The 72,089-nt window shown below is 43.0% G+C and overlaps 1 protein-coding gene across 3 annotated transcripts; it reads right to left on the minus strand.

Moving 5' to 3' along the window:
- Positions 1-9,455: 9,455 nt before the first annotated feature.
- ARHGAP36 (Rho GTPase activating protein 36) lies at positions 9,456-41,901 on the minus strand. Of its 3 annotated transcripts, XM_069463576.1 has the most exons (13): positions 41,807-41,901; positions 36,206-36,211; positions 17,058-17,445; positions 15,764-15,829; positions 15,024-15,262; positions 14,584-14,776; positions 14,308-14,363; positions 13,908-14,058; positions 13,238-13,386; positions 12,894-13,070; positions 12,554-12,651; positions 12,292-12,398; positions 9,456-10,694 (listed from the first exon to the last, which is right to left on the minus strand). In XM_069463576.1, exons 3-13 carry the CDS (start codon positions 17,308-17,310, stop codon positions 10,537-10,539), a joined length of 1,647 nt encoding a protein of 548 aa, XP_069319677.1. In that variant the 5' UTR covers positions 17,311-17,445; positions 36,206-36,211; positions 41,807-41,901; the 3' UTR covers positions 9,456-10,536. The 3 variants fall into 3 exon arrangements, with proteins under 3 accessions (XP_069319677.1, XP_069319678.1, XP_069319679.1); XM_069463577.1 differs by lacking the exon at positions 36,206-36,211 and having other exon boundaries at positions 17,058-17,216; XM_069463578.1 differs by lacking the exons at positions 17,058-17,445; positions 36,206-36,211; positions 41,807-41,901 and adding an exon at positions 16,453-16,526.
- Positions 41,902-72,089: the final 30,188 nt, after the last annotated feature.

Raw genomic sequence — 72,089 nt, forward strand, 5'->3', positions numbered from 1 at the left:
TTAAATTATGGCAATGGTTGCACAACTCTGTGATTATAATAAAAACATTAAATTGTATACTCTAAATGATAAATTGTATATGGAAATAATATCAAAATAATTTTTTTAAATAGCTATGAGACCTCTTCTCAGGGCAAGATCACATAGACCTTTCATTCCAACCTCCTACACACTAACTATTATATAAACCTGGAAATAACTAAAGAAACAACCAAAGGAGCATTCTGAAAGGTAGAAGGTGTCCTGATGTGAGACCTTGGGACTACAGAAACAACACAATGGTACAGCATCTTATGACCTCTGATCCAACATATAAAAATGACCCAGGACAGCCATTTCCTCACTGCCAGCTTAGCAACAGAAGGTGGCCCACATAGGCTCATTCTTCCTTAGGATCAAATAGAAGTGCCACCAACAACAGGTGAACCAGAGGATACTGCAAATCAATAACAGATAATAGAAAAATCTTAAAATTCTTGGAAACTAAACCAAACTTCTTTTTTTTTTTTTTTTTTTTTTGAGACAGAGTCTCACTCTGTTGCCCAGGCTAGAGTGAGTGCCGTGGCGTCAGCCTAGCTCACAGCAACCTCAAACTCCTGAGCTCAAGCGATCCTCCTGCCTCAGCCTCCCGAGTAGCTGGGACTACAGGCATGCACCACCATGCCCGGCTAATTTTTTCTATATATATTTTTAGCTGTCTATATAATTTCTTTCTATTTTTAGTAGAGATGGGGTCTCGCTCTTGCTCAGGCTGGTCTCGAACTCCTGAGCTCAAACGATCCGCCCACCTCGGCCTCCCAGAGTGCTAGGATTACAGGCGTGAGCCACTGCGCCCGGCCCAAACTTCTAAACAAACCATGGACCAATGAGAATATCTCAAGAGAAATAAAAAAATGCATCAAACTGAATGAAAGGGAATATTCAATATATCAGAACTTGTGGTATACTGTTAAAGCAGTGCTAAAATGAAAATATATAGCCTTGAATGCTTACATTAGAAAATAGAAAATAAATATTCTAAGTTTCTACCTAAAGAAACTAGAAAAAGAGAGGAAAATAAGCCAGATGCAAGCAGAAATGAGGCAATAATAAAGATATCAGCAGAAATCAATGAAATTGAGAATAGAAATACAATAGAGAAAAGTCAATTAAACAAAAAGCTGGTTCTTTGAAAAGAGCAATAAAATTGAAAAATCTCCAGCAAAATTGATAACCAGAAAAAGAGAAAAGACACATATTACTAATATCAGGAATGAAAGAAATTATATCACTATAGACCCTGCAGACATTCTGAGACTAATAAGGTAATACTAAGAACAAATTTATGCCCATAAATTCTACAATCTAGAACAAATGAATGTAATCCTTGAAAACACCAAAACTCAACCAAAATCAAATAGATAATCTGAATAATTTTATATCCACTAAAGAAATTAAATTCATAATTTAAAAATTTCCCCTAGAAGAAATTTCCAGTCTCAGATGGTTTCACTGGAGAATTCTATCCAGTATTTTTTTTTTTACTTCAGCTTATTATGGGGGTACAAAAGTTCAGGTTACATATATTGTCCATGCCCCCATCCCCCCAAATATTAAAAGAATTAGCACCAACTCTACACAATCTCTTCCAGAAAACAGGAGGAGTTAACAATTCCCAAGTCATTTTATGAGGCCAGTATTATTTTGAAACCAAACCCAGATAAAAACAGAACAAAAAAAGAAAACTAAAGATCAATTACAGACTATTAATCTAGGAACAAAAATCCTCAAAAAACATTAGCTTAGTTGCCAAAAACAAAGATTAGCATAGTGAATCCATCAATGTAAAAAAAAAAAAACTTAAATACCATGACCAAGAAGAATTTATTCCAGATATGTAAGCTGGCTCAATATTCATAAATCAAACAATCTAATCTACAATATCAACAGGTTAAAAGAAAAATCATATGATCACATCAACAGATACAGAAGAAACATTTGACAAAATTCCACATTCATTCATGATTAAAAGAAATGCTCTCAGCAAGTTAGGAACAGAATGACACAGCCTCAACTTAATAAAAAGCATCTATAAAAGACCTACACCTACCATCATAATTAATGGTGAAATACTGCATGTTTTTCCTCAAAGATTAAGAAAAATGCAAGGATATCTTCTCTCAACACTCTTATCCAACATAATATTAGAAAATCTAATTGCTGCATGTAAAAAAGCAAAAGAAATAAAATGCATATGAATTGGAAATGAAGATATAAAGCTGTCACTATTTGCAGTTGACATGATTGTCTACATAGAAAATCTCAAGTAAAAAAATACCCTCTTAGAACTAATAAGGAAGCTCATCAAGGTCACAGAATACAAGATCAACACACAAAAATCAATATCATCTTTATATATTAACAAAAAATGTGCAAAAACTGATATTAAAAATACAATACTAGACATCTGGCTTCAGTTCCAACATGCAAAGAGCTTAGAATTTGTCACTCCTGTCCTACAACAAGAAAAAGCTGGATAAACTAAAAATTAACAACTTTTCTTGGACCCATCAGAGAACTGAGTCACAGGGAAAACTACCATCCCCTAAAGCTGGGAGACAGGCACATTAAAAAATATACAGGAATGGGTACAATTCACATTATCTGGGTGATGGGCATACTTATAACCTTGACTCAAATGGTACAAAAGCAATTTATGTAACCCAAACATTTGTAGCCCCGTAATATTCTGAAGTAAAATTTAAAGAAATAAATGAATAAATAAATAAAATATTAGCTATTAAAATATACAGGAACTTAAATCTGATTAAGTAGGACAAAAGCCACTGGAGCCAAGTGGAACTAGAAATATTTAAATGGTAATTTGGAAAAATTGCTGGAGGCTGAATATAGACCTGTGTCAGAGTCAGAAGAAACTCGTGGTATTCAAGTCTTAGGAGAGTCTCTACATTTTTATCTTATTTCCCTCCAGGAACCCCATTGGGTTCTCACTATAAGGATACAGGATCCAATAAAAATCCCCTTATGGCTCTGGAAGGGAGAATAGAAGAGCAACCATTCTGAAATACATCTAGGCCCTTCTCCATAACAAAGACTAACTCTCTGGGTTTCTCCTTTGCCATGGCAAAATTCTGAAACTTTATCCCAACTGAGAGAAGAGAACTCTCCTCTGCACTCCAGTACCTTCCAGCTTTCCTGTCTCTTGCAAGGGAAAAATAATCAACAAGGGTCAGGCTTTGAAGAAAATAGATTGGAAACATTGCAGCCAAGGAAGGGAGCATGGAACAGTGGAGGAAAAGCTCTATCACTGGAAAAACACTTGTAAATGTCATAGCCCAAAGGCATAGGCCCATTAAAAGACAGATTTAATCAGAAGATGATAAAATTCTTCCCTGCTCTACACCTTAACACCACACCAACAGGACTCCAATATAACAATAGTGGATTACAGCTAAAAGAACTGCAAGACACAGACTCTCTCTCAGAGGAGTACTTAGGAAAGCATGACTGTCAACTGGGTAGACAAAAACAAGAACACTAGAAAATTTTAAGCCTGAGGCACCTATAGCAAGAGGAAGGATTAAACAAAACCCAATTCTTTTTTTTTTTACTTCATCATGACATCCTACCACTGAAACCAAAACCCAATTCTTGCCAGATTAACATAAATCCTCACACTAGAGCGTTATTTACCTTAATTCATAATAACAGATACAGCATGTTCAGCTTTCAAAAAAATTACAAGGCACACCAAAACACAAGAAAAATCAAAGTCTGAAGAGACAATGTAAGCCTCAGAACAAGACTCAGAAATATTATCAAGGTTGGAATCATCAGACAGGAATTTTAAAATAACCATGATCACCATGTTAAGGGCTTTAATGAAAAAAGTAGACAATACACAAGAAGAGATGAGTAATGTAGGCAGAGAAAAGGGAATCTAAGTAAGAATTTTAAAACACCAGAAATGAAAAATTATCACAGAAATGAAGAATGCTTTTAATGGGACCATCAGTAGACTGGGCACAGCCAAGGAAAGAGTAAGTAATCTTGAAGATAGGTCATAGAAACTTCTCAAACTGAAATGCAAAGAGAAAAAAAGAATGAGAAAAGAGCAGAGCATCCAAGAACTATGAGACATTTTTACATGATGTAACATGTATAAATGGATTACCAGAAGAAGAAGAAAGAAAGAATGGAGCAGAAGAAATACTTGAGATAATGGCAGATAACTTTCTAAAATTAATGATAGACACTAAGCCACAGATTCAGGAAGCCCAAGTCACACTATGCTGGGTAAATATCCAAAATACCATACTTAAGCATACCATATTCAAGTTCCTTCAAAAAAACCAAAGGTAATTAGGAAATCATGAAAGAAGCGAGAGGGGAAACACCTTGCCTATAGAAGAACAAGAATAGCAATTACAGTGGACTTCTGCCTAGAAACCATGCAAGAAGAAGCGAGTGGCACAAAGGCAATTCAATGGAGAAAGGATAGTCTTTTCAACGAATGACACTGGGGCAACCGGACATCCTTACAAATAGACATTTCACTGGAGAGTATACAGATAGCAGATAAAGACATAAAAAGATGTTTGACCTCATTAAGCATGAGGGAAATACAAATTTAAGGAATAATGAGATATTACTACGCAACTATCATGATGGGTAAGATAAAAACTAATGACAATACCAAATGTTGGCAAGCATGTGGAGCAACTGGATGACTCATGCATTGCTTGTGGGAATATAAAGTTGTATAACTACTCTGGGAAACACTTTGTCAATTTCCTATAAAAATTAAACATGCAATTACCTAGGACTCAGCAGTTGCATAGCTGGGCATTTATTTCAGAAAACTGAAAACATATAAGTACCGTGTGCTGGATTGAGCTTGAGCCCATTAACCGCAATGAGGTATCACAAGATCGGAGGAATAGTCTACACATATACTTGCTGTCAAATTGGTACTAACTGATCAACACTATGGTGCTCACATGGTAGTAATACTGTCCAGGGATTAGGGGGTTGGGAGGGACAAATTCTCAACTAAGGGTCACAGACACGGTGAGCATTGTAGAGGGAAAAGGCATGTCTCTAAACTTCGCTTGGGTGAGGCAAAGTCATAAAATGTAATCAGAAGATATTTGCACTTCAGTATTTATTGCAGCATTATTCACAATGGCTAAAGTATGGAATCAGCTTAAGGGTTTATCAAGGGATGTATGGATAAAAATGTTGTGGTGTATGTACACAAAGGAATATTATTTAGTCATGAAAAAGAAGGAAATTTTGTCATTTGCAGAAACATGGATAGATCTGGAGGACATTATTTTAAGTGAAATAAATCAGGCACAGAAAGACAAATATTTCATTTTCACACTCATATATGGGACCAAAAAAAATTGATCTCAAGGAAGCAGTGAATAGAATGGTGGCTGCTAGAGACTGGTAATGGTGGTGGAATGGGGTAATGAAGAGATGTTGGTGAAGGGGTAATTCTGTTTAATAGAAGGAGAAAGTTCTGATGTTCACTGGTACAATGGGGCAACTATAGTTGACAATAGTTTATTATATTTCAGAATGGCTAGAAGTTTTCAAATGCTTCCAACATAAAGCAAGGATGAATGTTTTAGGTGAATGTTGTCCCAGTTACCCTGATTTGATCATTGTTTGTTGTGTGCTTGTATCAAGATGTAACATGTAATCCATGAATATGTAAAATTATTATGTATCAATAAAAAATTAATTAAAAAACCTGAAAACATATGTCCACTTGAAATCTGTACATGAATGTTCATTGTTCATGGAGGTCTTATTTTTATAGCCCAAGGCTGGAAACAACCAAAATGTCCTTAAGTAGGTAAATGGTTAAGCTAACTGTGGTACATCTATACCAGGAAATACTACTCAGCAATAAATACAGATGAAGTATTATTACACACAACAATCTGGATGAAGCTCTAATCATGCTGAGTGAAAAAAGCCAACCCAAAAGTCACATATGTATGATTCCATTTATATAACATTTTTGAAACAACAAAATTATAGAAGTAGAGAACAGATTCATTGCCAGGGGTTATTAAGAGGAGGGGGTAGTGGGGGATGAAAGGCAGTTTTGTCCATTTTACTCTAAAATGGCAACAGGAGGAATTCTCATGGTGATGAAATTTTACTGCATCTGGACTGTATTAATTTCAATATTTTAGGTGTGATATTGTACTATAATTTTGCAAGATGAGACCATTGGGGAAACTGGGTAGAGTGTACACAGGATCTCTCTGCATTGCTTCTTAAAACTGCATGTGAATCTACAATTATCTCAAAATAAAATGTTTGATTTTAAAAAGTTTTAAATAAAACATCAGGGGATGATAGTGTCACTGAGATAAAAGAGAGTAAGTAGTACCACCAAAGATTATTGAATGTGTATTAATAAGTCATTGGTGGTGACCATTGCCACCACCATTTTACTGGAGCAGTGGGAACAAAAGTGTGATTGGTATGGACTAAAGAATAAATGGGAGATAAGAAAGAAGATGCAGAATAGACTTCTTTCAATGAGCTTAGCAAAGAAAGAGATATGGCAATTGGTACAGGGTGATGAATGAGAAGGAATAGTTTCTAAAGATCAAGATACCAGACCTAAGGTAAGGGAAATAATAAGGAGGGAGGGATTGAAGATTCAGGCAAGAGAACTGATAACAGTGTAATCAAAGTTTTAGGGGAGGTGGGAAAGGGAAAGGAAAGGGGAGGGGCAACAGAGCAAGGGTAGAGGAACTAAAATAGGAACTATAATAGACTGAAGGAGTGTTAGCAATATGAAGTGAGAGCTAGTGAAGCCAAAGAGACTTTGTAGGTGTGGGAGCAAGGAGTTGAAGTTAGCCTCAATTTCCTTTAGGAAGTGAGAGTGTAAGCCATTGTATGGGGTGAAGTGAGTCTAGAATGAGAGAGGCTGTTATTTCAGGGGAATGATGAAGAAACTTGGAGTATAGGTGGGAGGAAAATTGGAAAGAAATGACCCGGGGCATGTGAAAGGATTGCTGAGTGGCCTGAGGGCCCAGCTGAAGTTGGAAATTCTGACTGTTAGAGGCACCCATGTTTGGGGTGCTGCTCCTTTCTCCCATGATGGTCATTATGGGATTGGAGAAATCAGATCCTTGGAGAGACCCAGAACTGGGACTAAATAGTGCAGACATGGTATTTGGAGGGCCGGGGGTGAGGATGCAGTCAATACTAAATATGCTCAAGATCCTGGCTGGATAAGAGAAGAAGGGAAGAGAAAAGGAAGGGCTTGGGAGGCTGGACCCCTAAGTGAGGCCAAAGAACAGATGGCATGGGACCCAGCCAGCCTTTTCCTAGATTTTGTCCCAGTCGGATGTTGGCACTGAGCCTTTTTGAGGTAAAGCCGTGCCCAGTGATGCCAAGTGACTGGCCAGGAAGTTAAAGGTCAGAATGGTGTGAGGCCAGGGGATATGGTGGCTCTTCCACATGGATATTGTTGAGGGCACCCAGGATGAAGACAGGACTTGGAGTGTCAAGGAAGCCTGTGAGCTGGTCCCTAGAGTAAGAGGATGAGTGAGGTTAATGCCCACATCTATGCATACTCTCAGCCTCAGTCCTTTGGTTAGTAGCCAGCACTGGGAAGGAATATCAGATCAGGAGAAAACCTGGTTTTAGAGAAGGCCAGAAAGTGAAGGGAATGTTCTGAAACAATCTACTTTCCTGTTTGTTATTAGGTTTATTTGTTTGTTTTTAAGCTGAGTGGAGAAAGTGCAGATCAACTCTACATGGGGGACACATTATACTATTTTGACCCCATGAAGTCATAGAATTGCAGTGAGAAGCCTACCTAAATCTTACCCCCAGATCTCTGACACTAGGTACATTTTCTTCCAGCCTGAGCCCTAATATGACCATTCATATAACAAGAGAATTGGAATGGATGAGATCTACGTTTTCCTCTGGCTCTAATATCTGTAGGCCCCAGATACAACTGCTAGGGTCTTCCTGAGATATCACAGTTAATGCCTAACAGCTTGTCCTATCTGGAGAGAAAAAGCCTATAAGAAGAAACCCAAAAAAATTACTGCAGACATCACAATGCATCTTTGTGTCGGAGACAGAATCCCAAGATGAATAGGCTGGTATAATTTATTATTTAAACAATCCAGCTTTGGAAACTGGCTGCTTTTCCACTAACAAGCTGTGTAATTTGGGCAGGTTATCTAAACTTTCTGTATCTCATGTCCCACAAGAATAAAATGATGATGACAGTAGTGTGTATCTCACATGGTTATTGTGAATATTAAATTAAATGATGAATGTAAAGTTGTTAACACAGTGCCAGACACTTTGGAAGAACTCAATGTGTTAACTATCATTATAATTATTATAATAATAAATTTATTATTATAAGAGGGCCCCAGTGCTACATGTCTGCTTTCTGAAAATCTCCACGCAAAGAAATATCTTAGAGCAAAGTATATAAAAATAAATAACACACACCATTCCAAGTTCTGGGGCCCTGTACCTGACATGAGAGATTTCCAGGTATGTCATGAAGCCTTAAACTTTCAAGAAAGATTGGAGGTCCCGTCAATCAAACAGCAGTACATTCTTCCTCTTTACCCTTGGAAGTCATATATCTTCAAATGTTTCTAGGTTTACATTGTTCACAGATTCATGGGAAATTCCTCAATTGAGAATACCTAGTGGTCTCTCCCTTTATTCCCTTCCCTTTCCGCTTATAGGCCCTCCTTTTAAGCTTCCTTCCTTTCTTCTACTTCTCCTTCATCCCCCGTAAACTTTTCTTCTACTTTAACCCTTTTCCTTTATTCCATTTTATTTCCCTTTATTCCACTTCACTCCATCCCCTTTATTCCACTGCACCCTTCCCCTTTATTCCATATCACTCCTTTGCTTGTTCCACGGCACCTGTGCCCTATATTCCTCCTCAACCCTCCCCTTTATTTCACTTTACCCCCTCTCCTTTTTTCCTTATCATCCTTTCCCCTTATTCTACCTAACTCCTCCCCTTTAATCCTTATCACCTCTTCCCCTATAGTCCACCTCACCTTTTTCCCTTTATTCCATATTACTCCTCCCCTTTACACCCTCCCCCTTATTCTATGCCATCCCTCTCCTTTATTCCTTATCACCCTCTCCCCTTCCTTATTCTTTATTCTACCTCACCCTGCCCCCTTTTTTCTTTATATCCCCTCCCCTTTCTTCCTTGTTATCACCTCCCCTTCATTCCTCCTCACTCCCTCCCCTTCATTCCATTTCACTCCCTCCCCTTTATCCCATATGTCACCCCCTCTTCTTATTCTACATCACCCCTCCCCTTTATTTCTCTTCCCCATCCCTTTTTCCCCTTTAGCTCTCCAATCAGAGCTTCCCAACTCACCCCCCAAATTAAAAAAAAAAAAGCACACACAGTAAGCCATGAATATGCTGCTGTCACAATACAGATGTTTATTAATGATTAAATGCCAGAGAAGTTTTAACAATCACAAATCTTCGAGCTCTGTGGTTGTTACCCATTGTATGATCAATTTCTATCCCTCAATACAATACATACTTCATTCTATGGACCTTAGCATTTGTTACCCATCAATATCAGCTATAATTTTGCATGTCACACATAACCCATATCTGTGTTACCAGGGCATGTCCCGCAAATTTGTACCACCCTGCATAAGGGAACTACAGAGACGATAAAGAGCATTTGTAATTAGGTGATTTTAACTATTTGGAACTATGTGTCCTTACCTAACTAGCTGTTTTGCTGGCAACAGGGTGTGAACACCAGCAGTCTTTAAAACAGATCCAGGTATTAAAATCTAATTTTTCCCCTAACTTTTGACCCCAGAAAAGCTAATTAGACTTATAGTTGAGGTTCCCCTGTTGGCACAACCTGAGCAAAACTGCACAGAATTCTGGGAGTAGCTGTTTGACGAGCCATTGGTCTAAATAATTTGGAAAAAAATCCTGAGGTGGTGGAGTTGCTGCGGGGGACACGGCTTTGAGTTGGTGTGACATGGTTTAGCATCAATTGTTTGTCAGCTGTCAGTAGGCTGACCTAGCATGCCTGTTGAGGGCCTTTCCAATTGAGCTCTTGAGAGGAGGGTAGGAAAGTCAGGAAAAACATGCAATCCTCTTTGGGGGAGGGAAAGCACGTTAAGATTTGTGAGCTTCTCTGGGACAGGTGTTTACCACAAATGTCACATCCATTGAAGGAAGGGCTGTAGTGAGAGAAAGCCAGGATCAGGAGTAAAAGAGAAAGGCAAGGTAGCACCAGGGAGTCTGGGCATGACACAGAAACATCTCTGCTTTTACTAGATAAAGGACCAAGCATACCCAGTGAAGGGGCTGGCAGTGTGTTTGGAATTCCCCTCCTGACCTGAGCATCAGGTGGAACTCCTCACCCTCAGATCTTTACCTTCAAGACTCTCTTTAATGTTTCCTGTGACATCCCAGGACTACCCCCACCCTTTCCCCCTGTCTGGCACTGTATAGAAGGAAAAACATCTAATGAAAGAAGTAGCTGATGCTAGTTTTGGCCTTCTTCTCCCGGGGCACACGGAGCAATGGGCGGTCTTGCTCTGGAATGGGGAGTTTACTCACTCCTTCTTCATCGTCATAGGAACAGACAGTGCCGGGAGGTACAGTTGGCTCTTCAGAGCAACCTGGAAAATAGTAACAATGTTAACTCCTTGTGTTTCTAGGCTTCATACTTTGCACAGCACCCAAGGCACTAAGACCTAATTTTGAGTTTCAAATACAGTATGAGGCAAGAAGGTAAGGCAAGAATGATTATCCCCATTTGACATGTAAGAAAACTACAGCCTAACAGTAGAACACAGATCTCTAAATCTAGGAGACCACTGTGGAAGGTGAGGGAAGAGCTCAGTTAGGGAAGAGAAAGACTAGACAGATACCCTGTGCTCATAGCAAATGGACAATACCACCAGGGGGGAGACGGGGAAGAGGATGACCTCCTAATAACCACCACCACCCTACAAGTAGCCTGACTAATTTTACCAAGCAAATGAGTAACAAAGCTGGAGCCAAAAGCTTACAATACTGTATGGAAGGGAGAAAGAAAGTGTCATTCTTTTATGACTCTGGGGAGGACTTGTAGTCTATGACTGGTTTAAACTGAGGCTTGTTTTTAAGGACAGTGTCATCTACAGGAAATGCAACATCTGCATCTTCTTTATGAAATTGAATTGCCTTTTGGATTCCAAACTTCTTTAGGGTCGAGATCTTTAGGCACTGGGACTTCTTCCACATTCAAGACTTCTTCAAGACAGACAACAAGGTCTTGTGGAGGGTCTGGAATTGTACTGAAAATAGAGACATCTTCAGTCTCCGGAGCCACAGTGGTAACCTCATCTTCAAACTCATTGTCTCAGTCTTTCTGGGAATCTGGAATTTCACTGTGAATTTGGGCATCCTCAGGCTCTGGGACCACATTGAGAATAGAGTCTTCTTCAAGATTGGGATTTTCTTCAGAGTCTTGGTTTCCACTGACGTCAGAGGCTTCTTCATGTCCTGGAATTTCTTCAGCAATTGAGGCTTCATCATTTGGGACTTCATCAACAGCTGGGCTCTCTTAAAGATTGGGGCCTTCTTCAGAATCTTGAGTTTCCTCATTATCTGAGGCCTCTGCATGGTCTGGGATTTCATCAGTATCTGAGGCTTCTTCGTTGTTCAGGATTACATCAAGATAGGGAACTTCTGCAAGGTCAAGATTTGGGTAGTCTTCAACATCTTGTCCTTCTTCAAGGTCACGGTTCAGGTTTTTTCCAGAGTTCAGAATTTCTTGCACATCTGGGGCTACTTCAGGGTCTGGGATCATATCAAAATATGGTACTTCTTCAAAGTTTGGAATCTCAATGAGTTCTGGAATTTTGTCATCGGGTTCTAGAATATCTTCAAGGGGAGGAAGATCATCAAAATTTAGGTTATCATCATCATCATCATTATCATCTTCTTCTTCCTCATCAAGCTCTGGTATGCCTTCAAGATGTGGGCTTTGAATCTCAAGGTCATTTGGGATCTCAAGACCTTGAACTTCCCCAAAGACTACACCTTGATTGAGATATTCAAATACTAGCTCTTCATTGACTGACACATCTTCCTCAGAGGACTCATCTTCCTCAAGGGACTCATCTTCAGCAAGGACCTGGCCTTCAGGAAGGGCCTGACCTTCAGCAAGGGACTGACCTTCAGCAAGGGCCTGATCTCCAGCAAGGGCCTGACCTCCAGCAGGGTACTGACCTTCATCAAAGGACTTGCTTTGAGCAAGGACAGCAGCCTGGACTTCATCAGAAGTTTCCACAGGATCAGAAAGTAAAGAATCCTCTTCCATCGTTATGTGTGCATTCCTGAATGGGAAGAAATTTGAAAATGTCAGTTAGTTTGTGGACTTGCATTAATTAACATAAAGATGATCTGGAGTTGAAAGATCCCATAACAGAATGTGTTTCAGACTAAGCATAAACAAACCCCCCCCCCAAAAAAAAAAAAAAAAAAAACTCACTGGATCTTCCTCAGGTTCCTGCGTCTGATAAAAGCAAGGGCTTCCGGGCTGGATTTCCACACACTCTTAGCAACCTGATTCTGAATATGGGGAGGCACCTGAGGGTAAAATTAGTAACATTATACTTTATTATACAGCACCTTTTCATTTAGACTCATCTCCTCTCTATCAGGTACTCAGGACTGAAGGCACCACGACCAGCTAATGCCAGAGGAATTTCTAGACTGAGATTTTGTGGCAGCCTGCTTTGGCTACCCTCAATGATGCAAGTACAACTGTCCCCTGCCTCGGGAACAGGAGCGGAATGTGTACAATAAGTGCATTCAAAACTTTCACCTACCTGGAAGAGGACATCCCAGTTATCAATCATTGCACGGACCACATTGACAGAAGCAACATAGTGGTCAATCCCCATGCTTGTTTTCCTGGTCTCCCTGTGGCCAAACTGTCCCCTCTTCAGAAGAGCAGATCCAAATATCAAGGCCAAATTGGTGGAAGTCATACGGTTGCCTGGAACCTAGGTAAAGGAGAGCAGAATGTGATTGACCCTGAGGTATACTGGAAGTTGTACAAATAGATATATCTCTCTCATTCCCCTTACCACCACCACCCCCGCCTTGCTCATATACTCCCACACATATCCCCTACTACATTCCTCACTAACCCTTTCCCAGATCTTTTTACCAATTGTCCATCAATGCCAATGGAGTCCTCGCAGTGTTCAGTGATTTTATGCAGGGCCCTCAGCAGACGCTCCAGGGTGTCACTGTGGCAGGATGGCAGCATGTAGACCAGCAACTGCAGGGCAGAAAGCTGATCCTGAGGCTTCAGACCTAGAGGAAGGAAAATAGGGGCTGGCTCAGGGGGCTAGCCCTGGCAGCAGCCTGATACTGAGAGGAATGAGATTCTGCTTGAAAATTCCTAGCAGCTATAGAGAAAGTACCCAGGCAAATTGCCTTTGCTCATTTCCAAAGCTTGAGCTCAGGAGCCCTGAAAGCAAGTACTCCCATCAAAATCAGACCTCCTCTATAGAACCTGGGTTTTTCTTTGCCCTGAGAGGGCACACACAGCTTCAAAAAGCTCTAGAGAAATTTCCAAGCAAAAGACTTATAATGGAGTATTAAGAGATACAAAGGAAAGTAATCTGAAGAGGTTTTTTTATTAAAATTTTTATTTGTAATTGGCAAATAATAATTGTATATATTCAGGAGAGGTTTTTTTTTCTTCTTCATCTTATGTTCATTCTGCCTTAGTTTCTTGAAGTCTTGCAGCCTGAGCTCTGTCCTTAGATCCCACCCCCAGTCCCGTGTAATATTTCCTTTCCTTGCCCAACAAGGGAGGGCAGAAGACTCACTTGCTGTCATGAGGAAGGACATGTACAGATCATCTGGCAGCACAGAGTCCTTCATGTCACGGAAGAACTCCTTGAGGAGTGCGGCCACATCATGCACATTTTGATTGTCATCCAGCACTACATCCACACCTTTATCAAATTCTTCACGGAGCTAGAGAAAGGGAGAGAAGACATGCACTGTCTGCCTGGCTCATGACAGGTTCCCTCTTAGTCATTCCTTCAATAAGTTCTAGGCTTCAGTGGAGGTAGCTGGCAATATGGTGTGCCTGAGTGGCTGGAAAGAAGATCTCTCTCTCCCCCACACCCAGGTATAACACTCCTCTCAAGTGTATGAGTGAGCCCCCACCTCCTCCTGCTTTTTCTCACCCAAGGAACAAACATGTAAACATAGTCAACTTACCTTACGCACTCTCTGCACAGAGTATTCAAGAGTGAAAATCCCCACTGTGTGTAAGCCTGAAAGAAAATACAAGGGGATACTAAGCATCTCAGATCCCCTTCCCCTGACGCCCGCCCATGGCATTTCTCTTTTCCTCCCCCACTACATCCCGACCTCCACTGGTGCCAAGGGAATGTTATCCAAGCCCTTTTCTAGAACCCAAGTCCATTTCTAAAACACCCCCTTTTTCCCCTTAATTGCCTCCTTCTTTGATTTAACCATTTGCAGCTCCCTTACCATGCTCCTCAATGAAATCGCAGCAAGCCTCAACAACCTGTGGGATCTGCTTAGCAATCGGATTGAGACTCATCTTCCTTTTCGATCCCAGAAGCCTCCTGCCGACCCCGAAGGAAACTTTTGAAAGTTGCAGAGTCTGCAGCAGCAGTGCCCCATCTTCCAGTTCAGCCAGGGAATCCACTGATATAGCACCCTGTGGAGAAAATCAGACCATCTTAAAATGAGGGAGAAGGAGAGTCAATTCCAACCTTCCTGAGTACTGTCTGACATTCAGAACGGGAGGCATTTCCTCTGTGGCAAGCCAAACACATCATTTCAACATGTTGTATTAAGCTCCCCCCGCCCCGGCCCCGTGAGGACAGAGGCCTTAACTCTCTGGCCCCACGTTCCTGCACACCTCAGGAAAGGTCCCTGCCTGAAACCTGGAGGATTTAACTTACCCGACGCCCACGGCGCGTGAACTCCTGGGGCAAGGTGGGCTCTTCCCGTCTGCGACTGAAAAAGCGCCTGATGCGGCCAAACATCCTCTGCACCACGTTTCCCCGACGACGACGGCCAGCCGGCTGGCCGGTGGCTTCTTCAATCTGCATCGCGGCTGTCAGTTCAAGATACTTGCGGCGGGTAAGCTCATTCACAAGCACCTCTTCCAGGCGAATGCCAAATGTCTTGAGTGATGCAACTGGGGAATCAGGGAGAGGAAGAATGAGAAACGTCAAAACCCCGCAGCGCCTAAATGAGGAGGAACTGCAGAGGCTGTTGCACTCCTTCAAGCAACCACCCACAGTCGACCCCACCCCTTCAGGCCCGCAGCGCCCCTCCCAGAGGAGCGAGCCAAAAAGACCCTGCAATGGTTTGGCAAAAGGAATCAGCTCCACTCAACTACCCAGAAGGGGCTCAAAGTCCCTGCCTTAAGTCTTACCAGAGAGTGACCACATTAAAGCAAAGATTTCAAGTTGATCTGGCTGGGTTGGGTCCACCAGGAAGGCTCTGGAAGGTCTGGGAGGACCACCCCATGTACCTGCAGCTATTGTGCAATTTCCCGATATCACCCCCTCTGGGGTTTTTCTTTGAGGGGGGAAGGGGTAGTGTCACCTGGAGCAGTAGGCACTGACCAATCTCCAGTAGCCAGGGGGGTGCTGCATTCTATTTCTTTCCCAAAGAAAATATAAGAGGCCCTTACCCCTCTGTTGCCCTCTCAGAATCACGAACCACTTCTCCAAAGTGTTTGGACGGTCATTAGGTACAGCTATGGGAAGAGAAAAAAAGACACGCACACGCAAATAGGACTTGATAAGTGACTAAAACATAGCAATGCATTGATCTGCAGCAGAGGGAGGGACGGCGGGGGTAGGGGGGAGCTCAGCCCAGTCGGCAAAAATTGTTTTGCTTTCTCTCAGCCTCAGTTTCCCCGCCTGACAACAGAACCAATCCTATCTGACACATACGAAACTCCAAGAATTTAACCAAACCAGACAATCTAAGGCGCCATGCGCGCACCGCGCATCTTGCTACGCACCAGTAGTCGCTCATCACAACACTTATAAAATAAATTCGAGAGCTCTGCGGCGCAGGGATCATGCAACAGGAGAGGGGAGGGGCTCTGTGGGTAGGGGGTCGCCAAGTTATTGGGGCGCGCTCGCACCCTGGTTGCCGTCGGCTCTCCTCGCTGTGGCGTAAGAAGTGGCGACGCCTGGCCGAACCCGGTAGCGGTGGCTGCCCGCGGGGTCTCTTCGCCCTTCTCTTTATCCAGTTCAAGCTGTGCCCGCTGTGCACGCCTTAACGAACCTGCCGCCTCTTGCACTTTCCAATCTTGTTGGGATGCCCCTTGGCCCGCGCTACCCCTTCTCTCCTCCAGATCCGCGCCTATACCCCTGAGATCTCCTGGTGCTCTCGAACCCGATCCTGCGCAGTGTCCCGCTCGCTCCACCGCAGCCAACTGAGGTGGGCAGCGCTCACGTCGCACCTCCCGCCGCCACCCCTCCCCCCGCCCCCGCGCCCGGATAGCCCTCCCTCTCATCGCTTGGCTTGGCGCGTGTTTCCCTCTCTCTCTTACCATCTCCCTATCTCCCTCTACTCTCCGTCTCTCAACCGCGTTGTCTCTGTCCCAGTCCTCTCTCAAGAGTGTCCCTCTGCACCTCTGTCTTGCCCTGACTGATTCTCGCACCACACCTGGTGCGTCTATCTCTTCACCTGCCCTCTCTCCACCTGTCTGTCCCTGACATCTGCCTGTCTGCTTTACTGCCTCTCAACCCTCAAGCTTCGACCTAACTCAACTAATCTTTACCTCTTGTACAATTCAACAAACAGCCTTCAAGTCCTACTTTCTGGGTTCCCCAGGCGCCAGGAGAATGGACCAGGTCCGAGACCAGGCGCGAGCCCCTCCCACTCTCCTGGACGCCTGATCCCTCCTGTCCTGCCCAGAGGGTCCACTCACCCGAAGGTGAGGATGCCACACTCCGGGGGATACAGCTTACCTCTGTCAGGTTTGAATTCAGAGAGGAAATGTCTGGCCATGAGTTCGCGGTAAGCAGTCTCTTGCAGCTTCAGACGCTCCAACTCAGAGAGGCTGTGTATAGATACCACCTTCATCCTGCGGTCCGGGTTGTGTCCTGGGGCTCCTCCCAGAACATTCACTAAAAAAATGAAAGCGGACAACAACAGCAAAAGGGGCATGATTCTGGAGCATAGCGTCCTTGCTGCCTTCCAAAAAGGAATGCAGCCACCCATTCTGGAATCGGATCATTATCAAGCCTGCATCATCCAATTGTCACTGGACCTGGTGGAGGGAACTATAAGGGGAAAGTGGAGGGGGAGGGCAAACTGGGAGGTGGCCTCACCCTCAAGCAGAGCAGCCTCTGGTTGCTTATTTTAAAAAATCCAATTTAAAAAAAAAAATCAGCCCTGAACGGATAAGTCCAGAAAAAAGAAAACATAATTAACAGAAAAGTAGAATTGAATAAAGAAAAAGAAAAGAAAAACAATTTCTTTAAAAAGACACTTTAAGACAAGAGAAATATAGCATTTTAATTAATTAATTAGAACATTGATAGAGCTTATTTTTATTTTTTCATGATGCTACTGGATGCTGTCCATATTAAGTCAGAAGGAGGCTTTCATCTAGGTTTGGAGCACTGCAAATTTATACAACTCTTCCAGAAAACAAACTGGACGCATGGATATGGAGCCAAAAATTGTACCCAGGCCCATTGACCCAGCAATTCCCCTTTTAGGAATCTATCCTAATGAAATCTTCCTCCAGACAGGAGAAACCATATGCACATGAACCATAACAATAAAATAAATAAATAAATAAAAATAAGGAAAGAAAAGCTAGCACAGCAATGAGACTAGTTAGGTAAATTATGTAATGACCACAGTATGGAAAATTATGTAACCATTAAAGTGATATTTACAAAGAGATTTTAAAGAACAAATACAAAATGCAGAATTTGCATTAATTATGATTACAACTATGTGAAGAAAAACATGCATAAAAGTAAAAGACTGAAGGAAATGCACCTAAATGCTAAACAGCATCGTATTAAGTGAGGAGATTTTGTTTGCCTTTTGCCTTTTCTCTATTTACCAAACACTGTATGACTTGGTTATATTACTTTTTCATGAAAAAATTGATTTGTACCAAAACAAACATCATTTCCAGTCCATTTCCAGTGAGACTCCTTATACAGAATCAGTGATAAAAGTAGAGTTTGTCTTAGTGCAATGGTAAACTTGTCTTAGTGTAATGATAAACCCGTTTTATATGGTAAGCCTTCTCCACGGTGCCCACTATCCCATGCTGCTTCCAAACTTCATAGCATCTCCCACTGGGCATCTCCTTGCATCCCACATAGAATCTTTTTCTGAACATTCTTTATTACTTATTTGTTCTTTCATTCATTCATTAAAAGAAAAAAACAACCTGTATTAATTGCCCACTTTGTTCTGGGTGCTGTAGATTCAAAGGATGAGCAAGATAATTCTACTCCTTTCATAAAAGATTTAACAGTGCAGTGAAGGAGATACATAGGTTAGCAACAATTTACAAAACCGTGTGGTAAGTCAGTCTGCCAAGATATAAACAAAGTACTGTGAGAGCAGATAGGAGGAAACATCTATGTCTTCCTGGAGACAGGGAGGGGAGAGTGTCCAGAGAGAGAGAACAGCTTGTGCAAAGGCAAAGAGATGGGAGAGAGGGTGTCATATTCTTGAAGCTGTATAAAGGGATTGGAAGGAGATAAATCTGGATAGGCAGGGATGAGATCATGAGTGGCCCTGTAAGCCACATTAAGGAGTTGGACTTTCTCCTAAAGGCAATAGACAGCTACTTCAGGGTTTTAGGCAGGGAGTGACAGAGTCAGAGTAGCACCTTGGAAAAATCACAGAGAGCCTTGAAAAAGCCCGGTTTAGGTAGAAAGCCTGAAGTAGGTAGCAGCCAGGAGGCAAGGGATGCTGACACAAGTCAGTGTCACTGGGGTTGGAGTAGGGGATGAATTTTACAGATGGAATTGATAGGACTTAGGGCAATAGTTTAATTGTAATGGAAAGAAAATAATATAGGATAGCTCCAAGTTTATGTTTTGGGTGAATGCATGTATGCAGGTTCCTGATAGAGAAGATACTTCTGGATATGGGGAATTAAACTTTTTGACAAGAAGTAGTTATATGCCACTTTTCTGAGCTTCCTTTTCCCATGAAATTTTACAATAATATTCTATATATTATGGGGGAGGCTTATAATGGGGAGCAGAGAAAAGCTAGGTAAGGGTTTATAACATAATCATCTAAATAAATGAGCTATCCTCCGTCAAAAAAAAAAAAAAAAAAAAAAAACTCACACCTTGTAATTTTTTCCCAAAATTCTTTTATGCCCACTTTCCTTAATGGCCAAAGTCACAGATGTCAGAAATAAGTGCAATATAAGAAAAGATGAGGCATCTTTCTATGGCTTTTGAACTAAACTAAAAGGAAAACCCCTACTGTATTTTAAAGCTCCTTCAACTGCAAAGCATCGTCCTCTGGACCCAAAGTGAACACCTAAGCCCAAGCACCAAACTCCAACCACAAAGTGACCATTTTAACTAAAGGTACATGCATCTAACCACAGTCCCAGACTAAGCCTCTAGCAATGCCCCATTCGAGATAGCAGGTCCAGAGTCTATTCGTCAAAGGTCTCATCCATTACAGCCTTGTTCTGGCTTAATTTTTCTAACATCTCTCCCCTCTCCCCAATCCAGACATTATTTGGTATCAGTCTTGGTACCTTTGTATCTAGGTACCTAAGTATCTAAGCTTGCCAGATCTGGCCATCCAAAGAGCACAGCTGGTTCTTTCATCCAAAACCAGTATGAAAATCAATCCCTTCTCTCCACCCAAAATAAGGTAAGAACGAACAGTAAAAACCCCAAATCAACAACAGCCCCAAAAAGAGAGTGACAGAGAGAAAAACCTTTGAGAGATGAGTCAGCCTAGAAGCTTACAATTTGAAAGGAAATCAAAGGCCTTAGAATAAACCATTTGTTATTGCCTCCCTGATCCCACATACAGGGCTAAACTTAAGAGCAGTTACACCAGCAAAACTGTCACTGTCTTACTTGCCTTCAACCCTCTCCAAGGCACCAGTATGATACAAGACAGAAGCAGAGGTAGGAAGATCAGTGTGCCCAGAGGAGAAACAGATGGGTGGGTGGAGGGGAGATGAATAGGCTGGCTTCAGCACTATGGGAGGTTCTTCTATTTGAATACTCAGCCTGACTTTGCAAGCTGAACACTAAAGGAGGCTTCCCACAGAGAATGAGGTGCCAAGGGACCTCTCTTGCTGCAAAGTGTCTTCCCCTTTCCCCTTCAGCATGCCATGGCACTAGCCTGAAGTGACCATGAGATAAAAAAGATACTCAAAAAGGAAGGTGAAAGCAACCTGGCTCAGTTTCAGTCTAGAATTCAAGACATTTGCAAAAACACTATCTTTGGACAAATATCTGTACTGGGCACTGGAGTTAGAGGCAAATAGAACTGATTTTGAAGCCAAGCTTTATAATTTTTGAGCTGTGTGGCTTTAGGAAAGTTAGTTGAATTCTCTAAAACTCAGTGGTTTCCTCTATAAAGTGGGGAAATGACATAGTACTCATTTCAGTGGTTGTGTGAGAATTGAATGAATAACATACATGTGATGTTTAGCATTGGTTTTTAATAAACATATTAACATTGAAGGTCCTTTGCAGAGGACCTGAGTTTACCAGGTCTTTGCATTGACTGACCTACTCTGTTCAATCTCTACTAAATTTGAATTAAATTAATACAGAGTATTAACACAGTATTAATACAGAGTAAAGAGATCTTAGAAAGACTATCGGAAATAGATTTTTCTTCTTCACTCTCCAATTTCATCAGGGTCAAGTATTAAAAAATCATCTTATAAAATTTAGAAAAAACTAACGCATAGGTCAGTATTTCAAATGTTATTCAGATTAGTAAAATGCCTATATGTCCCAAAATTTATTTCTCTTTCAAACCATCCAAATTTACATTGTCACTACAAAACATTTGGATCAGTAAAGGAACTAGAATATTAGCAGATCCCAAGAGGGAGAATTTGAACAAAGAGCAGAGAGACACCCAAATCAAGTCCCCAGCAATACAAAAAGGGGAAACACAGTTGGGTGGCATCAAGCTTACATTTCGGGGCTTCCCAAAATGCACAGCACAGAGGGAGAAACACATTAAGGTCAGAAAGGTCACCCACTTTGACTTTGCAGGGAAGGAAATGCTTTCAGCTAGGCATAAATCCACAGTCTTCACAATTTGGAGGACTCATTTACTCCATTGCCTTCATCAAATCGTTAGAAATGTTGCAATGCTCATATGTAAATACCTACAGGAAAAAGACAAGGACTGCACTGACACTGTGGCTTGAATCTTTATAAATTAGGGCACTTTATGGCACAACAAAAATTTTGCTCTAAACCTCTGAGAGCTTCTCAGAGTTTAGGCAATTGATAGTAAATGGGGCTGGGTGCCCAAAATGTATTGCATCTACATTATTCAAATGTCTACAGGCAGTGACATGTATAGTTTTTGATAAAGGCCATTCTCACTGGTGTTAAGTGATATCTCATTGTGGTTTGGATTTGCATTTCCCCGATGATTAGAGATGTTGAACATTTTTTCATATGTTTGTTAGCCATTTTTATATCTTCTTTTGAAAAATTTCTATTCATGTCCTTTGCCCACTTTTTGATAGGGTTGTTCGATTTTTTCTTACTGATTTTCCTGAGTTCTAAGTAGATTCTTGTTATCAGTCCTTTATCTGATGTGTAGTATGCGAAAATTTTTTCCCATTCTGTAGGTTGTCTGTTTACTCTCGTGACTGTTTCTTTGGCTGTGCAGAAGCTTTTTAATTTGATCAGGTCCCATTTATTTATTTTTGTTGTTGCTGTGATTGCCTTAAGGGTCTTCTTCATAAATTCTTTGCCTAGGCCAATGTCTGTAAGAGTCTTTCCTACGTTTTCTTCTAGAAGTCTAATAGTTTCCGACCTAAGGTTTAAGTCTGTTAACCACCGTGATTTGATTTTTGTGAGAGGTGAAAGCTGTGTGTCCTGTTTTAGTCTTCTACATGTGGATATCCAGTTTTCCCAGCATCATTTATTAAATAAGGAATCTTTTCCCCAGAATATGTTTTTGTCTGCTTTGTCAAAGATTAGATGGCTATATGAGGATGGTTTTATATTTGGATTTTCTGTACCTACAAAGAAGAACTGGTGCCCATCCTACATAAACTAGTCTCCAATATCCAGAAGGATGGGATTCTCCCCAACACTTTTTACCAAGGCAACATAATCCTGATACCAAAACCAGGAAAGGATGCAACAAAAACAGAGAACTACAGACCAATATCCCTTATGAATATAGATGCAAAAATTCTAAATAAAATCCTAGCAAATTGAATCCAAGTGCTTATCAAAAAAATAATCCATCACGACCAAGTGGGCTTCATCCCAGAGATGCAGGGATGGTTTAACATATGCAAATCTATAAATGTAATTCACCACATAAATAGAAGCAAAAACAAAAACCATATGATACTCTCATTAGATGCAGAAAAAACATTTGACAAAATTCAACACCCTTTTATGATAAGAACACTTAACAAAATAGGCATAGACGGGGCCTATCTAAAAATGATACAAGCCATCTATGACAAACCCACAGCCAACATCATACTGAATGGGGAAAAACTGAAAGCATTCCCACTTCAAACTGGAACCAGACAAGGATGCCCACTGTCCCCATTACTTTTCAACATAGTATTGGAAGTCCTTGTGAGAGCTATCAGGCAAGAGAGCAGAATTAAGGGAGTCCAAATAGGGACAGAAGAGATCAAACTCTCACTCTTTGCTGATGATATGATGTTATATCTAGAAAACACAAAGGTTTCAACCAAGAGACTCCTGGAATTGATCAATGAATTCAGTAAAGTCTCAGGATACAAAATCAATACACACAAATCAGAGGCATTCATATATGCCAATAACAGTCAAATGGAGAACCAAATTAAGGACTCAATACCCTTCAAAATAGCAACAAAGAAAATAAAATACCTAGGAATATATTTAACTAAGGAGGTAAAGGACCTCTATAGGGAGAACTATGAAACACTGAGGAAGGAAATCGTAGAACATGTAAATAGGTGGAAAACCATACCATGCTCATGGATCGGTAGAATCAACATTGTTAAAATGTCTATACTGCCCAAAGTTATCTAAAGATTCAATGCAATCCCTATTAAATTAACAGCATCATTTTTCACAGATATAGAAAAAATAATTTTACACTTTGTATGGAACCATAGAAGACCCCATTTAGCAAAAGCAATTTTAAGCAACAAAAACAAAATGGGAGGTATTAATTTGCCAGACTTCAAACTATACTACAAGGCTGTGGTTCTTAAAACTGCCTGGTATTGGCACAAGTGCAGGCACACAGATCAGTGGAACAGAGTTAGCCTTTAAGTTGTTATCCCATAACCTCCATTTCAGCAAAGGCTGCAGATGCAATGAACAAAAAGGCTCATTTTATGCAATGTGGTGGGTGGTGATATCCCAAGATAATTAAATCTGGGGACAGTGTTCACCAATACATAGAGCCAGCCCATCATGTCATAGCAGAAGCTCATAAGCTGGAGGTAGTACCGTTAAATTATATTCAGAAAAGCCTTGGCTTCACACACACACAAAAAGAGTGTTTTGGGAACTACTTGGAATATTAGAATGGTTCAGAAATAAAACGGACCTTAGCCATCACCTAGTCCCAAACCTCTGTTCTACAGTTCAGAAAACTGAAGCTAAGAGAGGAACAGGGGTTTTCCCAAGGCCATATAGCAATTTGACAGCAGGGCCTACACAAGAACCCAGTTCTCCTCAGTCTCAGGGCTCTTTCCATTGCCCCATCCACTTTTGATTTCGGTAGCTGCAAGATTCTGCAACACTAAATAATGAAATCAAAAGAATGCAAACATAATCAAAGCCTGATTCCATAAGCCAGGGGAGGTCATATCCGAAGGAAGGCATCCACCACAAATTACAACATCTTTATAAAATAAGTACAGTCGTCATTCCATCGAATGTGTAATGCTCTTTTTAAATTTCATTGACTAAAGAAACAACTCAAGCTCAGCATGGTGAGAGGCAATTTTATGCTATAGATCATAGTGCAAACAAGGCAGTGTGACATCAAATACAACAAGATATAGATATTGTCACTATTAGTTGCAGTATGTGTCAGGGTGCATAAGAGTGCTGGCATCACAAGCTGTGGCACATATATCTTTTTTTTTTTCCTTTTGATTGCTGCTTCTACTAAATTGTGGTGGAAGAAGTAAAAAATAAGATGTTCTATCAATAGGAGGTAAAATGTTTTAATGCCTAATTTGTCTTGTGTTTTTTGTTTTTTTTAAAAGCTTTCCATATGTCCATTATCTCCAGATGCTAGCACACAGTAGGGTGTTCAAGAGTGTTTGTTGGGTGAATCATAGGATTAAAAACTCCAAGCATTTGAGAGAACATAAAGCTCTTATAATTAAAACAGCTACTCATGATTCACGAATAAATGAATCATGCTATTTTATTCTCACGACAACCCCTGGGAAGGAGGTAGGTTGGAAATTATTTCCCCCCATTTTACATACAACAACAAACTAGGGCTCTGGAGAGATTGTGACTTACCTAAAATTGCACAAAAATGCCATGGAGGAATTTGATCTGGGAACCAGCTATCCCTTCCTATTCCCTGGGCCAGGACATGCCCTTCCCACTAAACCATTGGTATTCCTCACCAACATCTGCTTTCTGGAACTGGGAAAAATCCAAATCAAGACTACCTTCTTTCCTAAGGAAGTGTGTGGATTTTTGGGAAATGGGAATGAAGATAGATGGAGATACATAAGTATGTATGTATATAGCTTCAAAAAAGACTATTATGATAGGTAAGGTAGAGGAGGGGGCTGGATAGAAGGATAAAGGCACCAAAGGGCCTATGTATCCATCCCTTCACTTCTCTTAGCCCGGCCCACCCCCAACCTGACATCATGGTATCCTGGAAAGCTCCTGAGGTATGGACTGGAATTTGGGTTCAAATCCCAGCCTCACTACAATTAAGTTCACACACTCACCAACTATATGATTGGAACCAACTTATCTCACTTCTCTGAGCCTCAGATCCATGTCCTTACAAAAGAAAAATCATGATACCTACTAGGTATGGCTGTGGTGAAGATTAAATAAGGGACAGGGAGGAATGAAAGAATCCTCCAAAGTGTACAGTGCTGTACTAAGGTGAGGGACTGTGGCCCCAAAGTACCGGGGAGTCAAATTTGAGAGGAAGACTGAGCAGGAATGCTACTATCCGGAATGAGACAGATAGTACACCCTGCTGAAGAATGCCCCTGCACCATCCTTTGAAGGTGAAAATGGGTACTCACTCACTGTCAGCAGGAAACACACTTTTCAGGTGGGATAAGATGAACTGTTTCTTCACTGGGTCTTTCATGATGACAGTTAGCAAGGCAGCTAACTGTGGGGTATGAGGGGATTAATCTAGTCTGTGAAATGTAGAAAGAAGCTAACTGGCCCACAAAAGGGATTTAGTCCCTACCTTTGGCTTCCTCAGCACAATAAGCTAGCTATCCCTGCTGGGGATGGTGGAGGGAAGGGGAAGGCCATCTGGAGTGGAAAGCCCCAGTTCCTGCCCTTGGGATCCTGAAGCCTAATTGAAAGTCACATAAATGTCAAGTGTCTGAAAGACTATTAAAAGAGGCCTGTGGATCTAGCATCATCCTTCCCTGCCCTAATATAAATATATTTCCTCTTTTTTGTTTCTTTAAGGAATATTAAGAATTGACTATTTCCCCAGGCCCACCAGCATTGGTCAGACACTCAGCTGTAGGTTTTTAGTAAATTCTGATTCATTGTTCCCATCTTCTCAACTCCCCTGCCTCCTCTCCCCCAAAGCTTCCCTCTTTGAGACATACTCCCTTTCAGACACACACGTACACACTCCCACTCACAGACATCCATCTACACAAATGCATCCTCGCACTCTCTCACATGTGAATTTTCACACACACACACAGAACGCCCCCTCCAATGGGCTCACTACAAAAGAGGGAAAGGGGGAAATGAGACTCTGAATTAAAGGCAAGGCCATCAACATTTGCCTCTCCAGACCACATCTGTGGCTTCTACAGAGTGGGCATAAGAAAGACAGACCAATGGGGACACTCCCCCAAACCATCTGAACAGAGGCCATGTCAAGGAAACCTTCAGAATAAAGAAGTTCTCAGAATCTGTGCGGAGAGTTCCTTCTCCTCCACCTTTTCCCCCAACCCCCACCAGCTTCTCTTCTCCCCTGATTGTATCTTCCCCAACAAGCATCCAATTTTCTGCTGGTTTTCTTTTTCAAAATCCTGTCTGAGTGGCTGTCATAGGGAATTGGTACTGTGAGAGATGTTTTTCCCTGTAATTTTCATGTTAGGAATAGTATTTTAAAACGATACTAAAATAACTATATTTTAAAAATATCATTGTCTGTCTATCTATCTATCACCCTTCAAAAGTAGACCACTGTCTTGGCTATGTGGTGAAAAAAAAAAAAAAAGAAGCCCTAGACCAGGAGTCAGGAGACCTGCTCAGTTACTAAGCAGCTGAGGTGGCCTTGGGCAAGTCACAGAGCATCTCCAAACCTGAAACTCAACTGCCATAATTTATTATTATCTGTTTATTTAAGAGCCCTCTCATCTACAGAGTCCTCTTGATTCTTCTAATATTACAGGACTTAGCCAACTCCAGGACATAGGGCCAAGAGGCTGCTTATCCATAGTTGGAGAGAGAGTCCCCCAGCCTTTCTGCAAGCCTCTGGGCGCCAGAGTGCGGGGGGGGCGGGGGGGGGGTCTGAGTTGATCTCCCTCCTCCTCCCTACCTGAGTCCTCACCACTGCAGGCCCTAGGCCCTGAGCTGGGGGCGGGGGAGGTGCGGACTCTGCACCCTCCATGGCGTGGGCGCTTGGGCTTGTCCTCTGCCTCTGGCTGCCACCCCGCTGCAGAGCACAGCCTTCACTCTGGGTTGGGTGGTGCTGCACGCGTGAGTCCTGCCCTTTATGAAGTTCAAGAGATCGCAGTACTTGCAAAGTTAAACCAAGCCCCCCGCGGCGCAAAAACCACCCTCCGCTGCCTGCCCCTCTGAGAATTCAAAAAATTAAATCTTTCATATGAGCTCTATGTTTCAGCCATTGAATGCAAAAGCTTAGGCAACTTGTTCAGCACTCTCAGACCTCCTCTCCCTCCCTCCCGTTGGGGTCTCCACTTGAAGTGCCCTCACCTCCCTTTCCCTCCCCGCAGGGGGAGGCACTCAGGCTTCTGGTGCCCTGCCCCTGCACTACCTCTTGGCGACCCTCCTGATGTAGCCAGGGAATAAGAGGCTGCATGACCCCGACACCGCCAGCACTTGGCTCTGTCGCTCAGACTTCCTCCCGCCCCCCACGCGCTCTCTGCAAAGCTTTCCGCGGTGGGGAGGGGGCTGATTCAAAGCAATTTTCTACAGAGCAGCCAGCTCAGTGCCTTAGGCATACTAGTTTGCTGAATTCCCTAGGCCACTCCCACTGTGTCTCACTGTACCCCACGATCTTCTCTCCCCTTATTCACAGCTGATCTCTTCTTCAGTATTAAGCCCAAAGGTCCCTTCCCTCTAAGCGCACCAAATTTCCCCTCCCCTGGCCATGCCACACAATCTCACAGCACAGGTGAAGAAAAAGCAGAAGTGGAGGTTCAGATGGCTAAGAAACTTACCAAGGACACAGCTAATTAGTGGCAGAGCCAAGATGAAGGCCCAGAACTGCTAGATCCCAGCTGAGTACACTTTTGGCTACACCATATTGCTTCCCTTCTGCCCTGACTTATGTAGCATTCCAGGGCAAGGAACATGCTTTGTACACAAGGACTGCACAAGGAACAGCCCCTTCCCCTCCTTGCCTCACTCTTTCTGCTCCTTGCTTCCCAGTCTTGTCCAGGGCCTCCTTTGCTCTTCCAAACTCAGATACAAAAAGGTCATTTTGTTCAAAGTTCAATGAGCAGCAAGAGCAAACAGAAGCTGACTTCACAAAATTCTCCACCCACCTGGATGGCAATGGTTTCAGTAACTTCTCCCCTCCCCTCCCCACAACACACACGCACACAGACACACACACACACACACACACACACACACCACTACAGTCTTCATTTTTCATGTTCTGTCTTCTTTGCATATCTAGACACCTAGAGAAGACAAGCCATCCACACCTGCTCAAACCATCTTATCTTTTAATACCTCTTCCAAAAATATCCTCTTCCAAAAATATCTACAGCCCACTAATCATATATAAAAATCACCATTCAGCCAAGCAAAAATATATTATTTACAAGAGCTAAGTGTTCTTATCTGATGCAACAAGGGCAATATGGGGTTATAAATGCAAGATCTGAAGAGAGGGAAATTTCAAGTACATAATTACACCCCCTCCCAACTGAATTCTCTCCTCTCTTGGGCCAAGTAAATGGACAAAGGGAGAGTGTTGTTGACAAAGAGGGACAGAAATGGAGAAGAAAGAGGAGAGAAGAGTCAAGAATGTCAGAAACCAAGGGCCAGCCCAGCAAGAGGTAAGAAGGAGAAACAGATTTAGGCTCAGGGAGAAAGAAGAAAGGGAGGGGAAGGACAGAGTTCAGCCACTGGCTCCAAGCATAGCTACTGTGGAAGCCCAGAAAGATCTGAACTTATTCCCTAAAGGTTCAGAGATGTGGCTCTTGGGTCCTGAATTGGAAATGAGATCCACAATCCCAATGGCAAGTTTTTCTTATCTCCTAGTAACGAAAGAGCTTCTGGCTCTAGCCACAGCTTTGGTGATGCTCTTTTCAATTTAAGTGCCACCTCGCTATCATCACTAACACCACAATGCCCTTGCCCTCCTCCCTCCTGGAATTAAATAAATCTTACCCGACACAAGAGTGTAATTTGAAAGCTCAGGACAATTTCTTTTTCCATTGAGGGAGAGGATCTGTCCCTCACCTCCTGTTGGAAATGGGCTGGGTACTGCCCCTTTATACATTCTAGAGCACCAGATCAGGAGAGGGGGAGAAAGGGAGGGAGCAGCAGTTTGAGGCTGGTCCAATTTGTCACAGGCACTCATATTCATATTCATATTCTCTTTCCTGTTTTTCTCTCTCTCTCCTTCCCGTCCATTGGATTTTTCTGCAGCCCCTCCTTCTGGCCCCAGCAGCTCTGCTCCTCATCCTCACTGCAGCATCCTGCAGCCAGTCTCTCCGACCCTGTGATAAGGGGCTGATATTGGGGTGTACCTTTCTGGTGATGCTTGCTTTTTAATGTGGGGTTTTAGACTGATATGCCAGGAAAAGACTTGTGTTGTGGGGGGGGATGTTTCATAGGAGATGAAAGAAAGATCAATGCAGGTAGCCAGCAACATGGGTTGGTGTTGGGGGCAGCTGAAAGACATGACTTGAACATGAGTGCACAGAGATCCCATTTAGGCAGAGGACTGGCAGGTTATTGGCTTGGATTACAGCAATTGCCTTGGTAACATAAATACATAAAGACCTCATGATATGTAGAGAGAAGGTAAATATCACTTAGCCTCAGTTTTTTCTACTAAAAAATAGAGGAATAAATGCTTCCCTCATAGCACTGTGGAGAAGAGCATGTGAAATTAACATAGGTAGAGTACCTAGCATTTACCTTGCTACTGAAGCCCAGAGAGGGAAAAGAGCTTGCCCAAGGACACAGAGTCAGGATTAAAACCCAAGTCTCCCAAACACCCCCCTCTGCAGAAGGGGTGCTTTCCACTCTACTTCCTCCTCTGCCAGTGCTATCCCTGGGGACTTGGTAGGGGTGGAAGTGGGGAGGTGGGTTAAGAGCTCACTCTATGAATATGAATACAGACACTCTATCCCTTAGTACCAGCCTCAAGGGCTCGGGGTCCTGATTCATCCCCCTTCTCCTCATCACTCAGGTACTCTCCCCATGCCATCTTGGACAGATCCACTGCCATTTTCAGCACTACCTCTGCTGCCCAACTCTGATGCAGTGACTCACCCTTTAGCTATCCAGGGCCTCTGCCCCAGGAAAGAGGCTTTTTTCTTAATTGACTGCAGAAGCCTCAGCTGCAGTGAAACAACACCCTTCCAGACAGGCTTAGAGATGAAGGGCTTTGAGGAAGAATGCAATAGCCCCTTATCCAAAGCCACTGGCCTCCATCCCCATGGTGCCTGGGGTGCCACAATTGGAGTCCTCTCTCTAGGTTCCTTATGATAATTCCTCATGTACACTAAAGTCTCAGTGTTTCCAAGGGATTTCACCCCAGACATCTCTTTGCTGCATGTATAAAGCCTGTGCTGTGTTCTGGCACTGTGCTAGGCACTGGCAAGGCATAAGGTAACAGGAGACATCTCTAGCATCCAATGAGTGCTCATAAGTTTAAAAATATTAACGTGGTACCTTGGTAAGGGGGTGAATGAATCCAAAGTGGTGAGTTAGGATCTCTCTGTGACGAGGGGAAGTGATGGGCAGAAGAGCTTCATCCCAACCCCAAGGTGTGGAGGTGTGACCTGGACTTTCTTGTTGTCAGTAAGTCGCGTCACTAAATCATTGGTTCCCTTAAACACAATACATTGCAAGTTAACTGAATCCCTGCCCATTCTCTGCCTTTCTGGCTTAGTTTGGGGGCGTTAGCTGGTGGCCATGACCCCCTCCCAGCCTCTGATTCCCTTTACTCCAAACTCCCATATCTTTATCTTTTTAATGAGGGTGGGGTAAAGAGGGAAGGAATGGGCATCTTCAGTATCTTAACTGTGATAAATACTTCACATATATTACCTCCTCTAAACCTCATAACTATCCCGCGACCTAAGTCAGCGACTTGTCAAGGTAAACAGCTACGAAGTGGCAGAGCTGGGATTCGAACCTATAGTAACTCCGAAGTCTGTATACTTTGCGCAGCACTTTAAACAATGCGCCACCGGGTAGTGGAAGGGGAAAGGGCTCCTTTTCCTCCACCTCTCTTTCCCCTACTATCCTAGTCCAGATCCTCCAGAAAGGAGACAAGCGGAGGACAGGAGCCAGACGGTCATCTGGCCGCGCAGGCCATCCTGGAGTGACCCCTGTAGCCCACCTATGGTGGGAGGGGACCTCAGAGTTTCATGCGGGGGGTGGGGATGGTATGCAAAGCACCTTCAGTCATTCTAACGCCCCCTGCCGCCAGTGACTCCCTGTCCGAAGTCGCTATTCTTAGGAGGGTTTGTGTGCTAAGAAAAAAGCCCACCAACTGCCCAAGAGCTGTTTGTGGGCCGGTGCTAGACTGCAGATAGCCTCGCCAGATTTGGTGACATAAGTGGGAAGGAAGATCATTTCTAGCGCCCTACTATGTGTCCAGCTAGGGGTCAGTGATTTCTAATAGTCCTTGTTTTTTTTATAGAAAATGTATTGCTTTGCAAAATAGTGAGCTCTCCATTAAGAAAAATCTTCAAGCTAGATTAGAACCGGTTTTGCAAAAAGCTTTTCTGCTGATCTCAACTTCTTATTTCTTGAAACCAGTGAAGCTCTCCAGCCCTAACAGTCACCCGCTCCCTCCCGTAGGGGAGGAAGAAGCAAGTGGGGGGGCTGGGGGGGGGGGGCAGAGGTCTAGGCGTTGAAGGGACGAAGGGGCCAGAGGGAGGGTGCGGTGAGGAGGAGCCTCCCGAGGGTCGACCGCACTCGGAGTCAGGGTCCCCGCAGAGCCCTCTTGCCCACCCTCTGACTCGCGGACCTTCTCCTTTTCCCGAGTTCAGACTAGATTCTGCCTGCACCGAACTCATTCACTCCCCTTGCTTGGCAATGGGGAACATGGGGGCAAAACCCCTGGTCAAAGGAAAAGAGCATCTGTGGCAGCCCCGCCTTGCCCGCCCATCCCCCCTCCCTTATTCCCCCTCCTCTCCTCGCCCCCCTCTCTTCCGCCTAGAGAGAAGGCGGGGGCGAGCGGTGTGTGTATGTATGTATGAATGTACTCGTGTGTGCGCGCGCACGCGCGCGAGTGCGGCACGTTTATGTGTGCATTCGGTGTGTGGCCGGGTGAGTGGGGGGATGTGTGCAGGTCACGTTTTAGCCGAGTGCTTGGTGTGGTGTGTATTTGGTTTGCTTTGACATGGAACGTGTGTTTGTGTGTGCATGCTTGTAGGTTGTATGTTTCTGCCGGATTATAGTGTGACTATGTGGGTGCGGTCTGGATGTGGGTTTGTTTGATGTCTTTGCCAGGGTTTGTGGTCGTGCTGTGCTGAGTGTATATATGTTGTAAGTGTGCAATGTGTGTATGTGTGTGCTCCCGTTGAAGCTGGAGTGCATATGTGTGTCTGGTGTGTGTTTATCTTTAGATGCAGGGTGTCAATGTGGGTTTACAGGTGGTGTTTGTTGAGGTGTATAGTGTGCGTGTTCGTTAGCAAAGTGTGTCTATAAGTAAGTAAGTCTGCTTGAGGTGTGTGTGTTCAGAGGTTTATGCATGTGAGGGTGCAGTGTGTCTTTTGGTGTAAAGTGTTCATGTGTGTGGTGTGGACGCATGTGGCAAGCGTATGTGCTCGGATGGAGGGCTAGAGATGGTGTGTGTCTTGAAGGAGATTGCTGCGTGAGTGTATGGGTGCTTTGTGTGAGAGTACAGGGTTGTCTAAAAGAACTCAGGTGACCGGTGTGGTTGGGGATTTGGGAGGAAGGGACGTTGGGTCAGTACTGGAACAAGGAAGGAAACGGGTCTGAGACCCCGGCAGCGATGCCGGCTGACCTGACTGCCTGCCCACCTCGTTGCCTGCAAGACCTGCTGGGGCAGGGGGTGAACTTACCAGCTGCTTAGAGGAAAGAAGAAGAGGGCACCGGACGTGATTGGCCAGGTAGGGTGCCTAGGGCGCGGTGTAGGGGCTGGTGGGAGTAAGGTGGAAAGATTCTTGTTCATTGACTTAACACTCCCCATCCCCCAGGAGATTACCACTTGGTGCCCAGCTGAGCCCAACTATTTGCTCAGGGCCTGCTGTTTCACACCTTTTTGGCTTTGTGTGGGCAGATCCAGTTGCCTGGAAGCCTTTTCCCCTGGGGCCTTGTAACAAATTCCTACTTATTTTTTTTAAGACCTAACTTAAGAATCACAAAACTTTCTCTGCTATTCTGTACCTTTCCCTCCCCACTGAGGGCTCCCTCCTTTGAGCCACCACAATTACACTCTTCATACTTCTCATGACATGATCAGAAATAACAGCAATTATTTGTCTCTCTTTTTAAACTCTGAGCTGCTGTAGAGAATGCCAGGTATATAGTGCAAATAATAGTTGTAATCATAATAATGTTGCCATTTATTAAGTATTTACTGTGTACCAGGCACTGTGCTACGTACGTGCTCTTGCATTATCTCCTCAAGTCATCACAATGCTCCTGTGGGGTAGATAGAGCTATTGATTGTCACTATTTTACACTTCACACATCAGGCTCAGTGTAGTTAAGTAATTTCCCCAAGGTCACACAGACCATAGGATTCAGAGTTGGTATTTGAACTCAGGTCTGCCATATTCCCTAAATCTTTCTTCTATACTAGGTAGCATGACTAAGCTGATTCCTGCTAGATGCTGAAGTCTCAGTAAAAGAGTACCATTTCTTGACAAATCTTTCTTTTGAGTTTACTGACAATACCAAGAGTACTCAGCATAATTACTTTCTTTGTTTCCCAGACAGCTGATACTTTCTCCACCCAATTACCTGCTTTGTTGACACCTCAAAGTCTTTAATTACTCTAGGCACAGGAGCACCTCACCAGCTCCAGTTCTTGGAGCTCTCCTTAGGCTGGTGCTGAAAGAAAGAGCTGAAAATAAGCATTTTCTAGCCATAGGGTTAGGGGAATTTGGTTTGGAGGAAATTGGGTTTGGAGGGGAATGGGGTCAAGACGGAGTAAGGGAATGATTTCACAGCTCCCACTAGAGCCGTTTTTACAGCATCACTACCAGAAGTTGGTATTCAGTGAATTTCAAACAGACCAGCCAGCTCCATATCAAACTGCATGTAGAAAAACATGCAGAACCCCCTCAGAAAAGACTACCAAATGGGCCCCATTTCATATTATTCATGAGTTCGGGGAGCACTGTGCTTGTCTAATGGGGCTCATGCTGCTTTAATGCCTTCTGAGCAGCCTCATCTGAGAAATCCAAATTAAAACAATACATCGCATTTTGAGGAACACATTTATGGGGTCATGGTGTCAGCCCAGTTGTAGCACTGGCTTCCAGATCAGCCCTCAGGGAGCCATCCTAGACTGCTGCAAAGAGGTCAGGGGGGTGCATAGAGAGGACAATTCAACAGTGGTGAGTCACTTCACCACTTTTCAGGGGGGAAAGCGAGAAGCACGATTTAAATTGCCACTGTTATTATTGTGCCCTTTCAGCTGACACAAATGAGCCTGGTGTGTGGATGAAAAGCAGCTGGAACATCCATAAAGCTTCCCCCCAGCTGGGCCTGGGTCAGCACCTCATCCCGGGTGGGCAGGAAAAGCATTGCCTAAAGTATTATGTAGCCAGAAAGTCTTTTCCAGAGGAAATGGTGGGGGCTAGAGAGGCCAGTCTAAGTCATGCAGGGCACAGACCACCTGAAGCCCCTTGGTTTCATCGCACTTAAGTCCGTACAAGGAGTTCATGCACATTTTGGTATCTCCCAGCATCTGGTCTCAGGCACTCAGCTTTTCTGCTGCTGTGGGGCTGGTCTGACACCTCCTCTCTTTCCTCTGAGTATACCAGCTTCACTTCCACTTCCTCACAGCCCCTCATGTGAGCCCTCTCCCTCTTCCTGGAAGTTTCTCTACCTGCCTCTCATCCCCAGTACACACACACACACACACACACACACACATACACACACCCTCTAGACTACCTATCTAAATCCAGTTGTGTAATTTCCACTTGGATATGTGAAGACTGTCTGGTTCACTCCAGCTCAGTGCTCAGTACACAGCTCAGTACCTGTGAAATGGGGGAAAAGCTTCCAACTTTAAAGAAGCCAAAAGCTCCAGGCTATGGCTCCAAAGATACAGCCCTGGGCCAGAGGCAATTAGCATAATGGAAAGCTCCCCTTACTCCTCTGACTCCTACCACCCATATAAATGATGGGATAGGAGAGGATACCAGAACTCCTGTCAACACTGCTACTGCTACCACTATGGGATGAACAGACACACACACACACACACACACACACATACACTTTCCTTGGAGCTTAAAATCGCCACCATAAGTCAGTCTGTCTCTTCCCCCTCTTCTGCTTTCCCCAGAGTTCAGGGAATGTGTCCCCATAACATGAAGATAATATGAAGAATTGTAAAGGTGTAAAATGCTTTACTAAACCCCATTACTGTCCAATATAAACAAAGATTTGCTTGTTTTCACCCTAAAAATAAGAATCTGTAGGGGCAGGGCACCAAAATGTGAATTTTATTGAGGAGAGAGATCTTGGTTTCCCCATGAGTGTAAAACCCTTTAAGATCAGGTCTTTTACCTTTTCCATGAGGGAAAAGAAAGTACAGGCTTTGGAGTAAGACAAGTTTGAGTTGGTATCCCAGCTCAATCACTTACTTGCTGTGTGATCTTGGGAAGGTTACTTCACCTCTCTGAGCCTCTGTTTCCTCCGCTGTAAAATGGAGATGTTAACACCTGCCTTAGAATTGCTTAGGTCACTAAAGGAGGTAAACCATGGAAAATGCCAGCCAAGTGCCTAACCTATACAGTAAATGTTTAAGAAAAGCTTAGTTAATTCCCTTACAAATTTTTATTTTTCCTTCACATGTGGCACAATGTCTCAACCAGGGTGTTCAGGGAGTGGAGCTGACTGACTAAGCTGCCAATTTTCCTCATTACTGGTTTGTCTGACACTCTTGAAATAGTTCCTCTTCTTTTAGGATGATGTTTTGATCAGCCTAATGTAGCCCCGCAAGAACTGGACCTTAAGTCCGATTCTCACTCTGCAGTTTTTTCTCGCAGTGTTAATGAGAGCAAGGTTTCAGATGTAATACTCCATACAGGAAAGTTTCAAACTTTCTGCTCAGTGTCTAGACTTCCCTTCACCTCAACTGCAGACCCAGTCCCAACCCTGTCTCCTAAATATGTGCCCTTGTGCTCAAGAAAAGGAAAGAATGACTATTTCCTAGCCAAGATTACCTTATGACTTTTGGGTTGTTTCCCCTCACCTCTACTCTAGAAATTAAGAAAAGTTCCTAAGGCCACCCAATTTCTAGCAGCCACCTAGATGGAATGATGGGGAGAGAGACGATGGTTCTCTGAGCTATGCTATGCAGCACCTAAAATACATCTCCAGTTAATTCCTATTTGTTTTTCTCAGTTAAAGGAAAATAAAGTCTATCTTTTGCTAAAACTGGTGAAGACCCCAATCTGTGCCCCTTCCTCCCTGATGCTGTTGCCTCCCTCTAGAGACAAAAGCAAGTTACTACAAGCTAAAGCTGCATTTAAGCAGGGAGTGGTAAGGGAAGGTTAAGAAGCTGGGGGTGGGGTGGTGGATATAATCCCAGGGAAGGATAAAGAGACTACAGAATAGAGAAGCATTGAGATTCATGGCAGAAAACGCTCTGAGAGACTGGCCTTCAGATGTTCCCAGTTTCTGGAAGATGCCTTCAACTCCTCCCTTTCTTTCACCCTTCTTATTCATCCTGCATGCCACCCTCACTGACCCTAGACTGCTCCCTGCAAAATAATCTATTAGTGAGTCCCACTGAGGATTTAGGAATGTAGAAAAACTTCTCCAGCTCCTACCCCCGTCTGCTTCTGAGTAGGTCCTGTAGTCCCTGATTTGGGAAGGGCAACTGGAGGGGTAACAATTAAAGGTCAGCCATATCACACAGAGAATAGGTGGAGCAGGGGTTCAGGATAGGCTCATACCCCTTAAGTTTCCTTAATAAGCAGGCACCTACCGGCTTCTGGGTATTTACTGGGTGCCCATCCGGAGGAAGCTTTGTGATTTCTCAAGAAGTGTATCTGAGAAGTGACAGTAGCTGCCAAGACTCATCAAATATGCCATCTACCTACTTCTGCTGTTACATGTGAGAACAAATGATACTGCCAGAAGGAAACAGAAATCATTTCCCGGTGACTCAGAGCCCCAGCTATGAGGACACAGGTGGTGTTTGCATTGCATCTTCCAGTTGAAATGTGCACCTTTTCACAGAAAGGAATCTATAGGTAATCAAATAGATCAAAGACCAGAGTTTGGACCCTGGGCAAGGGATCACTCACGACATCATATTGACCACCTAGGAAATGTCTGTTGTATGTCAGCAGAGTGCTGGGAGCTTTGCAAATGTTTATTTCTTTTAATCTCGTTCAAGCTTTGAAGTCAGACCAAAACGGATTGCAATCTTTGCTTAGCCACTGTGTAACAGTGGGCAAGTTACTAAACTTCTCTGAGCTTTTGTCTTTAAAATAGAGATAATAATACTTACCCCAGAGAGTTGTTATGGTTAAATGAGATAGTTTATGTTGGATGATTGGTATTTGAAAATGGCAAACATGTGAATAAAAAATAAAACACATCTTTTAATACCTGAGCCATAGAAGACATTTAATATAATGACATCTACAACAATAATAACTGTTATTATTATTTATAACCCAAAAATATAGGCATAAAATATATCATTTTAAGAGAAGTCAAGTAACTTCTCACAGCAACACTATAAGAGCAGGCCTAGGATTCAAACCAGTTGTGTCTCTTCCCACCCAGCATTAGTGGATATTTCACGATCATTGGGAAGATCATGTTTGGCTGGCCTGATCTAGTCATTACATTTAAACTAAAATTTGAAGAAAAAAAGTCCTTGGATTAAACTATGTAGAGTGGGAATCTAGATCATTGTATAGGTTATTTGCATATCATAGGTCCTCAATTTTTCTTTTTAAAACCTTTTAAAATTTACATTATAAGAGTATTTAAGAACAAATTTTATACAGACTTTAGAAAACAGAGAAAAAAAAATAACTATTATCCCACCACCTTACTAGAATCTCTAACTTTATCTTATTGCTGAATTGTCTTCCAGTTTTTTTTTTAAATAACATATTAGACACAGCTATAATAGCACTATTTTCCATGTTGTTACATATTCTTCAGGGACACCATTTTTATGGTTGTATACTATCTAACAAGTGGATATGTCACAGAGTTTATTTACATTCCACTATTGTTGAACATTTAGGTTGTCTTAGTAGATAAGTGTGAAAAAAGGAGTGATGTTGCTTTTACCATTGCCATAATCACCCTCAGGAACCTGGTTTCCTGCTCTATCAATGCTCAATATGCTTTCAGTCATTTGATATTTAAGTTTGATGCATGTCTGCTCTACTGCTGGAGGTACATTCGCAAGAGTATTATTTTCTGCCAGCTTTCATCACGCACACGCTGTATTTTATCCTCATGGTGGTAAAATGTGAGCTAACCTGGGAACCTAAGCTCTAGAGCATCACATTATTTTGCTAGAGAGAAATGTTTTTTGAGGTTCAAACAAGTAATTCACAAAGGAACTTTGGGATGTCCTCCCATTGGTGAATGGAGGTGTTTGTCTGACACCCTGACCAGGGGAGTGGGGTGTCTCATTGGCAATCTCTCCCCAGTTCTGGAAAATGATTCTGCTGTAGCACAACCAGGACTGGCCTCAGCAAATCGATCGGGTCCCATCTCCAAGAAAAGATCAAATTTGTATGTAAAGTGGGCCCCAGGGTCCCTTCAACTTTAGTTTTGGCTGCTTTACAGAAGCCTGATTGTTTGAGGCCAAATCCAATGCCAAGAGTGAACTGGGGAGAGAATTTCAAGTGGGTCAATCGTGCTCTTTCCCTGGGAAAACAGGCCTTTCCAGGGGCCCCATTCCTCCAGACCTCAGTGATGCCTCTCCCAAATGCCTTCATATGGTTGCCCACTGCCCACTGTCACTCTCAAATATTGCTCTGACATACTATCTCTTTGGTAAGGGGGACGAGGGTGAAGGAACATTTAGGATACCTCCCCCATTTTGCCCAGTCAGCAGCCAGCTACTCCCCCTGACCCCCACCCACCTCTGACTCCTGAGGATTTCTGAAAGGCATTTGAAGGGGGGCACCAAGGGCAACTATAGCCCCACAGACTATCAATAGTTACCCACAAAGTCACCCTTCACATTGTACAGTATTTCTTAGGGGGAGTGCAATGAAGTGGGCTCTTATCTGGTCAAAAAAATTGTACCCAAAGATTATTTATTTCAAAGTGGTGTTGTGTGACTTAGGTAAGATCGTACATGTAAAGAACTGAGCCTAAGGGTCCAGCATCTGGGAAGTACTTCACATAAATTAGCTGCAATTGTATAAGTAATAGAGCTGGTGTGGGCAGTGGTGTGTTGCAGGGGTATGTTGGGAGACAGATCTCACCAGACTGGAAATGCAGCAGCAGATATAAGGTTTTGCACTCGAGTTCAAAAACCAACTAAATACAGAATGGGCATTCTGAAAAGAACTTCGGTTTACTTTTTTTTTTTTTTATAGAGTAGCTTTAGTTGAAAGTAATCCCAATGTAAATAAAGTCTTTGTGTGAACTGTGTGATATGTCCATGGGATTTGTGAGTGGTACAGGCATATGTGATGGGAATATATTGTGCTATGTGTGGAAAGTATGTGATACATATAAAATGTGTGTGTGTGTCCGTGGCTTTGCATGTGGGCATGCATGGGTGTGGTAATGTGTATGTATGGGTGGGTTTATGACTGTGTATGTGTGTACCTTGGGTGTGGCGTGGGCTTCCAAAAGAGGGAAAGTCAGCCATCCAGGATGATATTTATAGGGGCATAGCTGGAAATCCTCTTTTGGCCAGGTCATTGGGCATTTGTAACTTGGAGCACGTTCAAAGAAGAGCAGCTAGACGTGGGTAGGGGCCTTGCAACCATGTGGCATGTTAAACAGATGAAGGAAAGATTGGCCTGGATAAGAACAGGCTTGAGTGGGGGATGGGAGAATGAGGAGGGCTGGCACTGTGCCCTAGGAAGGAGGATCAGGAAGGTCAGCACCAGGGCCAGAAGGTGGAAGCTCCCAGGACATAGATTTGGATTCAGGTTAAGGAAAAGCATTCTAATTCTTAAAGACATTGTTGCTTATAGATGGGGGTGGGCTTCCTTGTCTAACACAGACTCTCTCCCATGCAATTATTCATAAAGGAGACTTCATATCTTTGATCTCATTGGAGTCACACAACAATCTTCTAGTTCAGGCAGGAATAAAATGGTTCCCCCACCCTCTTTTCAAAAGTAGGTTGTTAGAGCAGTAAGGCCTAAAGAGATATCTTATCAAACTCTCTTATTTTTTTGACTCATGAGGATCACATAAACTGTAAAAATATACAAAAGAAAATAGTAAATTCTCTGTGTGTATGCACATATCTTTCCTTCTTGGAGACCTTGTGGCTGGCCAGAGACTGTACTAGAACTGGTTAAGCATGCTGTAGTCTCTAAGCAGGAGGTCAAACTCCTAGGATGGTTCTCAGCAGGGTGTTGGGGCTGGCAAGAACTAAAAACAGGTCTCTGCTGAATTAAGTTGCTGAGGTCTCTCCTCTCCCTGCCTCCCCTCCCCTGCCTGTGAGGGGGCAGAGGAAAGAGGAGACAACCCCAGCTTTGGTCTATGGCTGGTGACTAATGACGCACTCTAACCAATATAGATTTTGGAGGTGGAGACTATGGAAAAACAGGTGGCTGTGGGGGCAGGTGGCAGGCTGGAGGGGGTGGGGCTTATCAAGGGGGAGTGAAGGACAGTGTGGGTGGGGGTCCTGGGAAATCTCAAAAAGAAAATATCAGTCTCCTGAAACTTTAAGGAGGAAAAAATTATAAGTTTCTAAAATGTACTTTGTAGAACCAGTTCCAGGAAAGGGGTGAAATGTGACCCACACACCCATGCTGTGATCTTTGAATGCTTATGCTCTCAATTCCACAGGAATAGGGGAACCAAGCGTTGATCTCAAGTACCCAAGGAAAGACCCAGACTAAAGACTCTAGACCTCTGCCATTGGGCAGTTTGGGGCAGTGGGCAGTTGGCAGACCCAGATGTGCTGCCAACTTTCTGGGTGACCTTGGGCAGGCCTCTCCCATCTCTGGGCTTCAATGTCACCATCTCTTAAATGGAGGAGTTGAATTCGATGACTCCAAGGGATCTGTGTTGATATTCTGTGGTTGACATTGGGACAGAGCGACAAGCTTCAAAGCAAAAATAACCCCCACCACCTTCTTCGGGGTCCCCGGGGGCCTGGCTGCCCTGCCAGGGACGTTCATCCTTAGGCCTTTAGGGCCCTTGGGTTGCAGAACAGCACTCCTGAGTGTCTGGCCCCAAGGCTCTGGCTGTCCCTGCAGGCTACTGAGCCAGGGACTCCGCCCCCGAGCTTGCCCCGCGTCCTGCCGAGCCATTAGCTCGATTGCTGGCGGTTCCCGGCAATGCTGGTGATTTATGCGGGGCCTCGACGGGGCATTCCCTTGAGCCAGGAACAATTAGCTAAAAGCCAGCGGGAAGGGAGCTGAGGGGGCGGCGAGCCAAGCCCAGGGCGCCCAGCCGAAGCTGTAGCCGCTAGCCGCCCCCTGGGTCGAGCACCCCAGCCCCCCGACTCGGTGGGCCCCACTCACCACGGCGGGGGCGGGGCTCAAAGGCCGACGCGAAAAGGCAGTCCAGTATCCACGGCATGACCCGCGCTGAGTGCCTGGCAGCTCACAGCTAACCTCCGCGCTAACCTCCGCGTTGTCCCCCGCACTGGCCTCCCTAAGTAGCCCATGGTGACCACGCCCTGGGCCGCACCCTGCACCCAGCTAAGAGTGTCTTGGTCACCGGACACCTCCAGCATGTCACAAAGGGGGCAGGGCCTCAGGGGAGCCCCCCCTCCCGCTGGAGGAGGGGCCGCTTGTCCCACAGCCCCTTGCCCCACGCGGAGGGCGGCCAAGACACAGCTCCTGTCCTGGGAAGCTCTGACTCTGAGGGCAGGACCCTGCCCCTACCCCAGGGAGCCCAGAGGGTAAGGGGAGATGCCATCTCACCCCTGGTGAGCCCCGAATCTCAGAGGGAGGGAAGATCTCTGCCCCCCCCGCCCCCTCCCGCCAGGTGCCCTTAATCAGGCACTTAAAAGCAGGCTTGTACCCAGAAGCTGGAATTTGAAGGCAAGGTGGTGCACCTGTCCCAGGGAACCTAAGATCTGAGTGTGAAACTGTATCCCAGCTCTAGAAAAGTTTACAGTTTAGCGGAGATGTTATCTCAGCCCTCAGGAGGCCCAAACTAAGTGAAACGGTGCCTGTCCTAGGAGCCCTGAATCTGAAGGGGAGGCATCACCTCAGCCCTGGGTAGCTCCAAGTCTGATTTTAAGTCACTGCTCTATTCTAGAGGACCAAGAATGTGAGTAGGAGAAATGATTTTTGCCCCACGCCCCTCTGCCCCCCCACACCCCAAGGGGCTCAGAATCTGATAGTAATTTTACTGCCCCTGCCTTGGGACTCCTTCAGGGAAGAGGGAGATGCTTTCCTGCCTGGGGACCTTTATTTTGAGAGGGTTGATCACCAACTGAGATAAAAGAATGCAATGTCAAGTGGGCTTAAATGTAGGGTGCCCCCCCCCCCAGTTGCTGCTGTCTTACAGATTCCACTGCCTATACTTTGTTTGGGGCACTGGCATAGGAGGGGGATCCACATTTATTTTTAGAAAGAATTTGATATTTGATATTTCAATGGGAGGTTGTACTGTGTTGGGTTTTCTTGTACTTCTTTTATGGCTTTGTATTTTAAAATTTTAAATTCATATTGGGGCACATGCCACAGCTGGTTCAGTGTTTTGAGCCTTGGGTGGTGGTAAACTAGCCCTGCCCCCCAAATCCTGGGGTAGAAGCAGCCACCAGAGATGGACCACATTGGGCAGGAAGGGCTTCTAAACAAAATTTTCTTTTCTCTTCAAGCCCAGGGGCCCAAATTAATTTCTCTCCTGATTCTCCATTGGTAGCTGTACAGATGTGACTTCATGCCTTGTTTTCCTCCACTGGGAGAATGGGGTTCTGTCGATCAAAATGCTACTGAGGAGGTAGAAAGAAATATGGAAAATTCTCTTCCAACAGCTCGATTGTCAGCAATCACGGGTCCTTTGGGGAGAGCAGTTATTACATTTGCTTTTAGCATTAACGCTGCAAAAGGGGCACATAAAATGGAAAAATTGCCTATACTTTGCCATGCAATTCTTAGCAAAGCAGAGCTGCAGTCAGAGTTTAAAGGCCTTCCACTCATTTTTCTTCCTTTCTGGGAAACATGGTACCTCTCTGCCTTTGCACCAATTTCTAAATCATTTCCAATTTTCTCTGTTTTCTAAAAGCAATCAAAGACAACAAACATTCACCAGACCTGCTCTTTTACCAATTTCTGCTTTACAAATACTTAGTCTTCCAAGCCAAACAAGTCTGACATCTAGAAATGTCCAGTTTCAGGCTATAGATATTGAAATCTCAGCCTAACCTCTTCCCAGGAGGTTATCCAGCACCAGCTTTTGAAATAGCCTCAATGGGTTCCTTTTTTTCCAACTGAATGAGCTACTTCTTTTTTTTGGCTCCCCTATGGCACAAAGGCTGCCTGGTCCAATCCCAGGGTCCTCAATAACTGAAATTTCTCTGCTTCCAGAGCAGCTCCACCTGAGGGACAAACCCATGACAACTATCCTTCTTTGTTGCCTTTTTCTCAAAAGATGTGATGTGTAAATAAACAAAGCTAAGGACATTCAAAACTGGATTGGAAGCCCAATTCCACTATGTAGTAGCTTGTAATCTTGGGAGGGTTATTAATCTCTTTTAGGATTGGTTTCCTCATCTGTAAAATGGGGATATTAATAGTTATAAACAAGCTCCAGGCAGACTAAAGTATTTAATATCTACTTTTTTGGAAAAAAAAAAAGAAAAGGGAAATATACAGATCAGAATTCTAAAAAAAGTTATTTTAGTAACCAGGTTAGCAGTTCTCCCCTCTACTTTTTCTTTGACCTGCCTACTCTGCTACTTAATTACTCAGTGTTAAATTCCCTTTGAAAATCTTTATCCTTAACTAAATGTCACATAATAGGAGAATGCATTCATCCATCAATCCATTAATTCATTCAATAAATATTTATCGAATGTCCTCTAGGTACCAGATATTGAGCTATGCAAATAATGTTGATTCACTCAATGAATTATTGTGCAATTATTTTTAAGTGTATAATTTGGAAGCTTATATGATAATCCAAAAATACATTTATGATACTTTTAAATGAAAAAAAGTAGAATGCAAAATGTGTGCACACACACTGTAATATAAACAGTGCAAATAAACAATAAGCCTATACATAGGGAAAAAAGGCTAAAAAGAAACACACCAGAATCTTAATTGTGATTGTATTTAGGCAATGCAATTATGGGTAATTTTTAACTGTTTTATTATTTTCATATTTTAGCATTTTCCAATTTTTCTTTAATAAACATTATTTTCTGGATTTGATTTAGAAAACACTACTAATAAAAAATCTATAACTTTGTTTCTGCTGAATAAAGGACTAAGCTAGACAGGGGAATGACTGGGGCCTTTAGGTTGGGGTTGTGGTAGTAGCACAGGGCACTTGGGCTGGCTTTGGTGACCCAGAAAAAGTTGAGGAAGTTGGTCTGTGAGTAAAATGCAGAACTCCCTTCCTGTGCAGGGGCATATAACCAGTTATGGCTCCTCCTTTCCAAGGATGCAGGAGTCCTTAGTGCCCCCATCAAGCAGCCAGGAACCTGCTAGCCTGGAGCTACAACCTCTCATCCCAAGGTGTGTGCTCACAAAGGGCACATTGGGCATCTTTATCCTCACCCTGACAGTCCAAAGCCTAGAGCTAGACAGCTTGCTGCATCTCAAGGGTCTCTCTTTGTAATTTCAATTAAGAACTAAGCACCCTGCTCCTAACTTAGGTCATTGTCTGCCTAGAGGTCTTTGGCCATAATGATGAAGTCAATCTGGGGGCTTGTTGGCCTTGAAAAGATAGACTTCAAACCTTCCTATCTTTTTTCCTAAAGCCCAAAAGTGCTTGGCACCCAGACAAAGGATTGCTAATTAAATGGGACTCTAGGAATCAGAGGCTTTTAAACCTTGTCATGGATCAGTGTTTCCTAAAGTATGGTCCATTGAACCAGATGTATCAAAATTACTTGGAATGTCCTGTAACAATGCAGATTCCCTGCTCTCACTCTAGTCCTATTGAACAAAAATTTCTGGTCATGGGGACCAGAAAATAGCATTTTTAACAGGCTCTCCATAAGGACCTTTATGCCCACTAAAGTTAGAGATACTTTAATATAGAGGAAAGAAGTCCATGCCTGAAAACCCTCCACAACAGCTCTTCCTGTTGCACCCCAGCTACAAGGAACACTGAGGCCTCCATCTGGGGAAATGGATCACTTTAATCCCACTCTATTTCCTTTGGGTGCAAGGGCAAATACATAGCATGGAAAATTGACCAAACCTTAAAACTTGACTCCTGATAGGGCCTAGGTGTGTTCAAAATGAGCATACTCCATATAGGTCAACCATTTGGATTTTCTAAGAATCCTTATGTATATGTCTGCATAGTACCTCCCAGTCAGCTTATTGAACTCCCTACTTGTTGGTATCCTTGCATCAGGCAAGAGACAGCTGAAACACAGTGGAAAGAGCAGTTAAAATATCAGGAGCAAGGCTGGACTCACTGGCTGACTGGCTGGCGGAATGTAAGTATGTCTGCTTACAGACATAGGCTCCTCGTCTATGAAATGGGAAGCTCAGTCCTTCTGCCCACCTCCCTCTGCAGGTTGTTATGAAAGTCCCTGCATTTTCAGCAGTGAGATAACAAAGTACTCCACCAGGGGACCCATGGAGGGAATTGGCCGAGTAGCAACCCTGCCTTCCAACATCTCCTTTTGAGAAAAACCATCAGAAGGTCCACATGGAGTACGCAGGGATCATGTGTACTCTCTAAAGGAAACTCCATGCTCTAGGACCTCAAGACCCTGCCTCCCTGCTTTTCTGTTTAGGAAAGATTTAGCTGCTCTCATGGTGAACATATCATTGAAATCATGCGGGACCTTTGTGAGACCTCTTTGAACCTCAGAAGTGTTCCCTCATTTCTCAAATGGGGTTGTACAAAGAAAACTTGAATTCATTTCTAGCTACTTAACAGAATTCTTAGGATATACTGGTTCCATAGCACTTCCTTTTTCTTCTGTAGCTCCATTACTTCCAAACATTTTCATATCACCAAAGCCTGACAAAGTCCTGGCACCATCTTTGTGAGACAGAAATGGGAAAGAATTATTCTCACCTTTTTAAAGTTAGAAAAGTGAGGCAAAGTAAGTGACTAGCCCAACATCAGCCAGGGGAGGAGAGATGAGCTGAGACCAGCCTCCACATCTCTCTCCCCTTGCCCATTCTTTTCCAGTACTCCTCGCTAGATCCCAGGAGCTGTCTGTCAGTGTGCTGACACCACTCCGGAAAATGCAAGTTTCATACTGACACCAGAAAGACAGAGCTACGATTACACTTCAGTCCCCAAGAAGGCAGAGAAATTGCTTTTAGTTGACAAGTGCATCTCCCACACACGTTCCCCTCTGGTTGAATGAAAAGATAAAAATCAAGTTAAAAATCCCAAATGCTCACTTAATTTTGTAAAGCATTTTACTCTTTGAGCTAGGGATAGGCAGGATGAGAGAATTTTTCAACTCCAGGAGTCTCGACTGGGTGGGGTGGGAGGAATAGTAGGAATTAAGGAGGCACAGAAAAAAAATGTCAGAAAGAAGAAAAAGTGGGGAGTGATCTTTTAGTTTTGTGCCATAATCAATAAGAGAAAATGGAGTTATCTGAAAAAAGAACTGGAAAGAACTGAGGTGTGTGCCTATGCTTTTGAAAAACTACTCAAGATCTAAGCCACTGAGATTTCCATTCTAGATGAAAATCCTGTGCCTTCCAGTAACAAGAGTCTGGGGGCTGAGCAGGGGGAACATCCACTTTCATGTGTTATGAGAGACTCCAGGCTTGTGGCCAAAGAAGCATTGCTCTTGAGCTTTACTAGCTCTGAAGATCATCACATATCACTTGCCTGCGTATGTTTAAGTGTAGCAGCTCCCAGTGTGCTCTCATATCTATTTTCGCACCTGACTTTCATATAGTTTGGAAGGTTAATAGGACAGAGATTAGCACACCATTTTATAGATGAAGCGATTGAAGTTTGAGGAAGGGAAGTGACTTGCCCAAAGTCATTGCCTTTTTGTTTGTTTGTAACCTGTGCTTGAACCACTCACTGTCTGTGCCTCTTTCTCTTGTGCTCAGCTCCCTCTTATATTACCCATATCCAGACTAAAATCTGGTCTTTAGACCTCATATATCTCCTGACCCCCTTTGGACTCCAGAGACTGTAGACTTTCCCCTTGCTGAGAATTCCAAAGCCCTTAGAAAGTCTGAGATTCATCCCAGCTAAGAACATCCTTATTCTTAGGAGATGCATTCTCAAGTATTTAGGGATGAAGTGCAACATATTTTCAGATGGAGAGAAACGAGAGAGAGAGAGAGAGAGAGAGAGAGAGAGAGATTATGAGAGAGAATGGGAGAGAACAAGAGAAAGAAAGCACGCAAATGTGGCAAATTGTTTATGAGAGTATGTACAAGTATTTATTGTGCTATTCTTTCAATTTTACTGTATATTAAAAAGTTTGAAATACGAAATTAGGGGAAATCTCCTCTTAGGCAGCAGCTACTAAAATCTGGAAGTCAGTGGTGCATCCCCTCCCACAGGGCTCCACCTGAGGACTCCATCATCATGGCCCCAGCCCCACACGCAGAACTAGCTCACTAGCTCAGCAGGAGGGGAAGGCTAGATCTATGAGTGGTCTTTCTTTCTTTCTTTCTTTTCTTTTCTTTTTTTTTTTTTTTTTTTTTTTTTTGAGACAGAGTCTCGCTTTTTTGCCTGGGCTAGAGCGAGTGCCATGGCGTCAGCCTAGCTCACAGCAACCTATGAGTAGTCTTAATTTTGTGGCTGGAGCTTAGGTGCTGGGAAATGGCTGCATGTGCTGAGTAGGAGTTTAGGGTGAAGGATTTATTTGGTGACAAAACAGCTAAATTGGAGCCCTAGAGAAGGAGTCCCAAAACAAATTCAGAGCTGGACATTTTCCAAAAATAATTGACTTTTTAAAATTTCACAATTTGCTTACCAGGACTGAAAGTGTCATTAGGGATAATCTAGTCCAACCTCCTCACATCACGATGAGGGGGAAGAAACATTGAAATCCAGAAAGGGAAAGTGACTTACCCAACATTGCCTAGCAAGTTAGTGGCTGAAAAGGGACTAAAAGCCAGGTGTCCAGCATCCTAGTCCAGGGCTCGGTCCATTACATCACACTGCCATCCCACCTTGGGTTCGTGGGTTCTTGAGTGGTCATCTGCCCACCCCAGGGCTTTCTCTCTTCAGACCAGCATGGCAATTGGGGGATTTGCAGTCAGCGGCAGGGAGCAGAGCCAGGCGCCTGAAGATGGCACCTGTCACATCCCATTGGAATGAATGACCTCCCTCTGAAACTGAGACAGGCCAGGCAGAATCTGGGAACGGCACCTAGAGAGCAGAGTCAGTCCTGGCCCTTGTGGCTGGTGCACCATGGACATTCAAGGCAGAGAAGGTCATGGAAAATGTCCTGAGCACTGTTTGCTGGGAAGTTTTCTACCTCTCTTGGACCCCAAGTGACTTATTGATTATTTTGGGGGCAGCCACTCTGGTTTATTGGTTTAGCTTCCATTACCCTGAGGGGGTGGGGTGGGGGGCTGTCTGCCTGCTGCTTCCCCTGGTCTGTCCACTCACAGGATTCGTTTATGGGACAGCTTAGCTGGACCCTTGTGAGCCTATCAGGATTTGACCGTAGATCATGAGAAATCACATCAATAGCTGTGGGTGGGGGTGGATGGAGCAAGCAGGAGCAGGGCAAGGGAGAAGCAGAGAGAAGAGCAAAAAGGGGAGGCAAGAAAAGGAGAGGGAGAAGAGGGAGAGGAAAGCGCAGTGAAGGAATTTTCTTGCACACCAACCGCTGACATTTCTGAGCCTGTAGCTTCTCTCACTTTTAATAACCCCCTCCGTTAATTGCCATTTGTCAATGCAAATAAGTCTTTCTCCTCCACTATAACTCAATCCTGGGGCAACCTAATCTTTTTTTTTTCAGCTTATTATGGGGGTACAAAAGTTTAGGTTATGTATATTGCCCATGCCACCGCCCCCCACCCGGAGTCAGAGCTTCAAGCGTGTCCATTCCGCAGACAGTGCGCGTCGCACTCATTAGGTAGGCATACACCCATCCCCCTGCCACATCTGCCTGACACCTAATTGGTGTTATTCCCAAATGTGCACTTAGGTGATGATCAGGGAAACCAATTTGCTGGTGAGTACATATGGTGCTTATTTTTCCATTCTTGGGATACTTCACTTAGGAGAATGGGTTCCAACTCTTTCCAGGAGAACATAAGAGATTCTATATTACTGTTATTTCTTATAGCTGAGTAATACTCCATGGTATACATATACCACATTTTACTAATCCATTCATGGATTGATGGGCATTTATGGAGATGCAGGGCTAGCTCCAGAGCCCTGGTTTCCCTTAGCCATGGGGTTGTTTGCCCTTCCCTCCCTGTGTTTCTCCCTCCCAGGCACCATAGAGACTGCTATGTGAACACCAGAACTGGCCCTGGGACAAAAGATGCTGATGACTCATTATCTTTTGAGTTGCTTTCGATCTGGTATTTGCCCAAGGCCCCCCTCTCCTGACTTCTGGGGCCCAGCACCTTCCCCTACTTTCAAGCACCCAGAGTTTGTAACTTTCCTGTGGTTTCATCCTCCAGATCCCAAGAGATTTGTCAGACTAAAGCTTAAGGGCAAGGCAGGAAGGTACCATCAGAGATGCATTTGCCTAGGACCAGAGAGTAGCCATACTAGGGAAGAGGGGCTGTAGCTGGGGCCAGATCAAGTGGCAGGAAGGCCATTTGACATATTCAGCAGGCTGTGTACACATGTCAAAGAACAGAAGACCAGGTTATATTCAGAAAGTCCTTTCTCTTGCCTTCAATGGGGGAAGCATTTGGTCAGATCACAGGACTCTAGGCCCCCAGTGCCTTAGCAAATAACAGAAAAACAAGTCTCTGAGAGACTGGACCCTGACTTTGTTTTCAAGAGGGGTTCTGGGGTGCGAATGTCAGCAACAGGGAAGGAAGAGACTGTGTAGCATGGGTACAGGTCATAAACTGTAGGCTCTCCCCACTAGGCCAGGTTCTGGGGCCCAGTATCCTGGGACTGGGGCTACAGCTCTCTCCCACCTCCCTAGGGAAAGAGCCTCCAAAATATCCTCTAAATATATTGCCTTATCTTGCTGTCCTCAGAGGCTGTTCTTCAAATTTACTCAGTGATAGTGAGATACCCTGAAAGGTATGGGGTCAGAAGTGGTGATATTAGTGCTCAAGGCCAGGTTCAGGGACTGAATGCAGAACCTTGACCCCTCTGTTTTTTTTTTTATCCTTCCTTCCCACATCAATGGAAGAAGGGACCCTCTCTGGGGCCCCCCTCACTGGTATTCTGAAACTCGGTCTCTCCTTCTGCTGCCATCTCAGCCACCACGGAATTTCTTACCCTCTTGTACCTTCAGCCTCTCCATTTCCATTGACTGCCTCCCTCTGCCTATGCACATCTTAGCCTTCCCCATAAAGCATAATATTTCCTTCAGCCTGTTCTACCTGCTCCTCGGTCTGCAAAACTTCTCAAATGTGTGTTCTCTGCCATCCACTCACTATTTTACCTCTTCCTGCTCTGGAAGGCCTTCATAGCTTCCTAATTCTACATGCAGTGGCCCCTTGTCGGTCCTCAGTTCTCTTGGCCACTTAGCAGCATTTGCCACCCTGCGATCCCATCTCCTTATTGATTGCCAAGTCCCTCTTCTCTTAGCCGAAGCTCCCAGGTGTTAGCTCTCAGAATTCTTCTTCTGCCTGTTTAAAAATCCTCTCTCTCATTTGCTTATTCATCTTTTCTTCTTCGTCCCCATAGCCCACAAGGACATTGAAACGCTCTTACATAGAAACAACCCTCCCCTGACCCTGACTCCCCTTCTAGCTATCATGCAGCCTTCCTCTCTAAACATTAGTCTTTAACACCTTGAAAGAGTATTCTAGATGTGCCCTCCTCACTCCCCCCCCAACACACACTTTTTCCTCTGTCCACAGATAGATGGCTTCTGCCCCCACCACACATGCACATACACACATACTTGGCCCTTCTCAGTGCAGCTACCAATGTCCTTCTGGAGGCCTAACCCAAGGGGCACATCTCTGTCCTAATCTGATTTGCATTCTCTGCAGAATGTCACATTGTGAATCTCTCTCTATTTATCAAAATTCTCTCCTTCCTTGGCTCTGAGGACACTGTGCAATACTAGTATTCTTACCTCTCATTTCTCCCCATGGCTCTGCATTCTCCTCTAGTACTCTGAATGGACATATCCCTCAAGGTCTTGTCCTTAATGCTGCATTCTTGTGTGGAGGGGCTCATCCACTCTGATGGCCCTTATCTCTCTGGATCACTTGCACCACCTAAAACAGTGTCCTGCATATAGTAGACACTTAATTAATGTTTACCTAATTGATTAACATTTGTTAATTGCACAGTGCCTGGTACATAACAAATGTCCTATAAAGACTATTATTGGGGTTTTACAGTTTACAAACATTTCCTGTATATTTACTTAACTTCATCCTCACAATAACCCTGTGAGGTTGATACTTTCTTATTTCCGTTTTTATAGATGAGAGAAGGGGAATGGAGCTAACATTTGTTGTCTGTCTATTCTATGCCAAGTGCTTTATACACATTTTTTTTTGTTTTTGTTTTTTTTATTTTATCTTGTTATGGGGGATACAGAATTGCAGGTTACATATGTTGCTCCTGTACCGCCTTTCCCCCCAAGTCAGAGCTCCAGGCGTGTCTGTTCCCCAGGTCGTGCGCATTGCACCCATCATGAGGTATATATCCCTCCCTTCCCCACCCCCCCCTTCCCGAGTCAGCACCTTCAAGTGTTACCACTCCCCAGACGGTGCGCAATGCACTCATTTATACACATTTTAATTTAATTTTCACAATAGCACTGTGAAGTAAGTGTTCTCAGCCACATTCTACAGATGGAAAAACTGAAGCTCAGAGAGGAGTCCAAGATCACAAGGCGTATATAATTTACCTCCTCTGCTATTTCATTGTTCTGTAAATTTGATCATACCAAATTTAGTGAGCAATACTGGGAGGCACACAAAAGGTATCACAGAGTGATATTATAATTATTGTTTATATACAAGTATTTTTTTTTTGGTTTGCATTCCTATTAAATTTAATGTCAAGCATATAAAGAGCTGAAGAGGAAAATAAAAACTTTCTATTTCTAAACATTTCTGCCTTTCCTCCTGTATATTATAATATTAATAAAAGGAACTTAATATTGAGTGCTTACCATGTGCCAGGCACTATGCTTAATGTTTTACGTGTGTGCTTTCATTTAATCCTCACTACAACCCTAGGAGGTAGGGGCTGTTATTATACATAAGATAATTGTGCCTCCTAGGAGTTAAGTAACTTGTTCAAGGACCTCTAGTTAGTTTGTGAAGTAATTGAAATTTTAAGTCAGGTTGGTCTGACTCCAAAGCTAATATTTCAATGGTACTAGACTGCTTTTGCAAGACAATTGGGAAACCAAGGCTCAGAGAGATTGTGACGTCAAGTCTCCTGACTCTATATATTTTTTCCACTTTGCTCCAGCTGCTGGCATCTCTTTTTTTGAGGGGTCTGTTTTGTATTGTCAATAATGCTTATATATCCTTGGTCTGTCTCCTCAACCACATTGTCAGCTCTGCCAAACCTCTTTAGATCCCCCACAGAGGGTTCTCTCACTAAATGCTTGTCAATTGATAAACATAGGGCTCTCTTCAGTGGAGAGAATTATTAATAAACCATCAGGCTTAGACAAAGCCCTTCTCATCTCCAAAGGAGTTGAGCCCTTGGTGCTTAGGAGATGTATCAATTACTCGCATTCCCGCAGCTTGAAGTCAGGAGCCCACACTGCCCGCCTCTGCACAGCATCCATTCTCCAGTGAGCCTCAATAGCGTCAGCATCATTTCACCGAAGGTTAAATTATGTGTGTGACTCTGGGAGGGTGAGGTCTCTGTAAAGGGGGAGAAGAATGTGGGCTGTGCTTCTGCATACAGATGGGCCCTGGGGATGTTTGTCACCATCTGAGATAATGTGTCAACCTCTCGCAGCCACACTCTGTAGAACCAGCTCTAAAGATTGATTGTTACTGTTATTGTTGGGAATATTAATAATAGTTCTTACATTTGTACAGTGAGCTTCCACTTACGCAAAAGGTTCCTGTACCTTTCATTATTTTTAGCCTGTGTTGGCCTTCTAAAATATATTTTGGGCTTCAATATTCCCCAAAGAAACAGTCATCTGTCCAGCTTTTGGGAATGGGACCCACCCTAGGGAAACAGAAATAGCTAAGACCCTGAGAAGGAGAACCTTATTTAGCTGGCTGGAGTTAAAGGCCAGCAATGGGTCCTGCTGAGCCATGAAACATGTTTTGAGCCTCAACACAGATCTCCAACCTCCTTTCTTCTCTTTGCCTGTTCTCAGAGCTGGCAGGTTCTGCCAGTCCAAGCAGAATCCTTAGTTTCTCCCTCAGCAATCATAATTCACCCTTCCTTGTCCCTTCTTCCATCAGTGGCCTCAGGGATACTTCTGTGGAAGCAAGCTCATCAATGATCTCTTCCCCTCCTCCAGACCAATTTTCTCATGCATTTGTATGAGTTCTCTTAGCATCCTGCAAAGAGACAGGCAGTAGTGATAATCATTGTTAACATTCACACAGCTTTTACTATGAGCCAGGCACTATAATAAGCACTTTACATATATAATCTCTCTTCATCCTCATGATAGCCCTATCAGGAAGGTTTATTGGGATCCTCATTTTAAGTTGAGGTTCTGAGTGAGTAACCAACCTTCCCAAGGCCACACAACTAGCTAATACAGAAACAGGATTAAAATCCAGGTCTGTCTATGAGCCCCTTCAGTATTCTGCCTCTTCGTATTGGCTTCCATTTCCCAGATACAAATGGTGAGACCCAGAGATTGGAAGGCCATATGGTATTCAGAGGAAAGAGTCTCAGGAAGTCAGAAAATGGTTGTCTTCCCATTTCTGCCAGTAACAGGCTAGATGACTCTGGGTGAGTCACTTAAAGTCCCTCTTTTCTGAATCTGTAAACAGGGTCCACAGTGTGTGAGATTCAAAAGAGATGAGCCAAGGAAGCTTAATCTCTTCCAAACCTATAGAGTTTAAAAACACCATGCAAATGCAAAGTGTTCTTACCATAATCCTTAACATTATTATTCCAGCCTGTTCATCTACCAATGAACTTGGGATAGAGTCCTAGCTCTGCCCCCGGATTCTGGTGCCATTTAAGTGCCAAGACAAATGGTCTCAGGGAGTCAGGGGTGATCCATTATCTGGATATGGATTATTTCTCAGGAGTAAATCGTTAGCCCTGTCAGGTGGCTGATGAATTCTCCTACCGCACCTGGGGGCTCATCACTCTGCATGGGACATGCAGGGAATACAAGCAGCACAGCGGCTGGAGTCACAGTGTGACTCTGCAGACAGGGTTCTGGGGGCAGAGAACAAGGATGTGCTGGTTAGGTTCCAGGGAGCAGCAACAATCCCACCCAACACTGACTGAGAAGACAGATGACGAACCCCATCCATGCACAGCCCAGTCCAGGGCAGAAAGGGATAACTCCTGTTCCCTTCTGATGCTTGAAGCATCTTTGCAGAGAACAAAGCACAAAAGAAGCTGATAGATTCATATACAAACAGCTACTGACAGAGAGATGAGAAGAATGGGCAACAGAAAGAGAAAGGGAAATAAAGAAATGGAGAAAGAACGAGATAAAAAGAGGGACAGGGAAAGAAGGAGAGAAAAATGAATAAAATAAAGCACCAGAGAAAAGAGACACATAGAATAAAAGGAAAAGAACAAAAAGAAAAACCCAGAAAAAGGAGCTAAGAAGAAAAGGAGAAAGAAAGAGAAAGAAAAATAGAGTCAGAAAGAATCCCTCCAAAAGGAAAAAGATACATAGAGAAAGAAAGAAAAATAAGAAAAAAATGAAAATATATGGGAAAAGACAAATCTAGAGAGAAAACAAATAGAAACAGAGAAAGAGAAAGGGGAAGAAATAAATAAAATAGAAAAATAAGAAAAGGATTTAGAGAAAATTTTGAAAACTTTTAGTGGAAAATGCCACTGCGTAAAAAGTGAGTTTGAAGAAATGAGTTTTTTTGCCCTTGAAATGCTTTTTAATGAAAAAAAGCTAAAATTTAAGCAGTTCAAGTTGTGTGATATAATTGACTCTCTAAAGAAGAAATAAAAGATCTTTGGGGAAAAAAGAAAAATAGAACAACCATAGACAAAGAGACATAGTGAAAAAAAGGGATGGAGAAGGGAGGATGACTGGAAATAAATAGATGAAGAAAGTTGAAAAACGTGGAAGAGACTGAGGTCTATAGGGGGACCAGAAATGTTTTTTTCTCTTCCCTCCTTCCATCCCACTTTCACTACTGGTCATTCTTGTTGGGTAAATCACTGAAGGTAGAAACAGAAAGATAGAAACAATCACTTACAAGAAATAAAGGCCACAGATAGAGTTCTGAGCACATAGAAGAACACATGCACACACAGGCATGTGCACATACGCACCCCAGCAAAATCAGCCAGACACAGACACACATTCTGAGAGAAACAGGCACACCTGGAAATACTTGAGACATAGGCAGAGATGGACTCACAGCAGACAGGTATCAACAGAGCCAACCTGCACACAAGGATGGACATGGGCAGAAACTGACAAGGATAGGTACACTGCTGCCGGGGATGACACAGAGGCATGGCAAAAGATGGACATATGAAGAGATAGGTACAGAAGCAGATAACAGCCAGGGTGGGAAGAGGAGGTTTGGCCTAGTTCTGTTCCTCCTCTCTTCTCTTTGCCTTCATGAAGTACCCCAATAAAGGACATTTACCTCCCGGGGTCTCCTGCCCTCAGGATTTTCCTCTGGGCTTTGTGACAACTGGTAACAATGTGTTTTATTTAAATAAACTCACTCCTGCTAACAAATCTGTTAGTTACTATGTCACCCTCCCCAGGGAACGGATGTCCCTTACCAGTTTAAATGACCATATCCAAAAGGTCCCTTCAGGCATGAGTTAAATGGTATAATATCAGGCCCTGTGGCTAGGACAGAGTTGGAGTCTGTCTTGACTCTTCCTCCAAGACTAGGACTCTCTTTCCCCAGTCTGCCATGATCCTTCTTAACTTCACTGGACTTTCTTTTACTCCTCTGCTGAATGAGAAAACTGTCGTAAGAGTCTCCTAGCTACAAAGTGTTTCTTGCAAAAGAAAAGTTTGAAAACCTCAGGGTTATGCAGGGTCAGACAGGTTATAAGTGTCCTTCCAGCTCTGACATTCTGGGATTCTATGACTAAGAGCTAATTCGTTCAAACCTAAACCCACAATAATTGGACAGAACTTGCTTGAATTTTCCAAGCAAACATGGCGTCACTGTCTCCTCCAATAAATATTTAGCCGTGGCCCCAGTTTACTGATTTTTGCAGAATCAATATTTCTTGGTATAGTTTCCGACACTAACTGGTATACCCATGATGATATGAATCATGTAGGCTCAAAATGCCCTCCCAGGAAAGCCACAGATGGTTGTTGGTGTGTTCATCTGGCTTGGGCTGACACACAGACTGCACCACCCCGTCTAGCTAGTGCTGGGCACATGGAGGGGTGAGAAAACTGCCTTTGAAAGGGGAATACTGCTTGGGTGGGTGGATCAGTTTGGCCTAAAAGCTCAGGGATGCTGTAGCCAACCGATCACAAAGAGAACCTCAGTGAACAGGGCTTGCCTTGTGCAACTCAACTTTGATAATGAGAAACATTCAAGAGAGCATCTGCCTCACTTAATATTCATTCATTAATTCACTCATTCATTCTACAGAGAGTACTTTTTCCATGCCAAGCTCTGTGCTAGAGTGAGGGAAACAGACACAAACAAGATACAGTCAATATCTCTGAAGCATTTCATCTAAGAATCAGAATTGTGATGCAGTCAGGGGGGCAATATATGAGCCAAATCCAAGAAATATTGATGCTGCTCAGCATTAACAAACTTAGGCTATGGATAAATATTTATGAGAAGAAATAATTTGGTAGGGTTATTACTGTATATGCACACTTTTAATTATTCCCACTGACAAAACAGAGACCTTTTTTGTATGCAATATTCAAGATGCATAGAAGTCTTGTAATTAGTTCAGGTAAAATAACTTGATTGATTCCTAAGTACAAGTCTAAAAAGTAAAGTTAACTTAATACTTTTTGTTTATCTTTTAGTTACACATTCTTGGTTTGTTTATCTTCTAGTTACACATTCTTGGTGACAGGGCTTCATTTGTTGGTGATGGTTTGAGAGCATTGTTTTTTTGGAGAGAATTAAGGCATTACTGGAAGAGAAGAGAAGATTAATTCCTCTATTTGATGCTGCCGTGACACTAATCCTGTCACTCCCAAACAGACACATTTGTGTAAGTTTGTGAGTTTGTTCTCTTGGTCACTCATTCTTATGCTTATTTAGTCTTTCATATATCCACCAACCATACACTAAGCACCTTCTCTGATGAATTCACTAGGCCAGGTATGGGGACAGTGGAAAGACTGAGACATAGCCCCTGCCCCTGAAGGCTTATGCTCCATAAACGGAACCAACAAATAACTTGAGGGTCTTATGATGAGTGCTGTAACAGAGGTGTGAACAAAGGGAAGCTGAAAAAAATAGGGACTAAGAGATACGAGGGTAGGTAGAAAAGCTTTAAAAGAAGAGGTGATCCATGGTGGGGCATGGTGGGGGAGGTCTGAAGGTTGACCTTATTCATCATTGTGAGGCTATACAGAGCCATCCCCATTCCCCAAGCTCTTTTTCTTTTAATCAGTAGAATGTATTTGTAAGGGCCACAAAGCTACACAATAAGCAGGTCTGTCTATGGCTAGGATTAGCCCAGTAGCCTGTATCAGTTTAACTGTTTTGATTTAGGATGAAATATAGCCACTCTTTTTGAGAAACACAATGGGAAGAGGGGGATGGTCAGAGTCTGGTTTCTATCCCCTAACCCAGCTTCTTGAAACCAGACTTTTCTTGCCCACCCAGCACCCCTATCTAGCAGAATTCTTCTTTCATGGGGAAAAGCAGTTTGAATAGTACTGGGTATGATGGTGACTTTCAAATTATTCACATTCCAAAGGAGCTTTAATGATTTCTAAGATAATTGGTTGTAGAAATAAGTCCTTCTAAAAACCCAGCAATAGAATGTTCGTGATGCCACAGGATGATTCAGAGCATTTGGCCTTAATTACTTTGATTGTCTGCCAGGATTTAATATATGAATATTACATTGCGATCTTCGATTTAATTTCTTGTGTAAATGGATTGTGGCAGAATCCTGTAGTCCTGAAACTGGCACATAATTCAACGTGGGAGACACTATCTTAACTCATCTCATTACTCAAGCCATTTGTTGTCCTTCAGGCTTTGACAGTTGGGAGATGGGAAAGTAGCAGAGGTGATGTGATCTCTCAACCTGGGTCCAGACAGACATGAGCCATAGTCTCTACCGATTACGTTGTTACACAGACACAGACAGCACTTATTTTCAGAAGAAAAAAAAATGTTCCAGTCAACGTGCAGCTGTGTGCCCTGGTCTTTCTTAGCATAATGAAATGGAAAAATCTGGGATGTGCATGCAAGAGACCTGAGTTCTAGTCTTAGCTTGGCCACTGACTTGCAGTATGACCTTGGGCAAGTCACTTGGTATCTCTGAGCTTCAAATTCCTCACCATGAAAGAGAGAACTGCATGATCTTCAAGTGCTTTCCAGAGTGAAAGATTTCTGACCCATTAGTAGCACATGGCAAATCTGACAGTCTTGGCACCATGGCTGAAAGAAGGTTGTTTCTATCCATCCTGTGAATAATAAGCAACCCCTCAAGAATGGGCAAGGTTTGAGGGAAGGGAGGGGAAAAGGAACGGAAGGTAGAGGGAACAGCCCTGTAACTTTAGTCAGTTGTCCCTCAGGGCCCAGGTGAGCTTGTTAAGACCTTAGCAAAATGGGGATCATTTGGGTTTGGGAAGAATAATGGAAATTAGAGGAAGAAAATTAGACTCAAAAAGTATTAAATGGGAAGCTACAGTGCTGGAGAATTTATTTATGACACATATAACAAAGAACTTGCATCTAGAATGTATAAAGAACTCCTATAAATGAATATGAAAAGGGCAACCTAATAGGGAAAAATGGACAAAAGACTTAAATAGGAATTGTACAAGAGTATATCCAAAAGGCCAATGAACATATGAAAATATGTTCAAACTCATTAGTCACCACAGAACTGCAAATTAAACCACAATGAGATACCACTGCACACCCACCAGAATGATTAAAATTTAAAAATCTGACAATACGTAGTGTTGATAATGATTTGGCAGAATGGGAGAGTGTAAATTGGTACACACTTTGGAAAACTGGCAGCATCTAGCCAAGCAGAACATGTGCAGACTCCATGGCTCAGTGATTCCACTACCAACAGAAATGCAAGTACCAAAAGCCAAACAAAAATAACCATAGTAAGTGTTAATCATTATAGCCCCAAACTGGAAATGGTCCAGATACTCATCTATGGTAGAATTGGTAGAATGGATAAATCGATTGTAACATATTCACAAAAGGGAATATTATACGGCAATGAGAAGGAACAATATAAGCTTCATGTAACAACATGGATACGTCTTATAAACATAATGTTGAATGAAAGAAGCCAGAAACGAAAGAGTACACACTTACTGGCAAAACTATAATATTTATGAATGCATGCTAAGATGTACATGTATAAATAAAAGCAAGGAAGTGAATTATGAAAAAGTCAGAATGGGACTTTTCCCTTTTAGGAGGGAGAAAGGAGCTGTGATTAGGGAAAGGGTATAAATTGGGCATTGGGGTGCTGGTAATACTTTATTTTTTAACTGAGTAACAATTAACACAGGTGTTTCATTGAACAAGCTGTACATTTATGATTTGTGTACTTTTCTTTATATGTGGTATATTTCACAATTTAAAAAGATAGCTTTAAAAATACAGAGATAGGAAACAGCCAAAGACAATTTTTGTCTCAGACTAATGTGACCCCAATTTCTATCCATCCTCTCAGGACCCTGCTCCCAAGTAATGGAATTCTACACTTTAGACAAAGATAGGGCAGAGATTGTGTCTCATTCATCTCTGTATCTGTCTGCCACAATTCTCTGTCTTTAAAGCCAGCCTGACCCAAACTTGTACCTTACATCTGTCAGCCAATTGGCTGGAGTCCCTGCTGCAATCTACACGCCTTTTCATTTCCCTCATTTTTAAACTATTCTTGTTCCATTTGAGTTCTGTCTTTCTCCTGAGTCTTTATCCTGTCTTCTCTTTGCAGCCTTGCCCTTTGGAAAAATGGCTGAGTGACTCAACTGGGTTTCCTTGGTTGAACTTCAGTAAGCCCTCCCTCTCTAAAAACTTGGATGCCTACTACCTTCACTGTGTGTGATTTCCTCTGCTCCTGGCCAACCCAGGTAGGGTATCCACTGTTATTTCTTCCCCCAGATCTTACAGGGCCAAAGTGCCTTGTCCAAAATCCTTGGGGCCAGATATGTTTCAGAATTTGGGGAATTTTATCAAGGTACTCATGTGCATTTGCCTATATCACATAATACCTCTAGCAGGTATTATGCTAGTGGGTAGCATAGCTCCCCATAATTAAATCCATTAATATTTTTGTCATGAAATCTATGCGTATTCACACTAAGTGGCTTAAAGAATGACTATTGATATCTTAATATAAGTTAAAACGAGTTTGAGCCTCAAACTTATGTGACATTTTCTGGTTTTCAGAGTTTTGTGGATTGGGAAATGCAAATAAGAATAAATGATCTGTAGTAGGAACCCAGTGCTTTTTTGGTAGATGGATGGAACCATGGAAGCATGGATGGATACAATGCATTACACGTGTTTATCCTCCAAAATAAGTGGCAAATGTACATTTAACAAGAGTCTTCATAGCCTTAACCAAGAGTGCCCAATTGTAGGCACATTAGGTTACACTGCTGGTAAGAGAAACACTATTAGAAAACTCCACCACCTAGGTCTGCTGCCAGATTATACATGGCTTGCCTTGCATCAGGTGGACGCACCTGGACCAATCAGTGGCCACTCCTGTGCATAAAACAGCCAGCCTTTTTTTCTGGCTATGGATGTGGTAGGCCTAACTAGAGAAGGGAAAGTTATGGGCCTGGCAGATACCTGGGTCTAGTTTATTGGGTCCAGTGTGAAACAAATCAATGGGCTGCATATATCACTTTCAGGTGGCCCTCATTAAATAGTATTTCTCTTAGCCAGGCTTTGCAAAGGTATGGAGTGGCAATGAATTCAAGATTACCCTTCCCAGCAAGGATTAAGACTGCTGAGTTTATGTGGCTAGTAAAGAGTAGAGCTAGGTGTTTTTCACTTCCAACTACTGGGGGTGGGTATACTATATCCTACTGTGCTGGGATGCTCCAGAGGCAGAGCAGGGAGTTACAGGAGAAGCTGGCAAAGGACTGAAGAGTGAGTCAAAGGCAAACCTTCAGAATTCTGCACCCAGGGAAAACTCAGCAGGAGAAAACTACAGTCACTTCCAGGACCAATGCCTGGAGGGAAAACCCAGAGGGGAAAATGGATTTGAGGAGAGGGTAGGGGGCTCAGCCTTAGCGCTCCAGAACACTGGGCTATTTGCTGCTAGAGAGTGGAGACTGTGAAGTACCAGCTCTGTATCTCCCATGGAAGGGCCCCAGGCTTTTCAACCTCAAAGCAATAGGACAGGACTTACACAAATTCTACAGTCTCTTCCTGTTCTACCTTTCAGAACCTATGAATCTATGATTCCCTTTTAAATAATGCTTATTGTTTCTCATAAGGGTAGTGCATGCTCCTTGTGGAAAATCTGGAAAATCAGGTAAATAAATGAAAGTTTAAGCTCACCTATCATCCCACTTCTCGCACATTTGAGTGTATTTCCTTTCTGCTCACTTCTGATTGTTTTCTATCTCTTTATAAAACTGTGGCTATAGAGTCTTGTATTTCTGGTTAGACACTTAAGTACATCATGAGCATTTTCCATGTCATTACAAAAGCTGATGCTAGTCTAATTTGAACATCCTCCAGACATTGTGGTACACACTTAACAAGTATAAAATGTGTACCCTGCCCTATGGAACTTACAATCTGGTTAAGAAAATGAGACTAATATACATGAAACAAATAGTGAGAAATACAAAATGGAATATAATTGAATGTCATTGGGGGGGGGGTTAGTCTGGAAGAACAGTAAGAATCCAAAGGAAGGAGAGATTAATGTGGGCAACGCTAGGTGAGGGAAGGCTCCTGAGGAAGGCAGGACTTAAATTGGCCTTTAAAGGATAAGAGAAGGAGAATGAGGAAAGCAAAAGCCTCAAGGATACAGAAGCAATGGGGGAAAGCTGGATTGAGCAATCAAAATCCCTCTAACCTTATTGTTGCTGTTGATGATACAGAGCTACTTATGGCCAGGATTTCAGGACTCTTCAGGGGCTCATCTTACATATGAACAAATAAACCCAGGTCTCTAATCTAAAGGGGATTTGGAGGATAAATGCATGACAAATGAAGCACTCATAGTAATGTGGCAGTAGCTTAGGCTCAGACCGTTTTCCATTTAGTAATTGACTTGTTTCTTTGCTGCATCTCGAACATTGATGGCTCAAATGTCAAGGTGCTAGTGTCCAGAGTCCCCAGTTGGACAACTTCCTAGGTAGATAGCTGGTTATATGACTCCAGAGCTCTCGTGACAGTCAATTCACTACTGTGGGTTGGTAATCACAAGAAGAAAGTAAACAATGAGAAAAAGCCATGGTGCAAGCTTTTTTCTTCATCCACTGAAGACATAACTAAAAACTTGTTGGAAAAGTTAATTAAGCTCTATATCTGTGGTCTGAAGACCTTCCCAGTGGGACTAGGAGTTTCCCAAGGGCAGAAAACCTGTGGTTTGAAGAACAATAGAAAGGTCCATGAAATACAACTGTTCAAGATTCATTTATGATGTGTCAGAAATGCCTTGCTTATGATCAGGAGACTTGCCATTAGCTAGTTGTATGCTTTTGACCAAATTCCATTACCTCTTGGATTTCACCTCAGTTTTCTTCCTCATCTATAAAATGAGAACTATTTCAAAGTTCTCTTTGGCACCAAAATTCTATGAACCTACGATTTCTTTGGACCACCACATCCTTTCAGATTTCAGGAATCCCCTACAACAACGCAAATAACCCTGAGAAAAGGCTACCTCTTACCCTGTGTTGCCAGTCACCACCATACCTGGGAATCGAAGTCCTTTGGGGAATGGGACCAGGAGAGCGAGCAGGCCCAGCCCGAGGGGAGAGGCACAGAAAGAGGCCCAAAGATGTCACCAGTTAAGCAGAGGGAGGATCTTGATATCTCCTTCTCTATCTGCCTGTCCCCTGACTGCCCAGCAGCAGGCTGTGCCTGACTGCATGCCTACATAGGTGCCTGCTCACCACAGAATGCCCTGGCTGCCAGCATGCTATTCCAGACCAATAGGAGAACCCTGAGGTGAAGTACCCTGGGGCCAATCATAGGTGGAAATGTCTCTTTAATGGCAGAGAGACTGTATCTTTGGCTCCTTTTCATTGGTTCAGGCCAACTGAAGGCTTTCTCGACTCTCAGCCAGTGCTGAGCCATCAGCCAACAGGAGTGGGCTTGGCTCCTGGATCTTGTTTTCCTCTGGGGCTGATGGGTAGCCCTGCCTTAAGGGCTTCCCTGTCTCTCCATTGTCATCCCTGACTGAACATTTTTGATATGAACATAGAAGGCACAAGCAGCAGGACCTAATCAATGCCACCCAAAGAGAGGTAGGCATGCTGGGGGCCAGGGGCCATGCCTGGGCCTGGCCCCTGCAGGTGAGTTCAGGTGAATCAGCAAAGGGAGAGAACAAGCAGGTAGAACTGGTAAGAGTGGGCACTCTGAGATTGAAGCTAAGGGCATATCCTGACAGGTCAAACTCTAATTCCTTCCTTCCCACAAGCCATGAGTATCTAAGTGGCTCCCTCAAAGTTTTCTGACTTGGAGGAAAAAAAAAGAGAAGAGCATCTAAGTGGCTTGTCCAAAACCTTATGGTGCACTCTCTGCTCTTGCCCTATAGCCCCAACCACAGCCAAGGAAAGGTTCCTCCCATGAGAGTGAGAGAAGCTTATTGGATAAAGTGTGTTAGCTCCCAATTGGGAGTTGCATTTCCTGTCTTAGGATGCCCACAATACCCAGAGATAGACTCTGCACTCCAAAGACACGTGGATTCCATAATATTTCCTTCTAACATATCAGACTATAGTTTAACTGGCTCCTCATATGCTTCAAGGAAGTCTAGGATTGTGGATTCAAACCTGCATAAACTGGGCAGACTTCACTTTGTTCTCTGACCACTGACACAGTTATTAGTCCCACCAAAAGTCAAAGTCCCTAACCTGACCAGCTATTTAAGCAACGGGTACACAGGAGGAAGAATGAGAGAGTGAGTATGAAGAGTTCCATGAAAAGCCCTTCTCTATTTTTGGATATATTCAGTCTTCCGTCAAACACCTACTGAGTGTCTTTTATGAGGCAGGCACTCTGCTAGATGCTAAGGGGACAAAGAGGAATAAGGTACATAAGTTTTGGTGAATACCACAAGGGCAGAGCAAAGGGGGAGAGTGTGTTTTGAGAACTGGTGATAGACTACCTTAATTCCTTTAATGGTTAACCTGCTGTTATAGTTGGCTTTGTAATGCTCCATAACTGGCCCTTGGCAAAACTGGTCACAAACGTCTGTCTTCAATGCCTTTAAGGCGCTCCCCTATTAAAACTTTCTTTCAGGATAGAATTTGCTACAAAGTTGCTGTAAGACCTTGGGCAAGTCAATTCTCAGTTCCCTTCTCCTTAAAATAAAGACTCTGCACTCAGGGCTGTGAAGTCCTTTCCAAATCTAATAGACCATCTAGGAATCTATAGTAGTAGTCATTTATTCCTTACTATAAATTTAAATATTTATGTTCTTTCTGGATTTAGCTACATTTTAAGCTTTGTCTTCAACTGTAGAATGAAAGACTTTGTCATTTAGTAAAGAAATTTCAGGGATCTGCCTACAAGAGGAAGAAGTATTTGTGGAAGGGAAATGAGGAGGAAAGGAGTTATAATAAACCTCCCCAATATCCTAACATCCTCTTTTCTCGGGCTATAGGACCCTGCATTCTATTGAGGCTAATCTCAACAGATTACTTAGTTCCTGATAAAAATAATCATTAAAAAATAATCCCTTTTGGAGGATTACAATGCTCTAACACCAAGGAACTGTTGCAACAATGAGCACGAAAAGTTCTGAGCACATATTACACAGGCTCAGGATACAGGGATTTCAACAGCATCTTTGCAACTGCTCTTCCCTCCTACCCATTTTGGGTTCTTTTGGAGCCTGGATCTCAGTCCTACTGGCCATAAATATTTTGAATGATGCAAGGTCAGAAAAAGGGACAATGATTCAGAAATGCACATCATTCCTTAAGTATATTTAATTGTAAAAGACACCTAATCCATCTGATCCCCTGTACGAATGTGGCAGCTAAGAGAGGCAAAGGAAAGCTTTCGCATTTCATGCCAAACCAAACTAAGAAACCAAAGGGGGGAGGGGAGAGGTGAGGATCAATGAATCCAATCACTGGTCTATATTAATGTTTCTTATATGATAGTGTTGATTTGCAGCTCTTCAGGTGCAAAATGGCATCTGGGAAACATTACTCCATCCCCCAAATGATGTAATAATTAGATTGCATAAATGGCTGCTGTGTGCTCACTGCCAGCCCAGGAGACAAATGTTATTGGTGAGCCAATCAATCTTTCCCCCCGTTAAAGTTTCAACCTGTGTCAGCAATTATGCTATGGAGGTCGAAAGCCACCCAAATGAGTGAAAACTGGCAAAGATGAATTTCAGGAGTGGATTATAATGTACTATTTCCCAGAAAGGTGTATAAGATCAGAACCTGAGCAGGTACATGAACAGATTTGCAACTAGACATATCCCCTAGGGCCAGAAGAGGAAAGCACAGGCATTTTCTGCAGGACTTTGCTTTTTCTCTATTTCAGGTGTCTTCATACTTAAACCAAGGGGCTGAGGAAAGCATGGAAGGGGAAGGCATTAGACATTTGGTATTAGTCTTTGTGATAGGCTGAATAATGTCCCCCCAAAATACCCACATTCTAATTCCCAGGACCTGTGGATATACCCGCTATGAGACTTTACAGGTGTGATTAAATTAAGAATCTTGATATAGGGGGATTATTTTGGATTATCCAGCTGGGACCTAAATGCGGTAAGTGTCCTTATAAGTGAGTCAGAGGGAGAGACAAAAAAAGAGAGGAAGGCCATGTGACCACAGAGGCAGAGATTGGAGTGATGTGGCCACCAGCCAAGGAATGCCAGCTGCCCAGCAGCCACCAGAAGCTGGAAGAGGCAAAGAACACATTCTACCCTAGAGCCTCTGGAGGGAGCTCAGCCCTGCCAGTACCTTGATTTTGGCCCAGTGAAACTGATATTGGACTTCTGGCCTCCAGACTGTGAGGTAATAAATTTATATTGTGTTAGGCCACAAAGTTTGCAGTCATTTGTTACAACTGCCCTAGGAAACTAATATAGTCATCCATTACTAAGTCCTGGTCACAGGTAGAATGATAAACAGGCTTTCTGCTGTAGTGTGAAGAGCACTGAAATCCTCCTCTAGCCAAAATAAGCCCTCTATCTATCATGATGCAGTGCCAAACACTAGAAATAAAAAATTCACATATATATGTCAGCATTTCCACTTTTTTTTTTTTGATAATTCTTTCTTGCTGCTACATTGCAAACAGTTCATATAAGCCCTTGTCTTCCATTAGTCCTTTTGCATGAATTTATATATCCAATTACCTCCAGCCACCAGGCAGGCCTTGGGGGGACAGGGAAGGACACTGAGCAGGTAGGGAAGTACAGTAAATATGTCTAAATTGAAACCACAATTGGACTCAAATCAAATCTCTTTTAGTAATAACACTAAGTAGGGCCTTTAGGAAAACAAGGCATGGCAGAACTAACTTAATTTACTCTTCTGATAAGGTTACAAGGCTTGTAGATCAGAAGAATGTTGTAGACAAGATGTATCTGGATTTTAACAAGGCTTTTGACTTTCACTCCCATGAGCCCATTGTAGATCAAGTAAAGAAATACAGACTGCAGGTGAGACTCCAGAAGTAGCAGACAGCTGCTAATACAGTGAATCGGGGTATCTAGTGACAGGTCACAGGTCTCTGTATCTGTCCCATTCAAATCACCCTTATCCAATGGCTCATGTGAAAATGAAGATAGACAGCATTCTCTCTGAGAGTGAGGATGCTGGGAAGCTAGGGGGTCCAGTTAACAGATTGAATGAGAGAGTCAGGATCCAAAACAATCTCAGTAGGCTGGAGCAGAGTTGACCTCTGTGAAATGCAATGTCTGGCATTAGGAATGCAAAATTCACATGTACAAAGACAGGTTTATATACAGAGCAGCCTTCAAGGTACAGAGGAGGTCAGCAGGAAGACAGCTGGATGCGTCAGAAGAATGGTGAGGCTGGTTAAAAAAAATGAAGTCAGAATGTGTCTCTCCAAAAACAGAAGTGAACTACGTTCCCACTTGATTATTTCTCATTGTCTGGGCCATAATGGGGTTCAGTTCTGGACAAGATTCATTTTGCCTCCCAGATGTATGCTTTCTTTTAAAAAAATAAAAAAAAAACAAGGGAAGGAGGGAAATGGTCAAAGAGTATGAAGTTTCAGTTAGGATAAGTTCTGGAGATGTATCGTACAGCATAATGACTATAGTTAATAATAATATATACTTGAAAATTGCCAAAAGAGTTCTTAAAATGTTCTCACCACACACATACACACACAAAATAAGTATGTAAGGTGATGAATATGTTAAATAGTTTTATTTATTCATTTCATAATGTATACATATATCAAAACATCACATTGTACACTGTTAATATATACAATTTTTATTTGTCAATTATACCTCAATAAAGCTGAAGAGAAAAAATATTATCAAAGTATATAAAGTAAAAATTGGCAGTCTTACTCCCTTCTAGCCCCTAATCCTAAATGTAGTCACTATTAACAGAGTAGTGAATATACTTCGACACTTGTTTTTCTATGAAATTATTTATTATATGCAATTTATTAACACAAATGAAAGTATGCCATACATATTGTTCTTGGCCTTGCTTTTAATTTGACAATAAACATATCATGGGCATTTTACCACGTCAGTGATCATAAGAGCTAATAATTATTGAATATTTTCCATGTGCCAAGCACAATTCTAAAAGTATTTCATGTTTTCATTCATTTAAAACTCACAATAACCCATGAGATAAGTACTATTATTATTATGCCCATTGTAGAGAAAAGTAAATAGATTCAGAGAACTTTCCCAAGATTACACAGTTTAAAATTGCATAGGTTGAATTTGAGTTCAGACCTCTCTGGTTCTAAAGCCTACTCTCTTAACATCTACACCAAGCTGCTTGTTAGTGCTTTAAGGGCTACCTTATTTTTAAAAAATAAAGCATAGGAGTTTATTGTATCTATTTCTTATTTAATTAATCCTATATTAGTGGACATAGATTGTTTTATTATTGAAACACTTCTCAGAACTTTTAATATGCTAATGTGCAATGAATCTCCTAAGAAGGGGACATGGAAGGCAATCTGTCCAAAACTTCGTCATGGCATCCTTTTTTTCTCACAGAATATTGGAGAGACTGGAGGTTTGGGTATCAAATTTTGGTGTGCATCTGCATCATCTGGGATACTTTTCAAATGCAGATCCCAGGCCTCGATTAAAATGCTTCTGATGTGGGTAGTTTATAGACTACACATTGAGAAATGCTGCTGTGTGCGATGGGATTAATCTCTGATGTGCAAAGTGAATGTGAGTGGCTACATAACCACAGTTTTAGATAGACCAAAGGCATGAGTAGCTGGGGGAGAGAAACACTCTTCCCTCCTTGGGCCACCTATCATCAGAACCTTATTCACTCCAATGCCAGAAACCCACAGCTCAGTGAAGCATTATTTTGGGGTTCCAAGTGATCTAAATTCCCAGGGGACCAAGGTACCAGTGGCCATCAAACAACTTCATCTCCCTCAATGCAGAACTGTGCCACCACTGAAACTATAAGATAACAATAGTTGAAAATTTCTAGGGTGTTCTTTCCATGTAGATTTGAACTCTTACTACTGGGACCACTCTCTTTAAGTTTCTATTATCTATAGAAATATTAGGAATAGTTTCTAATGCAAACATCTGCAGACAAAGAATTAACCCAATAAAGACAAAAACAAATATGGGAGAATAAGTGGTTTTGATATTTTTTTTCTTAAACTGGAAAAGTACAAGATGACCTGTTCATGCTTTCAAGTTATATTTAATATCACCAAATCCCATTTGCCCTTGCAGGTTATTGCTTAAGGATCACCTGGAGTTGAATTAGAGAGGGAGGACTGAGGGGGAAAGGATGGGAGGGGGAAGACAGAGCCAGACTAACCAAGTGAGTGCTTAGCAGGGAGACTCCTGGAAATGCTTATCTCAGGTGCATGGTCAGGAGGCTTAACAGAGAAGGAGCCAGAGTAGCCAAGCCCTGCACTTGAGACCATCTCTGTAAATCACATGCTGGGATTTCCAGAATACCCTTACCTTTAGAATCTCAAAGGATTCTCACTTGAGCTGGGAGACCAATGGGACATTGCTACGAACCCTATTTGACACAAGGGAATTTGAAAGTTACAGGGTTTGGAAGAGGATATGCCTAGTATACTACACATATCCTAGCAACCTACACAGATCATGATGCAGCAGAAAGTATACTGGGATACACATTTTTATATTTAGCAGAATCTCAAGCATGTCAAATTCTAGAGAAAAAAGCTGAAAGGAAATATGGATCCCATATTGACAGTTATCTCTGGGAAGCTGAATTATGGGTAAATTATATTTTCTTCTTTATACTTGTCTGGGTTTTCCTCTCCCTGAAAAAGTTTTACAATGGGCATTGTTGCTTTTATACATAGTAAAAAGGTAAATATTAAAGAAAAATGGGGCATCAGCCTGAAGTTCAAGTTACAGCTCTTCCCCTTGCATAAGTTGCTTCACTCTCTGAGACTCAGTTTCCACAGCCATCCTCAAGGCCTTAAAGTTAGGCGATGATATTGGCTGAGAGAAAAGGGAAGGGGAGGGAAGGTTAAGACTGAGATGCTGCTCTAGTTGGGGTTATCTTGAAAAGTGGAGATACTGTTTTTTTACCTCAGAGATGGTGGCTATGAGAATGCTTTGCAAATTGTCAAGAGCTCTTATGCAAATGACAACAGTTATTGCTATCAAAGACCCCTGCTACCCCTCAGACATGTTCATGCACACACACACACCCCTTCCTCAAACTGCTTGAAAATCCATACTTTGGCTCAATTTTCCCTTCCAGTTCTCTGCAATATTGCCCTGATGATCTCATTACCAACTGCAGGCAGTGTCTATTCTTTGCTTGTTACTAGCCAGTCTAGCTACCTTGGACTCCCCACCATATCTGAACTCTTCCTTCTATAGATTTTTCTGTCATTAACAAATGTCATCTACGTAACTTAAAGTCATGTCCCAGGGCTCTGCAGCAGCCAGCATAGTGATTAAAAAAAGCAGCCTGGTCCAACAAGGACAGAATCCAGCTCTCTTTATTCCAAGCCAGATTAATTACCTCATTAATGGCAATTCCTCACCTGTGTCCACAGTCTATTGTTTGCAAAGAACCTGTTTACTTCATATCTTTCTGGGGCCTCACAGCAGTACTTGGAAGGAGGCAGGGCAGGAATGGGCACTCCTGTTTACAGTACACAGAGAGGGCAAGTGACCTGTCCTAGAATCACAGAGAGTGGGTAACAGACAATATTAGGAGTCAAACCACACCTTATCCCACACCCAAGTCAGGCTCTTTACATCATATCATGCCATTAGCTCACAGATGGATGTGGAGAAATGAGATCACAGAAAATGAGTAACTACGCACCTGACCATTGAGAGACTCGGCACAATATGCAACAAAATCTTTTTCTTGTTGGAGTAAGACAGGACACATGACTTACAATAAGATCTCATCTGGGATCCGGGAGCCAGAGATGGGAAAGTTCTCTCTCTGCGGTTAGCACTGGACTGCTCCACAAACCATCTTTTCCTTCCTTCCTTCATTCACTTATTCATTCTATAAGCATTTATTGGACATATTGTGTGTGTCAGGCACTGTGCTTAGTGCTGGTGGATGAGACACAAGAAAGGGAGAATGTGGTCCAGGCAGACCCTTGAGGAATTCATCATAGTCTAAACTGGAAACCAACATGGCTAACTCCAAATACACAGCAAAGTAGGATTTGTACCATGAAAAAGTAAAATGCTCTGGTAGTCTAGAGGGAAGATTCAGATCTTTTTGGGGGATCTGGGATGACTTTATGGTGCATGATATTGAAAATAAAGGATGAGTAGAATTTGAAGAAATAGGAAATGGGTGGGGGTGGGGAGCTGCCA

Source organism: Eulemur rufifrons, chromosome 30 (genome assembly GCF_041146395.1).
Source record: "Eulemur rufifrons isolate Redbay chromosome 30, OSU_ERuf_1, whole genome shotgun sequence".
Lineage (NCBI taxonomy): Eukaryota > Metazoa > Chordata > Mammalia > Primates > Lemuridae > Eulemur > Eulemur rufifrons.

Excerpts from the sequence above, each read along its gene's own strand:
- ARHGAP36 (XM_069463576.1), bottom strand. The coding sequence starts at position 17,310 with ATGGGTGGCTGCATTCCTTTTTGGAAGGCAGCAAGGACGCTATGCTCC. Across the intron at positions 14,059-14,307 it reads CTGTGCAGAGAGTGCGTAAG|CTCCGTGAAGAATTTGATAA; the intron begins GTAAGTTGACTA and ends CCCTTTCTCTAG. Across the intron at positions 12,399-12,553 it reads AGGAACCTGAGGAAGATCCA|GAATGCACACATAACGATGG; the intron begins GTGAGTTTTTTT and ends CTTCCCATTCAG.